The sequence below is a fragment of the Neltuma alba genome, unplaced genomic scaffold (genome assembly GCF_004799145.2).
Source record: "Neltuma alba isolate B1F8T4 unplaced genomic scaffold, ASM479914v2 tig00010128_pilon, whole genome shotgun sequence".
Taxonomy (NCBI): Eukaryota; Viridiplantae; Streptophyta; class Magnoliopsida; order Fabales; family Fabaceae; genus Neltuma; species Neltuma alba.
The window spans coordinates 1300652-1372740 of record NW_021635079.1 but is presented as its reverse complement, the minus strand read 5'-3'; the positions used below and the strand labels follow the sequence as shown (position 1 = coordinate 1372740).

The 72089-nt window shown below is 32.5% G+C and overlaps 1 protein-coding gene and 1 long non-coding RNA gene across 2 annotated transcripts; both read right to left on the bottom strand.

Moving 5' to 3' along the window:
- Nucleotides 1–27091: 27091 nt before the first annotated feature.
- Nucleotides 27092–30899, bottom strand: LOC114754325 (peptidyl-prolyl cis-trans isomerase CYP95). The gene is made up of 9 exons (XM_028943101.1): nucleotides 30680–30899; nucleotides 29530–29643; nucleotides 29334–29388; nucleotides 29058–29149; nucleotides 28364–28388; nucleotides 28207–28245; nucleotides 27971–28088; nucleotides 27699–27826; nucleotides 27092–27457 (listed from the first exon to the last, which is right to left on the bottom strand). The coding sequence occupies exons 2-9, from the start codon at nucleotides 29602–29604 to the stop codon at nucleotides 27420–27422; spliced, it is 570 nt and encodes a 189-aa protein (XP_028798934.1). The 5' UTR covers nucleotides 29605–29643; nucleotides 30680–30899; the 3' UTR covers nucleotides 27092–27419.
- A 20907-nt stretch (nucleotides 30900–51806) lies between these two features.
- On the bottom strand, nucleotides 51807–57105 carry LOC114754326 (uncharacterized). The gene is made up of 3 exons (XR_003741152.1): nucleotides 57020–57105; nucleotides 56010–56099; nucleotides 51807–52408 (listed from the first exon to the last, which is right to left on the bottom strand). It is a non-coding gene; the product is annotated as an uncharacterized LOC114754326 (long non-coding RNA).
- Nucleotides 57106–72089: the final 14984 nt, after the last annotated feature.

The window sequence follows — 72089 nt, the reverse complement described above, 5'->3', positions numbered from 1 at the left end:
GTATATATATGTATATGTGTATTTATGTGGTTCTATATTTTTTAGTTAGGTGAACCGAAATCACAATGCCCCTCCGCTCCTAAATTTACACTACAAATTTAGGACCGGAAGTGTGTGAATATATATATATATATATTTATATATCATCAAACTTTCTTTCCACTGAATCCGAAGCCAAAAACTCGCAGGAATAACAACCCCTGTTCGGTAGTCTCAAAAACAGAGCATCAACCTTCCATGCAAGCCCATATTTCACTTACACCAGCTTTAAGCTACCTATAGCTACCTTATTCTTAGCTTGATTGTTAGTTTCTTCCCTTCCCATCAATTTTCAGCAGCCCAAAACTTCCAAAACCTTTCACAATGGAAAAATCAGAGGGTAGGAGGAGGATTAGGAAGCTCACCTATGCCAGAAACCTTGATTGCATGTCAAAAAAAAAAAAAAAACTTCCTCCGATCACTCTCTCCTGCAACACGACGCTGTAGCTTCTTCTTAAACTCTCTCTCAAGTTCTCTCTAGCCCTCCGGTTGCAGATGAAAGTGAAGGAGAAAAATGAGCTCTCGTGGGTCAAAAGGAGTGGAGGCACGTGTGAGGGTGTGGTGAGGCTGAAATGTCCAACTTGCCCTTCTATTTCCTTGCTTCCAATTTCATCCATCCCCCAATTTCTGAAATTTAAGAAATAATTCCAGAAATCATTCTTTGATGTTTTTAATAAATTTTGATCCTCTATTAGCTTCTTTGGCCCATCCAATAAGTTCTCAAAAAATTCTGGGTCAAAAATCAACTCTTAACCAATTGTAGTTGGAAAGTAAGGGACGGAAAAAATGGATTTTATCAATATGCCTTTATTTTGAAATTAAAATTCTTTTATTCAACTAAAAATAAATAAATTAAATTCAGAACACCTTAATACTTCTCAGCGATTTATATAAAAAGACCCTCTATTACCATTTTCACGAAGATAAGTTGCGAGATGTGGTATCCTGATATATCCTTTATATATTTCTCAAATGTTATTCAAGCACACTCAACGATGATCTACAGAATTCAAAAAATGAGAATGTTGTTATGAATATAATAATATCTTTGTGGATATCCATATATCTCTTATTATCTCTTTATCTTTTATAATCTCTAATATCTCTCATTATCTCTTATAGCTCTTATAGTTTTCAATATCTACCATTATCTCTATATCTCATAATTATCTCCTATTATTATGCAATCTGTAAATTCCATCAAAGGTGTAAAGCTATGCCTACAAATAAAGGTCATGTATAATGTATTGAGCACTATTGAGTGAAATGAGAAATACTCTCTTTTATTGATCATTTCTTCCTCTATATGATTCTTCTCTATTTCTTTTTTATTTATAACACGTTATCAGTACGGAGCTCTAACCAAAGTGTATATGATATACCTTTCTACCCCAACATAATTTTAGAGTATCATCTCTATTATTTTTCTAAAGTATCTTTTGCACTATTCAAATAAAAATATCTTAAGCATCATATATATGGTGTTTTAAAGTATGCATATTCCTATTCAATTTATCTAGGATAATCTAAGCCATTATATGGAATTAAAAGGATTATCTATTGTTGTTTTAAACATCGGGTTCCATGGCTATAATTAGAAATTTTGCTTTACTTTTAAATGCTACAATTTAATTTTGATATAGATATTATACTTTCTAAACTAATTATGATGAGAGGATTTTTTTCTCCCTCTATTTCTTATTGAACTGACATCAATATTTCGATGAAACCCGAAATTTCAATAAATACTAGCAGTATACTTAAAGAGTTATCATCTAAAGTTAAATGGCCAGAAGCCATATATAATTCTAAATTTTCATCTCATTATAATTAAATGGTCAGAAGCCATATAACTCTGATTTTTCATTCTTTTCAAATTAAATAGTTAGAAGCCATATGATTTTGATTTTCTATATTATATCCAGAAGCTATACAACTTTGATTTTTTATCTTATGGCTATAAGCCATATATATATGGCTAATTCTCTATTTTTTAAATGGCTTGAAGCCATATATATTTGATATTTTATCTTATTAAATAATTAGAAGATTTAGGTATAACTTTTCCATCTTATGGCTAGAAGCCATATAATTTAAATTTTTTATTTTATGGCCAAGAGCCATATATATTTAATTTTTTTGATCTTATTAAATGGCTAGTTGTCATATGACTTTGATTTTTCTATCTTATGACCAGAAGACATATATATTTGATTTTTTTTTATCTCATTAAAAGACTAGAAGCCATATAATTTGTATTTTTTATTTTATGGCCCGAAGCCATATATATATTTAATTTATTTATTTATATATATCATGTCGAGTTTTCTATTTTATGGCTAGAAGCCATATATATATATATATATATATAATTTTTCTATATCTTATTAAATAGCTCGTATTCATGTAACTTTGATTTTCTATCTTATGGCCAGAAGTCATAAATCTTTCATTTTTTGTTATTTTATTAATTGGCTAGAAGTTATATAACATCAAAATTTTATCTTATAGTTAGAAACTATATATCTTTATTTTTTATTTTGAAATTAAATGGTTAGATGCCATGTGTCTTTATTTTCTTTATTAAACGGCCTGAAACTATATAGTTTTGATTATGAAAAGGATTATTATATGATTTTTTTATAAAAAAAAATTATGACAATTAGAATTATAAATAACATAACCCAAAAAACTAATGACTATATAGTGAAAGATGTGTTGGTAAAAGAGTTTACTTTTTCTCCTTATTTCATGTTACATTTAATTAATTTAAAATTTAAATTTTATTCTTATCTTATTCTCATATATTCTTGACATTCAATTTGATATTTATTAATATTATAATTTTCTATTACTAAATGACCAGTAGCCATTACACTCATGTTATTGAATGACATAAAAATAATACCTTATGATGTTTTTAAAGTCCCGAAGGCTTATGGTTCAAATATTAAGGGACACAGATGATCTTTAATATATATATATATGTATGTATTTGTTATATAGAGTTTTAAAAACTAATGACTTATAAATAACCCTAAAGGCTTATGATTCAAATTTTCATAACTATACAGTTTGATTTTAGTCATTATAGGTCTTTTTTTGTTGAATTTGTAAATTTATAAATATGTTGTGAAGCATTACATAATATATACAAAAAAAATAAAGTTTTTGAATAACAAAATATCAAGAAAATATATGTTTTGTTCAAAAAATACTTCATATTTTGAAAAGGCATAACATAAAGTGGAGTATATCATATAGTGAAATAATAATATATGTTAGTTCCTGAAGAACTATATATAGCATTTTTTGAAGAGCTACATGTAATAAAAAACATTGATATAGTTCCAGAAGAACTAATAACAAAATATTGATATAATTCCTAATAACGAAATCGATATAATTCTTGAATAACTAATATAATTCTCCTCATTATTTTTGTAGGTAGAAAAGGAATTGATAATGAAAATTATGACCCACAAACATATATAGTAGAATATTTGTTTATCAAATGGTCTTGAGGTGATAGCTCAATTGGATTAAAATCTATTATTATATCTGAATTAGGAAGCATTTGAATTTTCAAATTAAAGATATGTTATTAGTTTACTATATAGTATTTACTCTATTTGAAATTAAGAAATAAGAAAAATGTATTTATATGACTAACACTTGAGGAGGAGATTGTTGGATTGTAAGCGTGAATTATGTTGGATGGAATTTGTTATCATTAATATTAATATCATTCCTTACATCTCATATTCCTTTTGAAAAAGGTTCTAGAAGAGTCAGTGACGCTCGAACTTTCATGAGTGCACAAGTTTATACTATTTGGTAAAAGATAAAAAATAAGGCTCTAAAAGAGCTATATCATAATTTATTACCCTGAAGATAAAATTTATAATTGATAACATATTCCTTGTGAAATATTAAGGTGAAAAATGAATAATATGACATGATAATAAGAAGTTTATCAATAATTGAGAATAATTTTACAATAAACCAAAAGTTTATGCATTTACAGTTTGACATGAGCAGTCAGACCATCCCAAATCATAATGATGCAAAATATCAGGAAAAATATGCATTGTCATTTATTAAAGAACTAAAAGATTCTTTAAAAAATGATATATGATTCAAAATTTTTATGTGATATTTGTTCTAAAAAAAACTAAATGAGAGAATATCACTAGCTGTACTCAAAATCTGATCTGTGCAGATTTATAATGTATCAAATTTATATATGGGCCCATTTAGACACCATGTGGACCAAAGTAATACTTTATGAGTGAAAGATGCATCTATAAAATGACCACAGGTGTTTATGATCAACTTACAACTTGAAATTCACAAATGTATTCAAATAATTACATTGAATACATAAGTTCCTAGTTATAAAATCAATATGATTCTCATTGAGATCGCTAGTGATTGTTGCTCACGTTGTTGATGATTATATGCTTAGTAAAAGCCTTCATAAATAGCTAGACCAGAGTTTATGATAATAAAATTCCCATTCGAGTGTTGGGATGATTGATTTTATATGTTTTTGCACATAAATGTATTAAGCCAACAATGTAGTGTGAATTCTTCTAATAATACACATAGATGGATATTAAAAATAAGTTGGGATCACTGTTGGATAAGAATCTCCTTATTCTTGTTTGTCTCTAAATGAAACAAAATAATGTTTCTAAAGGAGACTTGTGGATTTGGAAGACCTACACTGCATGTTCCTAATATGAGGGGAGAAAATGTATTGCTGGAAAAGAGAATACATAAAATGTATTTTTACTATCAAATGTAGATCCTCAAATATAGTAGTATGAACTAGAAGTTCATAAAGTATTGCATTCGTAAAATATTATTAATATCTGCCATATGCAATTACTGATCCAAATGAGAATTATTAATTCTTATATTCTAGCTAAAAGTGCTTTTATTCTTGAAGACATGCTAAAAGTATAAGAATATGATCGGTTCCAAAAGAAAAAACAAAAGGAGCAAATGATCATGATGATCATACTAAGGAGGCATAAATTGCAAAAGAGATTAAGACATAACTATTTGACCCCTGAAGAGGTTTAAATATATGAAAGCAATAAAGAGATCTTGATATGTTATATCATAAAAGAAAATAAGATCGATAAAGGAATAAAATTGTCGACAATAATTTTATTGATGATATCATGTGATCAAATGAGGACTTTATATATAAATCTGTCATGAGATATAGACAAAAAAAATGGTTGGCCAACAGAAAAAACACAATGTAATAGGGATTTGTGTATCTCTAGTCCACACACTTGAAGTGTAATGCTAGTATCATGTAAATAGGCATTTATATAATAAAAGAGGAGATAAAGTCTTGTGGTGGATTAAATTATATGTCTTATCAATTTGGCAGTCTGGTAATAAATGAATTTTTTTCATGTGTGTCTTAGAAATATCTATTGTATGACTCACTTTATAGTGAAATTATATGTGAATCCCAGAAAGATTCAAATCCTTTTATAAATTCAAATGATCCAATACATGAACAGCTTTGGATTATAATATATGAAAATCCTTGAAAGATTTAAGTTTCTAGAAGCATACAATTATGGTCTCAAGAGCATTACTCAATTAAGCAGTCTTTACATGAGGCATATGTGGTTAATATTGATTGAAGTAATGATGTAAACATATTCCAATTTATCTATTTGTAAATAAATTCAAAATGAGTTTGTTATCAATACTATTTATGATGATAATATCAAAACTCCTGATGAGTTTTCAAAAGTTAAAAAGTACTTAAAGAAAAAATTTGAAATGAAAGCTTTGGGAAGAACACATATGGATAAGTCACATCCATCATGTGGATAAGTAATATCTATTATGTGTTTCGGTAGTTGCAAGATCTTTAGATATGGACTAAAAATCGATTTAGAACTCCAAAAGTTAATGAATAAGCACTTAGTCTAGAAATACCATATCTTAGTGTCACTGAAGCATTTATATATCTATCTAGCCATACAAAACCTGATATATTATTTGCTGATTAGCATGATATAGTTCTTTATCCACATGAAGATATTGGAATGAAGTTAAAAATATTCTTCTTTACGTTAAGGGTGTCCTGGAGGTAATATTATTTTATTTAAAAGCACCCAAGACTAATCTTGATGGCTATATAGACAAAGTATTCTTGTTTAATCCTCATGTTAAGAGATCACACTATGACCCAAGTGTGGGTAGACCACAAAAGGACTATTCGCTTATGATTTTCAGAATATTATAAAATTCATAATTGACATTTTTATCTCACTACAGTATTTGGAATGCTTGTTCATTATATTAGATTTTGCAGACTCAAAGATATCAACTGATGTTGCCAAGAAGGGGAGTTGATACACACTATACTCTTTTTCCTTTGTCTATAATTTTGTCCCACTGGGTCTTTCTAGCAAGGTTTTTAATGAGGCAACATTGTATAGTGTATCCATGAATGATGTACTCTTTTTCTTTCGCTGGGTTTTATCCCATAAGGTTTTTTCTAGTTGAAATTTTTTTAATGAAACACGTTCATATATATTAGACATCCAAGGGGGAGTGTTATGAATATAATAATATCTTTATAGATGTCCATATATCTCTCATTATCTCCTTATCTCCTATAATCTGTAATATCTCTCATTATCTCCTTATCTCCTATAATCTCTAATATTTCTCATTATCTCATATAGCTCCTATTATTATATAATCTGTAGATTCTATCAAAGATGTAAAATTGTGCCTATAAATAGAGACCATGTATAATGTATTGAGCACTCTTGAATGGAATGAGAAATATTCTTTTTTGTTGATCCTCTGTTCCTCTGTATGATTCTTTTCTATTTCTTCTTTACTTATAACAACTGTAAAATATTTAATTAAATCTCAGTTTAACATGTAAAATATGCAGTACATTCAGAGAGAATCGTGAATAATAGAGGATAACTATTTTTTTTTTTTTGGGCCAACGATAACTGAGTTATAATTAAAAACGCTCTATTTTCATGAAGCATTTATTATTTTTCCACTTATTCTCCTTTTAAATGTGCAATATATTGATTGTAAAACATAATTTGTTTTTCTTCGATGAAATTATTATCTCTTCTACTAATAGTTCAGTTACATACCATTTGTTTTCTCCTAAATATTTAGTTTGTTTTCCTCTGAAACCCCTATTTTTTTTTCCCACTTGCTCAATTATCAAATACTCAAGAGTCATCACGAGAGAAAATCTTCTTTTGTATTTCCTCTTTTATCTTTCAATCAGATAGAATCTAACTCAGTGAACACAAAAAAAAAAAAAGGCTTAAAACAGAACCTTCTTATAATTTTTAAAAGAAAATCATAATAGAAACAAATAATCAAGCATTCAAAAGAATAAATAATAAAACCACCAAATTCTTCCTAACAAACCAGCAACAAGAGATGCAAACAGATCGAAATAGATTTTTTTTTTATTCCACACTATATTAATTCATAACAAAACATATCGAAATACATATTCTACCATTGTCATTGTTTATCGTATACTCGACAAATAAAAACAATTTTTAAAAAATCAAAATAGATTTTATCCGATTCCATTGTATATTAATTCAAAAAAGGAATTTTCCACTCATTTTATCTCAATAACACTATATATCTTGCATATATCAACATCTAATCTAAATATCTAATGATCATCTAATGATTTAAACAATAGTCGGCAAAAAAGTGATCTAAATAACAAATTAAAACGAAAAGAAAAAATGGAATAGATTTTTATGACTTCATTCAATAATAATTCATAAAAAAATAACTGAATATGTAAACTTTTCTTCTGGATTCTGATATAGAATGAAATCATGTAAATTTTACTTTTTGTGTCCTGATATAGAATGAAATCAAGAAAATATCATTCTTGATCCTTGTTATATTTAATTAATGATTAAATTATTATATCATTAGACGAAATAAAAATATATATGTTCCTTAATTTTAGGGGTAATACTTCACCTCTCATATTTCTACGAAAATCCATTTTCATGTGTTTTAAAAATATAATTTCTAATATATCAGAATTCTCTTCACTCTAAATCTTTTGTTTTTCTTTTTCCTAATCTGCGCTCTTCATCCAAATAGTTCAGAATTTGGCTAACTATGGTAACGGTTCCACTCTTCCTTAAGCTTCAGGTATTAAACTATATTCAGCACGTTCTCATGCATGTAAGATATGGTACAACTTCAAAACATGATCATTTCACAGGAAACTTAAAATTTCAAACACAGAATCCAAACAAACGGAAAATTAACTCAAACTCGTAGAGATGATCCCGATAGCAAAATACAAGAAATGAATATATAGATACTCCATGGGCATAAACAACAAAGGGATAGCAACTTCATGAAGTCCCTTCACCATCATTTGTGGTAGCAACACTTTAAATTGATTCCCGCTTGAATTCTCGCCTCCTCATTGGAAGACCAGCCAGTCCGATGGCCTCTCTCCTAAAAAACCAGCCTTCTTTTTCCTCTTGCCTCGACGTGTCCCAGCTGAGAAAAGAGAACGCGTACAAAAGTTAACCAGCTCAAAATTAAAGCAGGCCAAAATTGCATTAGTCTTTAAATAAGTTAAAAAAGTTAAAAATTAAGAGTTATTAAAAGCCACGTTACTATAAAATGGCATATATTGCAATAACCTTACCGTCATTGAAGAGGAGCATAAAAATATGCCTCAAAATCTGGATCTGTGCGGCAATGCCTCTTCATGACGCGATAGAGGTGTCCCATTAGTGTTGGAAACTTTATAAGAAAAAATTCTACAAATTCATCTTTTGAATATCTTCTCTGAAAAAACAAAATGAAAAAATATTAGACATATATATATATTCACATATATTGGCATACAATATTATTTACTTTTTAAAAAATTATAATTATAATTCATACAGTAAGACTTGGTTCCCATTCGCAATAGTGGCATGATAGATTGCGGATGAAACGAACTAATTGTGAGGCATGTGGCTTATAATCATTATACTTGTTTTGAGTAGACTCCCACATTTCTTGTTCTATTTCGTCACGCCAATCACGAGCATCCCTATTAATCATTGAAGTTCTCCGGTCTAACTTAACTAATTTTCTTAATCTTTCCAAATTATTCAACTAGTCTTATATCAAGGATTGGAGGAAGTATATTATTAATTTCTACCAATACAATGCTTGCACATTGGACATGAGAAGGGAATTAATAAGAAAACAAAACAAGAGTTTATAACCATTGTAAATAAGTTGGAAAAAAAAAAAACACTATAAATGAACCAGTTAAGGTTTTAATCAGCTGTCAGTGTGATCAAAAATGAGAACAAGAAGCTTCGTGGTCTCTTCTGCACATGGATACAAGCCCTTCTTTATCATGTTTGAGCTTGTTTGGCTCAATTAAAATAAATCAGAAAGATAATGTAAAAGCGATGTTCATTGAAATAAGTAGACAAAAACTTTTTGAGAACCTTTGAAAATTGAGTCATGATCCAGAATTCTCACCTGGGAAAAGTGGACCATATACGCTTTCTATACCTTCACCTGCAGAAAGATTAAAAATAAGTGATGAAACTTATAATTGCAATTAACTTTGCAATTATGATGAACCCCACAATACTTGATCAATAAGATACAGTATTGATAAGATCATTCAATTAAGATTGTATATACAAGTAAATCATGCAAATTGAAGATTTACATATACGTTAGAATTTCCAAACATGCTATAGCAATAATAACAGTGAACTCATAGCAACTTGATAATGCAAGAGAGGTGAGGGGACTCTGATCAATTCAAGACTCTTCCATGGCCTTTTACCTTCTACCGATGCTCATAGTAATTCTGAGGATAACAATTTCTCCTCAGAGTTATAATATGTTTGCATGGAGAAAAAAGGTAGAGAGAGAGATAGGGAGAGAAAGAAAAGTAGGGAGGAATTTGCTTTATTTGGATTACTGCCGTAGGTTAAAATAGGGGGATAGATAGTTACATATTCCTAAAATGTAGCATCCCATCTATGCTCTCACCCTTTTCTTTGACCTCAGAATATAGCTCATTATATTGCTAAAAGTCTAACAACCAGTACAGAAACAAGGAACACACATTACAAACTAAAGCTAGAAACATATATAGAAGTAAGAAAGGAAACAACAGAACAGTGCAGCCAACGTGGAGTCGCACCTAGAGTTTTCAGCATCAGGGGGATGGGAAAGAAGCCAAAGAAAGTGATGGTGTAAACACCAGTCCTAAATGGCACACCTTCCGTCGAATAGAGACTGGTAGAGAATCAGCAGCACAATTCCGTTCTCTAAAAGAGAAAGAGAAAGAGAGCATCAAATGTGATGCAGCCAAATCCGGTGTTTCCTTGAATAAATGCTAGCCATGGACGACTCACACCTGGTAGAAGACTTTGTATTCAAGCAAGCATGAAGATCAGCATTATCTGTTTCAACTATGATCGCCTCAAGAATTAGCATGGGAGCTATTTTTAGCATGGGAGCTCTAAAATCTCCAGGTCTAACGGTTTAAATGCTCTATTTTTCCAAATTAAAGTCAGGGGGGGACTCTAGGCCCTTCCATTATTAAGGTGGTGAAGACTGCTTTTGAAGACCGTTCTACTGGTAGAAAGCTCAACCATACCTTCATTGTCTTAATTCTGAAAAGGAAGTATCTTGAGTACATTCTGACTTTCACCCAATTAGTCTTTGTAATGTGGTTTACAAAACTATAAACAAAGTTATAGCTAACCGAATTAAATGCTTTCTTCCACGAGTAGTCTCTCCTAAGCAATGCAGCTTTGTTCCTGGGTGCACTAGTTCTTATAATATAATTATTGCACAAGAAGTAGTCCATTCCATGAGGAATATGAAGGGGAAAAGGGTTTTATGGCTCTTAAAATTCATTTGGAGAAAGATTATGGCTGTCTTAGGTGGGATTTGTTATGGAATGTCTCGAAGAACTCAAGTCGACTCTTCACCTGAGGAAAGTTATTAGAGCTTGTATTTCCTCCCCATCAATGCAAATTCTTTGGTAAGGGAGTAAAGTGGATGAGTTCAATCCAGCACGTGGCCTAAGAGAAGGAGACCCAATCTCCTCTTACCTCTTTATTCTATGCATGGATAAATTAGCTCATTTGATTCAAAAAGAGGTCGATGCAAAACGATGAAAGCCAATCAAGTTAGGTAATTAAGTCGTTGATTGCAGCCATGCCCTCCGTAATGCAAACCGCTAATATTCCTACGTCTACTTGTGAGCATATTGAGAAAAAAGTTTGGAATTTTTTGCGGGGCGCTTTTGACCAAAAAACAAAAAAAGAAGATACACATTGTCTCATGGGATACGATGTGCATAAAAAAGAGGTTGGGTGGTCTTGGCATGAGACACTTGAAACAACAAAAATCGGGCTTTCTTTATAAAGCTTAGTTGGGGTCTGGTGAACGACCCTAACTCTCTTTGGGCTCAGGTCATTAGAGCAAAATATGGCTGCGGAAATGATTTGCTACCACAAATAAATATGCAGAAACCAGGTTCAAATATGTGGAATGGCATTAAACGTAACTGGAAAAATGTTGCTGATGGTATTCAGCAGGTCCCTAATAAGCACGGCAATGTCCACGCAAGATGGAAATGGGAAAAGAATAGTGCCTTCTCGTTCAGGTCGGCCTACCGTTCCCTCAACCCAACGAGTGAAGAAACTCAGGGTATATGGATGTTCATTTGGAAACTTGAAATACCTCAACGCTGCAAAACTTTTACGTGGACTGTTCTGCATGATCATCTCATCACCAACCTCTTGAAATCACAAATAAACCATCGCCCAACAGGTTTGTGTGATCGATGCAAATTTCACGCGGAAGATGACTTTCATACCCTTAGAGATTGTGAGGGTATTAGGAGAATGTGGGCTTCTCTAATCAAGCCTTCATTCTACAACAGTTTTTTCTCTAAAAATCTTAGGGACTAGATCCAGTTGAATATGTCGAACAAAGTTAGCAAAGAGCCCTGTTATTGGCAAGGTCTGTTTGTCGTCATTTGTTGGTTGTTGTGGCATGATCGGAATGAGTATACTCACTCTATCAGCCCATCTGATATTAGCAAGATACACGGGAGGGCAAATGCTATTTTAAACAGCACTTTGAGTGCAAAGATGAAGCTCTCTAGTGTGAGCATGCAACACAACACAGAGATAACCTTCGCCCACAACCCCCCGCTATTAATTTCGACTAGAGCTGGGAAAATGGGCCGGTTCGACCCTCAAGGGCTGGTGGGCTTAAAAGGACCGGCTCTATAGGGTCGAAATTTCAAAAATACCCTAATTTGTTAGACCCAGCCCTTAAGCGAACAGGCCTAGGGTTGGCCTACGGGCTTTTGACCCATTTAAATTTTTTTTATATTTGTTATATTTTTCATATGTTTTATCAAAAAATAAAAATAAATCAATGAAATTACTAGTAAAAGATATAAATATGACTAAAATTAAGTCACAAATACAAAAGATCATCATATCTAAATGTCCATTAACATACAAAAAATCTAAAACATTCATTAGACATAACAAGTCAATAAAATTAACATTCAAAAGTTTCATTAAAAGTAGACAAATGTTTTTACTAAAAAAAGTGGACAAACACTATCATCACTATCATCAATTGTAAAAATATTTGATTTGCTTCACTAGTGATAGGCTCTTCTTAACTTCCAAAAATATCAATGATTTCTTCTTAATACTATTTATCTATTTTGGAGTCTAATATGTCTTCTTCCGTCCTTTGCAATTGAATTTTTTGCCCACTAGCAAGTTTATTTAAAGTCTCAATATTAAATTTGTTTTAGACATTTTAACTTAGTAACCATTGGGGATTGATTTTGTGTTGTCTACTTACTACCTTTGGTCATAATCATAAGATCTTGTTTACAAACGAGATCTTATGATTAGAACCGGAGGTAGTATTTTTTTCTAAAGTTTTAATTGTGAAAATCACTTTGCTGAACAATCTCATGAGAAGTCTGAAATATCTTAGCCCGTTGGATTGCTCCATAATATGCGTTTAATGAGCTAACAATGTCATCTTTTTTTGCTTTTGTTCATGATCGTCTTTGATTTTGTCTAGCTCACTTGTCTCTAACTCTATTTAAATATAAAGTAAAACTTATGATATAATTACTGTAGAAAAAGTGTTAACTTATTTATTAAAATTTTATAACATATATATACAAATTGATACGTATCTGTTGCTTCAATCATTAAAACTTTTGTTTTAATATGGGAAATATATTTTGTTTATTTTAATATATAACTGTGGGCAAATAAATACAAATTTGAAATCTGATTTAGAATACGGAGAATATATTTTTATTTATTTTCATATCATTAGAGACTGAGGTGTGAGCTAAGAGTGAGTAAAAGACTGAAAGTGAAATTAAGAAAAAATTATTATTGGCCAGCTTAAACGGGTCGGCCCGTGGCCCTATAAAGCCAACCCTTTTATTTTCGAGCCCTACAGGACTGGCCCTTTTTAATTCACATTTTCTTTGAATACTCTAAATTACAAGCTTAGCCCTCAACTTAAATGGGTTTAAACGGGTTGACCCGACCAGCTCAATTTGTTTTCCTAACTCTAATTTTGACAGCTTAATAGAGGTAGATGGGGCCTCTTCTCGTCTTCACACCTCTGCTACTTGTAGTGGAGTTATTAAAGATATTTCTGGGACAGTGCTTGAGGGTTTCCGACTCCGTTTAGATACAGGCGATGAGCTAACTGCTGAGCTTTGGGGCTGCCTCATGGGTCTCAAGAGAGCTTGGGATACAAGCTTTCGCGATATCTTACTTTGTAGTGACTCACAAGAGGCTTTGCCGCTTGTAAAGGTCGACCCATCTGATCTGCATGAAGAGTGCAGATTGATCATGAAAATTTGGGGAATGCTCAAACGTGATTGGAAGGTGGAATTTCGATATATTGCAAGAGAGAGCAACTCGGTAGCGGACAAGCTCGCAAAGAATGCTTTGGCTGGGGGTCCTGGCCTTCTTCTTTTGAATTCAGAGTCTACCAAGTCTCTTGTACAGCTAGATAGTGGGGACAAAGTTTTGTCCCCTCTAGCTTTCGTTATTTAGTTTCCAGTTTCCCAAAAAAAAAAATCAATTATTATCATTATCGATCATCAATACTGAATGTTCAATACTCCTCTAATTCTATTGGAAGAAAGATAATAAAAATTTTTGATACTATTTACAGAGGAAAGAGAAATTTTTTTCCATGAATATACGATTTTACTTTTCATTTATTATTATATTGATTTTATTCTCATATTAAATGAGAATAAAGTTGAAAAGTTGATTAATATTAAACGAGAGTTAATGAAGTTTAAAGTTTTTATTAGTATGTATAAAAGTTGAAACATGTTGAAAGTAAATTATAAATAAGACCAAAAGAATATAAAAGTAAAGTAGCCAGCGGTCTTCTACAATTCTACCAATGTGTGTCCTTTGATTGTACCAATAAAAGAGTACAACAATATTGAAAATGTTGATCTTTATGATCTCTCACAATAACTAAAATTAATAGTCATTGATGTCAAAATTATCATTAAAAATATTCAAAATGACTGAGATATTATGAGCTGAATGAGAAGAAATTGAACCAATAGCAACATAGTCATCCAAATCGGTTCACTCCAATTTGACCGAGTTGATATCGATTTGATTTCTGAATGGTCCAACACTGGCCGATTCACCAATTTTCTGATTGAATCAGTTGGTCCGATCTGATTTTTTTCCAGTTGGTGAGAATAGAATCTTTCAAAGAGATTCAAAATTCTGTGTACTTGCAAACTTAGCCTTCTTACTATATGTCATTTAATTTTGTTTCTAAGGCTTGTAAAAATAGGAGGTCTTAATTATTTGGGATGCCTAAATAAGAATAATTGACAATCTTTTCCTGATATACAAGGCCGATCCTTGCAATCCTGGACAACTAATAATAGCAGCTTATTGTTTTCCTCTGAAAAAGAGTTCTCCGGTGGTGATTGAAAGCGCAGAGAAACTTTTTGGAAGTATGTTCTTTTGCCTCATGCTTCTTTCCAATGTTCTTGTCATCTTTAGCAGCTCTTTATTACATGCACGTTGTGCTCTTTTCTAGTAACTTCTTTGTTGCACGCCAAATGGGAACCAAATCCGCTCAGCTGCAGCATCTCTCAGAATCTCTCAATCTTGATTGTCCAATTAATGTAAGCGTTTAAAGAGAGACGCGTCATGCAACTTTTAGAATTGCATCTCTGCTGTTAGTTTTATTATAATCTTGGCTGTCCGTCTAATGTCCATATCTACTAAATTCCTAGCTATCTAAGAACGCTCGATGACAAGAAATGCTAAGTGCTCATTGCCAGGTGTGCATTCTGTAAAGCATTACTCTGTCTCAACTTTTTTGCACGTGTGGGTTTTAGACTCAGTTATCTAAACACAATGTCGATTATGCCATGATATCTACTCATGACTTGGATTTGAAATGTTTTGATCATTTGATCCTCTAAGGGAAATTAGTTGATTTAATGAGGGAAAAAATTGTTCTGCGGCTAAAAGGAAATTAGAAGTTAGTAAACACAGCAGTGGGTGATTCAGAATAGCCGTCATGGTGAGCGATATTAATATTATCTAGTCAAATATCCGTGCTTTTAAAGATTGGCTGTGTCGAAGAACTTTGGAACCTTTCATTGGATAGTACCTCATGTGACAAGATTTGAAGATCCTAAGAGATATTCTGAGAGAATCCAAGAGAATTGCCGTTGAGAGACCGAACTCACATTAGGGAAAAATGAAATTTATAATAAACTGAGCATTAAACTAGATGAAACTTATACTTGATATTAATAACAAGTGCAAAGCTATGATACTACCTCCGATCCTAAATATAAGATTATAGTGCAATCAATCCTAAATATAAAATCTAATTTATAATACAAACTAAATCTTGTATTTAGAACAGAAGATAGTAACAAGAAGATAGTAATAATAAGTTATGCAAGTAAGAATAAATATTGTCCACTGTATTGAATAAAAAGAGTAGGAGAATTCCTTTTTAGAAAGCTTGGGATTTGAGAGTTTAAATATTGTAATTAGTAAAAAAAAATTATCTTCAAAGAATTGCTCCAATTAAATCAAACAATTCGAGTTATCCCCACCCATCATGATAGGGAGGGAGTTCCAGACTTCCAGCAGCAGCTAGAATAGCAATGCACTACAAAAAAAAAGAAATAGAATTACTAGCGGAACATTTCTAGCTGTTACACAAAACCACTACAAATTAATACATTTCTAGCGGTTTTAAAACAAACTGCAAGAAATTCGTAACGCTTTGACCAGAAATAGTGTGGGCCCCACAATTTTCTAACAGTTATCAGTAAACCGCTAGAAAGTGACCGCCAGAATTGTTCCCGCGTTTTGGCACGAAGGTCTCACGCAAAACTTCTAGCATTTATTTTCTAGCGGTTCAGATGATGAAACCGCTAAAGAATGCAAATCATCGTTCTATTTTCCAGTGGTTACTAAACCGCTAGTAATTCAACAAACTTTCTAGTGGTTTTAAGAGAAACTGCTAGAAAGTTTTTATTTTTCTTGAAGAGTTGTGACACATGGCTGAATTCAGGAGGTAGCGCCGCGTAACAGCTAGAAATTTCTAGCGGTTTTGCTTAAACAACTAGAAAATTCTAGCAGTTCTTGTAAAACCGTTAGAAAATCGCGGCCTATAAATACCCCCCACTGCGTCATTTTCACTGTTTGGTGAATTTTGAAGTGGAGCTCTGCTGAATTCTCTCCACGAAGTATATCCAGATCTAGTTGCAGATCCATATTTTCAGGTATGAATAGTAATTTATTTATAAATAATTTTTATTTTACTTATTTTATTATATTTTTTATATTAACTTTGATAGACTAGCTTAATTTAGTTAGAGTTAATAGAAATTTTTTTTATAGTAGGCTACTTTTTATAGAGGCAATAGAAGTAGTTATATTTTTTTTTATGAGTTAATGGGAAATTTAAATATAGGAATATTTGTTTTCCAATTAATATTATTTGATATTATTATTTAGAGTTAATAGAAATAATTATTATTTGATATGATTATTTATTTTGAATAATTGTTAGTTGTAAAATATATTTTTCATTACAATTGCTATTTGCTATTATTAGGATGAGTCGTCCATCAGGAAAGGAGCCGATTGATCCTGAGAGAACAGGACCGAGCGAGGATTGTGGCTGCGGTGATCATGATGCTAGTGAGCCATTCCCAAGCATTCATGACTATGATTTGAATGAGAAGGATATCCTGAGCTTTATGGAGCACGATGATATTCATTAGACTGAGGAGGCTCGTTTTTCAAGGGACGAACAACCCCATGGTGATGCTGGTGAGGAGGAGAAGGAAGAGGAAGAGTAAGTTCAAGGGAATGAGAATCCCCATACTGAGCAGCATCCTGCTTCTAGATGCCAAACCGGTTTTGAACTAGAATTTGAGGGTAAGTATTTATTTAACTTTTTTAAATTTGGCAACTATTTAATTTATATAGAAATTGTTTTAATTCATTAATATATAATTAATTTCTTAATTAAATTTTGCAGACTCTGAGGGGAACAGGTCCTATAGGAGCCTGATAGCCAGAAAGCTGTCTATGACGATGAGCGGACGAGTGGTTGTGCCGCTGAATGAATTGGGCCAACCAACCAAGAAAGGTGGCTAGCTGTATAATAAGTATGTGCGCCTTCTTGGTCAACAATGGACCCTGTTCCCCATTTATGTGAAGGATTGGAAGAAAATCACTTAGGAAAAGAAGCAACAAGGTTGGAAAATGATGAAGATAATATAAAATTATTATTTATAATTTTTTAATTTAAGTAAATGAATATATATTTTTAAATTATTTAATTGTTTGATTGTAATTTTTTATTTATTTAGTTAATTTTTTATTTATAATATTTTTAAATTAGTTAAATGAATATATATTTTATTTAAATTACTTAATTGTTTGATTATAATTTGTTATTGATGTAATTTATTTTTATTCATAATATTTTGAAATTAGTTAAATGAATATATATTTTTTGCTTAAAGTATTTAATTGTTTGTATTGAAATTTTTATTTATTTAATTAATTTATTGCTTATAATATTTTTAAATTAGTTGAATGAATATATATTTTTATTTAAATTACTTAATTGTTTGATTATGATTTTTTATTAATGTAATTTATTTTTATTTATAATATTTTGAAATTAGTTAAATGAATATATTTTTTATTTAAATTACTTAATTGTTTGATTATAATTTGTTATTTATTTCATTAATTTATTGCTTATAATAATTTTAAATGAGTTGAATGAAAATATATTTTTATTTAAATTACTTAATTGTTTGTTATGATTTGTTATTACTGTAATTTATTTTTATTGATAATATTTTGAAATTAGTTAAATGAATATATAATTTTTATTTAAATTACTTTATTGTTTGATAATAATTTGTTATTTATTTCATTAATTTATTACTTATAATAATTTTAAATTAGTTGAATCAAAATATATTTTTATTTAAATTACTTAATTGTTTGATTATGATTTGTTATTAATATAATTTATTTTTATTCATAATATTTTTAAATGAGTTAAATGAATATATATATATTTTTTATTTAAATTGTTTAATTGTTTGTTTATAATTTGTTATTTATTTAATTTATTTTTGTTTATATTAGTGAAATGAATATAATTCTTTATTTTTTAATTACAGAGTAAATTTATACTAGGGGAGAAGTTGAGGGCATATACAATCAAGAGACTTGGGGTGGCATGGAAGAATAAGAGGGCTGACCAGTGGCGGGAGAAGAAAGGTGACGGGACGAGGTCCCTGTAGGAGATACTGGCAAATATACCTGGTGGAGTCCCGGAACAAGACTGGTCGAGTTATGTTTATTTTAGGATGTTGGCTGACCAGATGGTATGATAATATTGCATTAATTATAATTTTTTATTTTTTGGTCTAATTTGACTAATTTAATTTAATTTTTTTATATTTTGTTTCAGGCTCTTTCCCAAAAAAAAAATATTGGGAGCGTCAGGCATCAGACATGGTAGGAGCAGGGATACACGCCCACCTATGGCGAGATGTGACTGATTCTGTATAGACCTCGAGATGGGCCTACGTCGGATGAGGTTGAGGAGATGGCGGTAAGTAATTAATTAAATATTAATATCATATCGCAGTATAAATATTATTTCATACTAATTAATATCTTTATATTAATTTTGATAGACGTGGATAACTCAGGTCGATGTCAAGCTACATGAGTCTCAAGGGTTTGTCTTGGATCCCACCGCCTCACTTTTAGCGAGTCGTGGCCGAGCTCAGCACCCTGGTTGAGTTAGCGAGCTCAGTCTTGGACCTACACCGACTAGGTTGCCCCGCTCGGGTTGTGCTAGCCCTTCATACACTGCAGGGAGCTCTCAGGCGAGCGCAGGAGCGAAGCGGCCGGGTTCCTCATCCTCAGACAAGCTGGACAGGAGCTCAGGCGAGAGATGGAGGCCAAGATGGAGGAGTATGATCATCAGCTCTAGTTGCAGCTTGACCAGTTGAAGGCAGCTGCTATGGCCATGTGTGATGTGGTGATCATTATCGCTCCAAATATCCTGATTCCCAAGACCCCTGATGTATGCCTGCTACCAGTCCCAACCTTGCACGACTAGCAGCTAGTCCAACCCCAGCACGATCAGCTGCTTGATCACCCCTAACAGAACCAGCAGGAGATCCAGCGGTCGACGATCACGATGATGCTGCTTCTGCCCCTCACCCTTGATTTCCCCTGTTTTCCTTGTGTATGATTTTATTTGGATTTGGATTTTATTATCTTATATTTTATGTGGATATTTATTTAAATTTTATGTTTATTTGTTTACTTTTATTATTTATTTCTATAATTTTATTTATATCAAGTATTACTTAATATATTGTTGCACTATATAAAACATGCTAAACATATATTCTTTTAACATTAAAATTCATTCTTGGAATATGTATTTTAATATTTAACATATCATGGAATTTTTTAAATTTTATGCATACATATATTATTGATACCTTTTAATACCTATTTATTATTTTAATATTCTTGTAAAATTTAATTTAATAAATATTAATTTATTCTAATTGACATTTTCTAGCGGTTATAAACCGCTACAAAACTGAAAAATGTTAACAATTTCTAACGATTAATTGACGGCTAGAACATTCACCGGAAATTCAAATTTCCCTCTTCCCTCAAAATTTCTAGCGGTTAAAAATCACTAGAAAATAAAAAATTTCTAGCGGTTAATAACCGCTAGGAAATATATAACCATTGTTATATTCAAATCTCCCTCCTGTCTCGAAACTTCTAGCGGTTTTAAACCGCTAAAAAATATACAACCTTAGAAAATGCTTCTGAATTCAAATTTCTAACTGTTAAAACTGCTAGAAATTTCTAGCGGTTTAGAACTGCCACAAAAATTTGACAGTTATGTATCTGTTGGCAGCCTCCCTTATAAGCTGAAGAACTCCATTTGAAATTCATTTTAACTTCTCTTTGAGCTTCCCATGTCATGTGGTCATGAAATTTGAGCAACATTAGCGATGGATAGGTCGTGGATCAACTTGTGTCGGTCGACTCCGCAATACTTGGCTGGTCTAAACTATTTCTTGGATTTTGCTTTCACCAATGCCGCCAAAATGGTAAGATTCAGTGTCCATGTCCTAAATGTAATTTCAAGAAGTGGTATCCCAGAGATATTGTTAGAAAACATTTGATCTTTAAGCCCTTCTTGCGAGAGTATGTATTTTGGCAACTACATGGGGAACGACCAGATATGATTGCTAAGTCAATTCCAGTAGTTTCACAGATGGGAGTTCAACTGGATGAAGCTGGTGCCTTGAACAATGCTATGCGTGATGCTTTTGTTGTTCACGAAAGTGAGGATCCCAACGAAGATGAAGTGGAGGGGCCTCAACTGAAGTTTCTTAGAAAAGAAACTGCTTGGGAATTTTTGACCTTATGAGCAAAGCTGACAAGCCTCTTTATTCTGGGTGCACAAAATATTCTAAGTTGTCATTCTTGGTGAAGCTGTATCATATCAAATACTTGTGTGGTATGACTAACAAGGCGATGTCCATGCTGTTGGAATTACTTAGAGATGCTTTCTCTCAAGCTAAATTCCCTCCATTTTTTTATGAAGCAAAGAAGATTATTAACAAGCTTGGCTTGAACTACAAGAATATAGATGCATGTCCAAACGACTGTATGTTGTACTGAGGAGATGATGCAAACAAGTAGATTTGTACGAGATGTAAGACGTCTCGCTATAAGTCAGTACAGAAGGAGAAAAAGCAGAAGACAAAACTAGCCAAAATTCTTAGGTACAATTTATTATAATGTGTTACTTGTTCCTTCTCTAAATGTTCGATATTTGAAATTCTCAATACAATTGATTATAATGTGTTACTTGTTCAGTATTTAAATATTCAATATTTGAAATTTTTAATATACTATTTCCTTAGATACTTTCATTTGAAACCGCGGTTGCAAAGAATGTCTATGTCATAAAAAATAGCTCAGCAAATGAGGTGGCATGTGACTGAGGAAAATCCAGATGGTAGGTTAAGGCACCCACGGGATTCGGAGGCGTAGAAAACATTTGATGTGAAATTTCCAGACTTTGCCAGTGATCCTAGAAGTGTACGTCTTGCATTGGCAACCAATGGTTTCAATCCCTTCGGAAACATGAGCACAAGTTACAGTATCTGGCAAGTAGTGTTAATTCCATACAATCTACCACCTTGGATGTACATGAAGCAGAGCTCCTTTTTGCTTCCCATGATCATTCCTGGCAAGAAAGCACCAGGAAATGATATAGACGTATACCTATAGCCATTGATACACAAATTGATCGACCTGTGGATGAATAGTGTTGAGGCATATGACTTATATGACAAGCGACTATTCAATCTCTGTGCAGCCTTGATGTGGACAATAAGTGATTTTCCCGGTTTCGGAACTTTGTCCTGTTGGAATGTGCATTTGGATTGGCTTGTCTTAAGTACAATTTTGATTCCGTTCCATGTCGCCTTCGACACAGTCGCAAGTAATGCTTTATAGGACATCAATAGTTCCTCGATTCCAAGCACATATTTAGATTGCAATGGATTCGCTTTGATGGAAAATAGGAGAAGAGAGATCCTCCTGTTACTTTGTCTGGTGTGGATATTTTGCGGCAATTAGAAAATGTTAATGTCAAGTTTGGTAAGAATGTGGATCCCAAATGACTAGGACGACGATCTCATAGGACATCTGATGCGCAACCTATGCAATGGCGAAAGATAAGCATATTTTTCACTCTTCCTTATTGAGAATCTAATTTGCTACGACACAATTTGGATGTTATGCATATTGAAAAAAATTTATGTAATAATTTGCTATATACGTTGCTCAACAAAGCTGGAAAGTCCAAAGACCATCTTACAACTAGAAAAGATTTACGGGCCTAGGGGATTCGTGAAGAGACTTGCTTGATGAAAACGACAAGTTTCAACCAGCTAAATTCACCTTGACAAAATAGAACAAAGATATCTTCCTTTCAACGCTAAAGAACATAAAAGTACCAAATGGATATTCTAGCAACATGTCAAGGTGTATCGATCTGTAGGCTCGAAAGGTTACTGGGTTAAAGGGTCATGACTCCCATGTTCCTATGCAACAGTTAGTTCCATTAGCCTTGTAAAACACACTTCCTTCTAATGTATAAGTGGTTTTGGTGGAATTGTGTTCATTTTTCAAGAAGTTGTGTGCGAAGGTCTTGATAGCGGAAGAGCTTGATCAGCTGCAAAATAAAATAATTCTTACACTTTGTAACTTGAAGAAGATATTTCCTCCATCATTCTTCACTGTTATGGTTCACTTAACTGTCCACCTTATTCGAGAAGCAAAGGTTGCTGGCCCAGTTCACTATCGATGGATGTACCCTATAGAGAGGTACAATTGATTATCTTTTATCCCCAGTAGTCTCTTTAAATTTCACATTGTTATTTCATTTGCTCACAATTATTAATGGAATATTAACTTGCAGGTACTTGAGAAAATTAAAATCATATGTTAGGAATAAAGCGTGGCCTGAGGGGTCAATAGCAGAAGGTTATTCAGGAGGTAAGGTCCTAACTTTCTGTTCAAGGTACTTTGATGACATGAAGACATCTTTTAACTACCCGCGTCACATAGATGATTCTCCTCCTGGTCCTTCCATGTCAACTTTATTTCCTTCTGTCGGGAAACTAGTTGGAGGATATGAATTCTTCAGACTTACTCTCACAGAGAAACTCCAGGCATACAGACATGTTTTGATAAATTGCAGCCAAGTTGAACCCTTCATGCAGTAAGTATTATATAAGCTCACTAACTTTTACACTTTATATTTTTTTCTCACTGACTCCTCTAACAAATTACACTTCACTGTAGTGAGTTTAGAAGTTACCTCAGGCGGTAGCTACCAGGGCGTGCGCGTTCCATTGACATTGATAAAAGAGTCCACAAAGAGTTTCCTAGTTGATTTACATGTCGAATACGTAATGACAACAGCCTACACACAGATAAATTCAAAGCTCTCTCTCTTGGTCTGTTAGACCATGCATGAAGGTTTACTGCATATAATGTCGATGGCTTCAAGTTCTGTACGATTGGACGTGATCAGGGATTACTCACACAAAACTCTGGAGTTTGCGGGACATTCGGGGCGAGATGTTATGCTAGCAGCAGTGACGACAATATGCGCTTTGGAGGCATCACTTACTATGGAAAGCTAATTGACATGATTGAGTTGAGTTACCAGCTTTTCACTGTAACTCTGTTCAAGTGCTCCTGGACAAATACAACAACTTTACGGGGACTCGCTACTAACCACTTGGGCATCACCTCTATTAATTTCTTTAGACTTATTCATACAGGGAATCTGAAGATGATGAGCCATATATTCTTGCTTCCGAGGCACACTAGGTTTACTATGTCGAGGATGAGAAACATAAAGACTAGAATATGGTCGTTCACCTCAAGCCACGGAATCTTTATGATATGAGTGATGGTGACATTATTTATGACAGCAAACCCTTCCAACCCTCAAATTTTGAAAACTTCTTTCCTCAAGGAGACGATAATTTGGCAATGATTAGGTATATGTCTTTTCTTAAATTATTTAAATAATTAATTACTAATTACTAATTTTTTCTCAATATATTATAATTCTAATATAATTTTTTTAATATCTCTTTTCAAGCAGGATGATGCTCAAGAATAGCAGTTTCAAAAATTTTTATCATTCAAAAAATTTTCCTTTCATAAATAAATATGTATAAATTGAAATTGGTTCAGGTTCTTAAAAAGTAAAAAATTACAATTTGTAGCGGTTACATAACCGCTACAAATACTAGCAGTTTTATTATACGCTAGAAAATGCAAGGCCGCTACAAAATGAATCAAAACGCTGTAAGAAAACCGCTACAAATATCTCGCTGATCTCTATAAATACCACATTGCCTCTTCATTCATTTACCCTATCTCTTTTCCTTCCTCTTCCATTCTTCTTTATAATTCTCTCTTTTTTTCTTACATCTCGTATGGTAGTTTTTTTTTTTCTTTATTATATGGTAAGGTGATTTTTATTTTATAAGTCTTAATATCTTTTATTTGTCTTTATTTATAATTTACTAACATATTTATTTCTCTTTTTTCTTTTAGAATTTTCTTCTTAACATTTGTCATACCTTTCTCAACTGATTCAAGCACTTCTCAACATAACAGTTTAGGTTTAATATGATAAATTATCTCATCTTTAATTCAACTATCTTATTAAATTTAATTCACTTCATAAAGGCTAGAATATAGTCGTTCACCTCAAGCCACGGAATCTTTATGATATGGGTGATGGTGACATTATTTATGACAGCAAACCCTTCCAACCCTCGAATTTTAAAAACTTCTTTCCTCAAGGAGACGATAATTTGGCAATGATCAGGTATATGTCTTTTCTTAAATTATTTAAATAATTAACTACTAATTACTAATTTTTTCTAAATATATTATAATTTGACACAATCATGACTTAATTACTTATTATTTATTACAAAATTCAATTGTATAACATGTAATACATTAGTAATTATACATATTAACAAAAATTCTCTAATATAATCTACTTAATGGTTTTTAAATTTATAATATTATATTTTTTAATAATCAAACATCTCAATTTATTTTTTTGGCCTGGAATAAACTTTCTAGAAGTTCCCATATCGCTAGAAAATGAAAAAAAAAAGGAGACAAATTTTGTAAAATTTAAATATCCTGCCTCATTAATCGTTAGAAATTTTTGGGTACCAATTCTAAAATTTTGGTTCCCGGCAAAATTTGATTTCCTCCAAACTTTCTAACAGTTATTAACCGCTAGAAATTTTTTGCGTCAAAATGAAAATTTTTGTTTCCTGGCAAAATGAAATTTCACTCAGAACTTTCTAGTAGTTAATTAACCGTTAGAAATTTATCAGCGATTTCTAGCGGTTATAAACCACTAAAAATTTCGTATCATTCTCGTTCCACTACTTGTTTTTTCTAACGGTTATTTTAACCGCTAAAAATTTTCTAGCATTTTGATCATATTATATAGCAGTTCTCATAACCGTTAGAATCTGTTTCGAGCATTTAATTTTCTAGCGGTTTGTCTAACCGTTACAAATGTTATTTGTTACGGTTATAATCACTAGAAAAGTCATTTTTTAACCGCTACAAAATACATGTTTTTTTTATGTGATATAATAAATAAGCATACTTATAACTTGCATTTTTCTTGAAATATTTTGGAATTTTAAATTTAAAAATAATTTTTTTTATTGAAGACACTCATTATATAATAGTATAAATAAGGGTTAAATAGCATTTTTGTCCCAAAAGTTTTTAAAAAGGAGTTGTGGGTATCTAAAAATTTTTTTAGTGCAATTTTGCCCAAGAGTAGTAAAAACATAGGAATTTTGTCCTGTCCTAATAGAACCAAATAATCAACGTCAGTTGACCGGGTTAAGAAAGCATTTTTGCCCCCAAATTTTTTAAAATGGAGTAGTTGGTATCCGAAAGTTTATTTTGGTGCAATTTTGTCCCTTGAGCAATAAAAAATGTAGCAATTCATCTTACCCTAAATTGTCACTTGACTCTTATATAATACTCCTCCGGTTCTAAATATAATACCTTTGTACACACTAGTATAAGTGTATTATATTTAGGACTAGAAGAGTATATCAATTTATATGTTAGTTAGATTAGTTTGGGAGAAAATAATAAACATAAGCAGGAAAATAGATTAAAATATAATATTTAGAACCAAATTTAATTTTCAACTAACTCTTATATTAAAGATAAGAAGTATTCGACTAACAGTTTTATGGTTATTTTTATTGATTGTTTATATTTTCAAGAACAGCAATGATGATGATAATGATAAAAAGGAGAAAAGTGTTTTCTTTTTTTCAATGTGATGATGATGTGGCGTCTTAGGATAAGATAACCTATCAACATAAAATATAAGAAAATTTACGACAATACTTTTTTGATAAAATTTTTACTTGACTGATCATTTCCTAAACTCCAAGTGACATGTCAAATAAAAATATGTCTAACTTTTGTATAAAAAATAAAATTGAAAAGTATTATATCCGTGATTAAAAAATAATAAAAATATAGATAAACACTCTCTATTCTTAATATAAGAATTAATTGAGACTTACATTTAGCCTTAAATATAAGATTTTAGTCTCCTTTGCTTTTCATATTTATTATTTTCTCTTAAATTAATTTACCTAACTTATAAATTGATATATTATATAAAATTCAAATGACAATATTAGATATGATGAAATTGCCACATATTTACTACTTCTGAGACAAAATTGCAAGGAAAAAAAAATTCTAAATATCCACAACTTTTTAATCCAGTCAATGTTAGTTAACCATTTGGGTCTATCAGAACAAGACAAAATTACAACCAAAAAACCTTCCAAGCACACGAAGCTTCTTTTCAAAAACTTCCGTGACAAAAAAACTTCCTTTAAAATAAGCGTAATTATAATTCACTTTTTTCTTAGTGTAATTAGATATTTCTGTTTGTGCGCGCGCGCGCGTGTAATTGAACATATATAGAGGTCTCGGTCATTAATACCATAAAACAGAGGCCCCACAAAACTTAGGATGCCACAATCTGCTCCCGCCTTTTTATTCTTATTCTCTTCTCGCCCTCTTAGTTCCTGGTTCTTCGCCTGCAAAGCAAAAGACTATATGAGCATAATTTGAGGAAAAATAACTCCTTTATCCTGATAATTAAATTTAAAGAGAAAAGTGGTTAAAATAACTTAAATAGGCATAAAAACATTATAGATTTAATCTAATACTACTTTCCAGTCTAATCCTAAAACCCCGAGGTCTTTTAATTAGGACCGAAGGTAGTATATCCAAAATCTAAACTAATTTAAATAAGATCTGCACTTATCACCTACATACCAGTCTCGATATCATCTTCATTACATTCACCACAATTGGTGACTTGAACTGATGACCCTAAACGAGCCTCAGTAATCTTGTCTAGTGTTTCTATTCCGCGAGCCAGCTTACCAAAGACCACATGAAACCTACACAAAGGTTCACATAAATAATAGGATTGATCAATTATACACATCTTCAGATGCAATATTTGCATACCAAGCAATTTATACTAGCCACCAATTAGAAGGGGAAAAGGGCAGAACACAGTGTTAAATAATTCAAAGAGAAACCTTTTAAGTCGCCGATCAGGTTTCTTTGTTATCACAAAGTGAGAACCAATGCCAAGACGATCACAAATATCCATGCACAAAAGCCCTCGTGCATCGCATTCAAGTTCAGGATTCTCATCTAAAATCAATCAGGAGAACAATATAAATACCTTACTTATCAAAATAAATAGTCATTTTGAGTCACGTCTTGAACAGCAAAATATTTTGAATTATTGCCGTATGACTGGCATTCTCACCTGGGAAATCTGCACCATAAATGCTTTCGCCACAAGTCCCTGCAAAAATATTTTTAAAAAAAATTAAAAGAGAGATATATATAAGAATATTACAATCTTGAAAAACTAGATAACTGTTTCATTCATCATAATTTCAATACCAGAATAGAAAACATACCGCGTGAGCTAAAAAAATCACCACCCTGCAAAATAAAAACCAGCTACCAATATAAATTAAGATACGACAATGCATATAAAATGACTCTGGAGATTATGAAAATCATTAGCATTATAATATAAGATGGAAAACTTTGTAAGCACAAGCGTAAAAGCACATCACAAGAATAGCACTCATGACCATCAAATCTGTATCCTATGACATAAACAAGGTGAGTGATCTAATTATCTAAAGCAGTTTCAATAAATCAGTGACATAGAACAGACACATACGGATGGCTGAACAAAACTTCAAAGCAAATTGTGACATCATGGTGAAATCTAACATCAAGCTAACAATGTCCATTTTCAATATAAGGTTCACTTCTAATAATGTAGAAGTTTAAAAAATCAAAAGGTAATGCAAGAGGGGGAAAACTTGAACCCAACCAAAGAAAAAGGGAAAATGCATTCATCAAACCAAAGTAGAAGAAAGTAAAATGTAGACTGCAGGGTAAACAAATAGAAGAACAAAATCCATAACCAAATAACTCCCATCAATTGTGCATATTTGAAGCAACATCATCAGCGAAGAAAGCCAAACCATAACCGGATAACCCCATCATTTATGGCTACAGAGGATGAAAAAGGAAGGAGCAGAGTAAACAAAGAAAATCGCAAAGATGTTTTAATTATCAAGACAAAAAGAAACGCACCTTTATATAGGAGGAGCCTCTCCAAATCTGATAAAAGAAGGAACCCTTGTAGTGTAGGGGCAGTCTTTGTATCGGTCCTTTTCCTTTTTCACCTGAACAAAGAGAAAAACTAAATGAGAAATAGGGAACCTATATCATAAGCCATAAAATCTAAATACATTAGCATGTCCAAAAACTTGTTCAGTTTTTTGGGGGGGGGGGGGTGTCAGGACTTGTTCAGTTAGTTGAATAGTAATTGTAACACTATAGGGTTTTACTAAACCATCAAATTATTACCAGTACACAGGGCACGAAAATTTTCTACTGTTGCAGGGGCAACATCTTTGAATAGCTGGAAGGAAGGACAAAAGAATTCATTAGACTGCATTTCCACTCTCCTCAAATTCGAAGTTGCAAAATCCACAAAAGTATAAAAACTTCATCATGTATCACAATATTCATTGTAATTCAAAAGTATTGAAAAAAAGGGTACCTCAAAAACCATCGTTCCAGCATGCACCTTATCCACAGAGACATCCATAAAAACTTGGGGATTCTTCGCTTCCATTGCCTTTCTCTTATCAATCAGAACTCAAGCCAACAACCACTGAAGTCATGAGACACCAATTAATTATTTACGCGCAATATTGCATCAGAAGCAGACGTTATATCAAGGCTACAATTCAAAACGTAAAAGATGGCGTCTGGGACCTGAGAATAGACAGCATGCAGAGACATTAAAAAAGTAAAGGAAGCAAGAAAATTCGAATAACCCAAACTTTAATACTGAACAGGGAACATGACTTTATATCATCATTAGTCATTGACTCTATATATCACAATCAGTCCCTAACCTATAAACGTTAAATGGCACAAAGTATATACAAAAATTTAGGAGAGTCAGCTATATAGCAATCACAATTTAACTCAACAAGTGTTCCATGCTAATTTACTACTAATTACCATCAGCGAGGTATATGGTAAATTCATAATGGGCGCTAGTTCATATATCATCAGAAGTAGTAACAATCCTCACTAAATGTGAAGTTCCAGGCTTAAATTTTATAATTGTCAATACCCTGTAGAAAGACTAAGTTAAAAAATTCATTAAAAATAGAACCCCGTCACTGATACGGCTGAGACTGAAATAGATAAGATAGATGGATATCATCTATCGGGAAGCCAAAGGAAGATTGATGAATCCGGCAAACCAAGTCAAATTTAGATGTTAGAGTCATCCGCTGAGTATTTAAAAAGGGAGTGAATATAACAATGGTGTAAGGTTAAATCTTAGAAGGTACAAGATGCAACCCAAACTTAGAACAAGAAATAAATATATGTTCACAAGCTTTTAAACGTGACGGTCATTCCATTAATGGGTCAACTGAAAAGTGGGGAAATTGGTATTCACGGGAAACCTCTATTATTCAAGGGGGAAAATTTTCTTTTGCATTAAGTTAAATCAGCACATTTTTAGAGAAAACCAGAAAAGCAACCAAGCAGAAAAGAAAAAACACTTTGAACATCCGATGATCCAATAACAATACAAGTAATCTGACATATCCAAAATTCTGGAATAAAAAGGAAAAAGAAAACCGCAAAGCAACTAATTTGACAATTCCAAAATACTACTCATAACTTACATTTTTCCCACTGCGCAAACAAAAAGGGCATTCAAAAGGGCCAACGAGAAGAAGCTACTCGAGCAAACCTTCTGAGGAGAAGCTACTCGAAAACCGGAGAAGAAGTTATTCGAACGTTGATGGAGAGTAACGAACGAGCGGCCGCCGGTTCGATCTGTCAGGGAAGAGGAAAAAAGCGACTATAGCACAAAATGCGGGAATTGACCGATTGTTGAATCCCTTTTGCGCATCAACGAGGAACTTTGGCTTCTCTCCTGTGTCTCTTATAGCCGCTGCCCTCTGGCGGTGTTGCTTAAGACGGGGGCGTTTGCATTAATTTTTTTTCCTTTTTTTTTTTTTTGCGTTACCAAAAAGGACGATTTCAACAAATTTGTCTTGAATTAAGACTGTTTTGTTTTTGGCCACCGTTTTGAATTAAGATTGTTGATTGAATTATTTTGGTTCATTTTTTATTCTATATTTTAAATTTAGAAGAAAGATTATAAATTCATTTTTACAAGAGTCGAATCTAAAAAGCTACATATTCATTTATTTATGCGTTAGATTTTTAGTTCTATTTTAAATTTTAAATTTTTTTGTTTAAGACTTTTGAAATTAAAATACTAAAATCAATTTAAATCTTTGATTATTTAGACACATACATGATATTATGTATATTGTTTAAATATTTAAATTTAGAATTTAATTTAAAAAGTTTAAATTTAAATTAATCACTTATCTTTCAAATTAAGATATTACTAAATCAATTTGTTACTATTTTTTTATAAAGACATAATCATATACATCATAAGGAAAACTGATCAGAATCAGAGGGACGAATGTATACATATTTCTATGGTATATATCAGTAATAATAGATTAATAAATCAAATTTTCAAAATTAATTATTTCGCCAAATAAAAAAAAAGGGGGAACTTTTTATAAATTTTATTTTGGTACCTCCGTATTGAATCGGGATTTTTTATTTGGTCATTAATTATTTCAAAATGTTAACCAATTCGACAGGGACTTGGCAGAAGTCCAGAAATGGCGAAAAGGGTCCGCGACGGTGTGGAATTCGCCACTGTAGAAAATCCAAGCTCCTAGATAGAACTTCCGGAGGTCGAGGCTTTGATGATTGAGAAGCTTCTGGGCCTCTGAGTAGGCAGAGATGAAGAATTGGAATCTGCGGTCGAGAATAAAGTCATCAACGAAGTCAGTACAGACGCATCCACCGATGGTGTCAAAAGCTCTGACAAAATATATGATGTTAAATTTCTAACGAATCATGACCAACATTCTTCTTTACAATACTTCTTAAGTTCTAAACCGTACGAAATCTATCATTTTATAACTTAGCTTGTCCATAAGAACATCATCAACATTTGTAATTAACTTGCTTAGTGAAAATAACTAATGCTCTTCCGGTCCTAAATATAAAACTCTTTTTTAGTATAAAGTACACTATAAAAAAAGTTTTATATTTAGAACCGAAGAAGTATTAAACAATCAAATATTACCCAAGCATCATTATTATTTAAAATACATCGAAGAAAAAAAATAGAGTGAAAAGACCCAATATATATATATATATTTATTTATCTCCATCAGAAATATCGCTTGCCTATCCCATTGGACCAGAGTTTTTGGGGTTTCGCTTCAACTTTGCCTTTGAATAATGCGTGTACGGTGCAAACCTTAAATGCCTCCATGACGTAACGTAGTAACGTATCATGTAAACACATTTTCCCTTTTCATGCTATATATGCTTATAACAAAAAAAAAAATATGTATTTTCTAACAGTTAAATTATGACGTTATTAACGTTTTTAACCGTAACAAACAACATTTGTAGCTGTTAAACAAACTGTTAGAAAATCAAGTGTAAGAAACAGTTTTCTAGCGGTTAAAAAAACCGCTACATATAGTATGGTCAAAGTGCTAGAAAATTTCTAGCGGTTAGCTACATAGTATGGTCAAAGTGCTAGAAAATTTCTAGCGGTTACGCTAACCGCTAGAAAAAACAAGTAGGCACAGGAGAATGCGACGACATTTGTAACGGTTTAAAACTGCTAGAAAATTTGTCAAAATATTTGTAGCGATTAAAAAAACTGCTAGAAAATTTTGGACGAAATTACATTTTGCCAAAAAACAGAATTTTCAAATTAGCACCAAAACTTTCTAGTCGGTTTTTAACCGCTAGAAATTTGGCGGCGGGTGGTACCAAATTTAAATTTTGCAAAAATTTTCCTTCTTTTCTTTATTTTCTAGAGGATTCTGAGCCGCTGCAAAGTCTTCCAAGCGAAAAAAATAAAATTCAAATGTTTTATTATTCAAAAATATAATATTGTAAATTAAAAAACCATTAAATAAATTATATTAGAGAATTTATGTTAATATGCATATTTACCAATGTATTACATGTTGTATATCTAAATTTTGTGATAATAATAAGTAATTAAATTGTGATTGTGTCAAATGAACTGAATTTAATTTAATAAGATAGTTGAATTGGAGATGGGATAGTTTATAATATTGAATCTTAACTCTTATGTTGAAAAGTGGTTGAACAAGTTGACGAGGGCATGACAAATGTGAAAAAGAAAAATTCGAAAGAAAAAGATAAATAAATTGTTAGTAAATTATAAATAAAGATAAATAAAAGAAATTAAGATTTATAAAATAAATACCATCTTACCATATAAAGAAGAGGAAAAAACCACCATATGAGAGAGTAAGAAGAAAAGAGAGAATTATAAAGAAGAAGAGGAGAGGAAGGAAAAGAGATGGGGTAAATAAATAAGGAGATGATATGGTATTTGTAGAGGTGAGCGAGACGTTTCTAGTGGTTGTTTACTATTTATAGCGATTTTATTGATTTTGTAGTGGTTTTGTAGTTCTAGCGATTCTGTAACCACTACAAATTGTAATTTTTTTAATTTTTAAAAAACTGAACCGATTTTAATTTGTACATATTTATTTATGAAAAACAAATTATTTGAATGATAAAAATTTTTGAAACTACTATTCTTGATTATCATCCTGTCTGAAAGGAGCTATTAAAAAAATTATTGTTAGAATTATAATATATTTAGAAAAAATTAGTAATTAGTGGTTAAATATTTAAATAATTTAAGAAAAGGCATATATCTGATAATGGCCAAATTATCATCTCATTAAGGAAAGAAGTTTTCAAAATTCATGGGTTGGAAGGATTCGCTGTGATAAGTAATGTCACCATCACCCATATCATAACGATCTCGTGGCTTGATATGAACGAACATATTCCAATCTTTATGTTTCTCGTTCTCGACATAGTAAACCTGGTGTACCTTGGAGGCAAGAATATATGGCTCCTCATCTTTAGATTTCCCTATATGAATGAGTCTAGAGAAATTAACAGAGGTGATGTCCAAGTGGTTAGTAGTGAGTCCCCGTGAAGTTGTCGTATTTGTCCAAAAGCACTTGAACAAAGTTATGGTGAAAAGCTAGTAACTTAACTCAACGATGTCAATTAGCTTTTCACAGAAAGTGACGCCTCCAAAGAGCATATCGTCGTCACTGCTGCTAGCATAACATTTCATCATGAATGTCCCGTAAACTCCAAAGTCTTATGTGAGCAATCGCTGATCACGTCCAACTATACGGAACTTGAACTCGTTGACATTATATACGGTAAACCTTCGTGCATGGTCTAACGGACCGAGGGAAAGAGATTTGAATTCATCTGTGTATGGGCTGTTGTCATTACGTATTCGACGTGTAAACCAACCAAGAAACTCTCTGTGGACTCTTTTATCAATGTTAGCAGAACGTGCATGTCGTCATAGATGCCGCTTGAGGTAATTTCTAAACTCACTACAATAAAGTGTAATTTGTTAGAAGAGTTAGTGAGAAACAAATATAAAGTGTGAAAGTTAGAGAGCTTATATAATACTTACTGCATGAAGGGTTCAACTTGGTTGCAATTTATCAAAACATGTCTGTGCGCCTGGAGTTTTTCTGTGAGAGTAAGTCTAAAGAATTCATATCCTCTAACTGGTTTCCTGATAGGATGAAATAAAGTTGACGTGGAAAGACAAGGAGGAGAATCATCCATGCGACATGGGAGGTTAAAAGATGTCTCCATTTCATCAAAGTACCTTGAATAGAAACTTAGGACCTTATCTCCGGAATAACCTTCTGCTATTGACCCCTCAGGCCACGCCTTATTCCTAACATGTGATTTTTGTTTTCTCAAATACCTGCAGGTTAATATTCCATTAATAATTATGGGCAATTGAAATAACAATGTCAAATTTAAAGAGGCAGGGATAAAAAATAATCTAGTACCTCTCTATAGGGTATATCTATCGATATTGAATTAGGCTAGCAACCTTTGCTTCTCAAACAAGGTGGACAGTCAAGTGAACCATGACAGTAAAGAATGATAGAGGAAATATCATTTACAAGTGACAAAGTGTAAGAATTATTTTGTTTTGTAGCTAATCGAGCTCTTCCGGTATCAAGACCTTCACACACAACTTCTTGAAAAATGAATACAATTCCACCAAAACCACTGATACATCAGAAGAAAGTGTGTTTCTCAAAACCAATGGAAGTAACTGTTGCATAAGAACATGGGAGTCATAACTTTTTAACCTAGTAACCTTTCAAGCCTGCAGATTGATAAACCTTGAGATGTTGCCAGAATATCTATTAGGTACTTTTATGTTCTTTGGCATCGAAAGGAAGATATTCTTGTTCTGCTTCGTCAAGGTGAATTTAGCTGGTTGAAACTTGTCGTTTTTATCAGGCCAAGCCTCTTCATGAATTCCTCAGGCTCGAAAATCTTTTCTAATTGTGAGATGGTCTTTGGACTTTTCAGCTTCGTTGAGCAACGTATAACGCCTAAATTGTGTCGTAACAAATTAGATTCCTAATAAGGAAGAGTGAAAAATATGCTTCTCTTCCGCTATTGCATAGGTTGTGCATCAAATGTCCTAAGAGACCATCATCTCAGTCGTTCGGGATCCACATTCTTGCTAAACTCAACATCAATATCTTCTAACTGCCACAAAATATCCACACTAGACAAAGTAACAAGAGGATCTCTCTTTTCTTGTTTTCCATCAAAGCGAATCCATTGCAATCTAAATTTGTGCTTGGAATCAAGGTACCGTCAATGTCCTATGAAACACCACTTGCAATTGTGTAGAAGTTGACATAATACGGCGTCAAAATTGCACTTAGAACAGGCCAACCCAGTATGCATGTTTCTGCCGAACAAAGTTCGCAAACCGGAAAAATCACTTATTGTCCACATCAAGGCTACACAGATATTGAATAATCGCTTGTCATGTGAGTCATATGTCTCAACACCATTCGTCCACAGGTCGATCAATTCATGTATCAATGGTTGTAGGTACATGTCTATATCATTTCCTCGTGCTTTCTTGCCAAGAATGATCATGGAAAGTGAAAAGGAGCTTTATTTCATGCACATCCAAGGTAGGAGATTGTATGGAATTAACACCACCAGTCAGATACTGTAGCTTGTGCTCATATTTCTGAAGGGATTAAAACCATCATTTGCCAATGCAAGACGTATATTTCTAGGATCACCGGCAAAGTCTGGAAATTTCACATCAAACGTTTTCCACATCTCCAAATCTCATGAGTGTCTTAACCTACCATATGGATTATCCTCAGTCACATGCCATTCTCATGTGCTCAGCCATTTTTGATGACATATGCATTCTTTGCAACCGCAGTTTCAAAGGAAAGTATCTAACAAAATAATGTATTGAGAATTTCAAATATTGAATATTTAGAGATAGAACAAGTAACACATTATAATGAATTATACCTGAGAATTTTGACTGGTTTCTTCTTCTACTTTTTCCCCTTCCATACCGACTTATAGTGAGATGTCTTACATCTTGTACGAATCTCCTTGTTTGCGTCATCTCCCCAGTACAACATACAGTCGTTTGGGTATGCATCTATCTTCTCGTATTCAAGCTAAGCTTGTTAATAATCTTCTTTGCTTCATAAAAAGATAGAGGGAATTCAGCTTGAGGGAAAGCATCTCCCAGTAATTCCAATAGCATAGACATCACCTTGTCAGTCATACCACCTAAGCATTTGATATGATAAAGTTTCACCAAGAATAACAACTTAGAATACTTTGTGCACCAAGAATAAAGAGGCTTATCAGCTTTGTTCATGAGGTCAAAAAAATTCCTTAGCAGTTTCATTTCTAAAGAACTTGGTTGAGGCCCCTCTACTTCATCTTCATTGGGATCCTCACTTTTGTGAATGCCGAAAGCATCACGTACAGCATCGTTCATGGCATCAGCTTCTTTTGCTTGAACTCCCATCCATGAAACTACTGGAACTGACTTAGCAATCATATCTGGTCGTTCCCCATGTAGTTGCCAAAATACATACTCTCACGGGAAGGGCTTAAATATCAAATGCTCTCTAACAATATCTCTTAGATGCCATTTCTTGAAATTACATTAAGGATATGGACATTGAATCTTACTGTTTACGGCGACATTGGCAAAAGCAAAATCCAAGAGATAACTGCTAGAAATTTGAATTTGGCAACGACAAGAATTTTCTAGCGGTTAATAACGACTAGAAATGTTGAAGTGGCAGGGAAATTTGAATTTTAGAGTGTAATGGTAAGAAATTTCTAGCGGTTAGTAACTACTAGAAATTGTCAGCTAGGATTTAAAATTTCTTGCAACCTTTCTAGCGGTTTGTAACCACTACAAATTTCATCTGCGTAAAAAAAAAAATAGTAACAAATAAAAAAAAGAAATGAGTAACTAATAATAAAATTAAACAACTATGGTTTTAAATAAATAAACATAAAATTTAAATAAATATCCACATAAAACATAACATAATAAAATCCAAATAAAATCCAAAACAAGGGAAGGGCGTAAAGCAGGGGTGAGGGGCAGAAACAGCATCATCCTGATCGTTGAGCACTGGATCCTCCTACTGGTTATGCTAGGGTTGGGTTGACTGCTGGCCGTGCAGGGGCTGGGCTGGTGTCAGGCGTATGTTAGGGAACTCGGGAAATGAGATGTTTGAAGCAAAACTGATCATCACATTACGCATGGCCGTAGCAGCTACCTTAAAGCGGTCAAACTGTAACTGCAACTGACGATCACGCTCCTCTATTTTAGCCTCCACCTCTCGCCTGATCTCCTCTCGCAGCTCATTTGAGGACAAGGAACTCGGCCGCTTTGCTCCTACGCTAGCCTAATAGGACGCCGCTGCTGACTGAGAGCTCCTTGTAGTGTATAAAGGGCCAGTGCCACCTGAGCGGGGCAGCCTACTAGGTGTGGGTCTAAGATCGAGCCTGCTAACTTAGCCGGGGTGCTGCGCTCGGCCACGACCAGCTAAAAGTGAGGCGGTGGGATCCAATGCAAACCCCTAAGACTCCCGCAGCTCAATATCGACTTGAGTCATCCGTGCCTATCAAAATTAATATAAAAATATTAGTACGGAATATTTATACTGCGATATTAATATTTAATTAATTAATTACTCACTGCCATCTCCTCAACCTCATCCGACACAAGAGACCCATCTCGAGGCCTGTACAGACTCGGCCACATCTTGCTATAGGTGAGCGTGTATCCCTGCTCCTACAGCATCTTTTCCCTCTATAAATGAAATTGAAAAAAAATTATTAATTACAAATTAAATATATATACACAACATAAAAATTCTTTTTATGTACTTACAATCTCATCATAGGTGATAGCAAAGCTCCTGGATCCAGCCCTATGACGTATTGTCTGTTGCCTGATGTTTCTAGTATTTCTCTAGAAAAAACCTGAAACAAAATATATAAAAATTAAATTAGTCAAATGGGACAAAAATAAATTTTTTTTATAATTAATGCAATAATATGATACCATCTGCTTAGCCGACATCGTAAAATACACAAAACTTGACGAGTGTTGCTCCGGGACTCCACTAGGTATATTTGCCAATGTCTCCTGCAAGGACCTCGTCCCGCCACAGGTCAATCCTCTTGTTCTTCCATGCTACCCCAAGTCTCTTGATGGTATCCGCCCTCAACTCTTCTCCCAATATAAATTTACTCTGTAATTAAATAAATAAATAAAATATATTCATTTCACTAATTTAAATAAAAAATAAATTAAATAAATAACAAATTAATATGTATTCATTTAACTACATAAATAAACAACAAATTTTTTATGTAATTAATTTTTTATTCATAATTTTTTAAAATTATTTAAATAAATGTATATTTTTTATTTAAATCACTTAATTGTTTAATTATAATTTGTTATTTATTTAATTAATTTTTTATTTATAATCAAACAACTAAGTAATTTAAATAAAAAAGATATATTACCTTCATCACTTCCCAACCTTGCTCCTTCTTCTCTACAGTGATTTTCTTCCAATCCTTCACATAAATAGGGAACAAAGTCCATTGCTAAGCAAGAAGGTGCACATACTTATTATATAACTGGCCACCTTTCTCAATGGGTTGACCCAATTCATTTAGCGGCACAACCACCCGTCCGCTTGTCATCATGGACAGATCTCTGGTTGTCAGCTTCCTATAGGACCTGCTCCCCTTAGAGTCTGTAAAATATAATTGGGGAATTAATTATATATTAATTAAATTAAAGCAATTTTTATATAAATCAAATAGTTGTCAAATTAAAAAAAAATTAAATAAATACTTATCCACAAACTCCACTTCAAAACCAGTTTGACGTCTTGGAGCAGGACGTTGCTCATTATGGGAATTCTCATTCCCCCAAATCTCCTCCTCCTCCTCCTCCTTCTCACCAACATCAACATGGGATTGTTCATCCCCTGAGAAATTAGCTTCCTCAGTAGGCTGGATATCATCACACTCCATGAAACCCAAGATTTACATGGATGCTTGGGAATAGCTCACCAGCATCATCACCCCCAGCACCATGATCCTTGCTAGGTCCTCCTATATCAGGATCGATCGGCTCCTTCCCTGGTCGACAAGTCATCCTAGTAATAGCAAATAACAATTGTAATGAAAAATATATTTTACAACTAATAATTGTTAAAAATAAACAATTATATCAAATAATAATTATTTCTCTTAACTGTTAATAATAATATCAAGTAATAATAATTGAAAAACAGATATTTGTACATTTAAATTTGCCATCAACTCATTAAAAAAATAATTATTTATATTAACTCTAAATAAACTAGTCTATTATAAAAAAAAATATTTCTATTAACTCTCACCAAACTAGTCTATTAAACCCAATATAAAAAATATAATAAAATAAAAAATAAAAAATAATTTATAAATAAATTTCTATTCTTACATGAAAATATGGAATACTATATGGATCTGGACTTGGATCTAAATCTGGATATACTTTGTGGAGAGAATTTGGCAGAGCTTCGCTTCACAATTCACCAAAACTGTGCAACTAAGGCGAAGAGGGGTATATATAGGCTACGATTTTCTAGCAGTTATACAAAAACCGCTAGAAATTCGTAACGCTGCCCCTCTGCCGCTACCTACATGCAGTCACGTGTCAAGACTCGTCGAAAAAAATAAAAAAAAACCACTAGAAAATTCATTGAAATTTCTAGTAGTTACAGCAACAAAACCGCTAGAAATTAAAAGTTGGAAATAGGATGCTAACTTCACGCCACATGGCAGCAACAATTGTGGCGGTCACTTTCCAGTGGTTGGGTCAAAATTGCTAGAAATGTGTGGGACCCACACACTTTTTGGTCAAAGCTACAAATGTCTTGTTGTTTGTGTTAAAACCGCTAGAAATATTTACTTTTGTAGCAGTTTTTTTAACTACTCGAAATGGACTGCTGGTAATTTATTATTTTTTTATTTTTTTATAGTGGCTGATGGTAGTGGAATGGTGCCGTAGAGTTTTACTTTCTTGTGAAGGCATGCTAAGATGTTACGGCACACCACAAGAGGATGTTACTTTTTTTTTTAATGCTTTTTTTATTAATATAATAACTTGTCTTTGGCTTTCACTTTTTTAATTACATTTTCCTTTTATGATTCTCACAACATTTTTATTCACATCCAGGCCTCCAGTTATTAACTCTTTAGCTCTTTGCCAATCCAATCAAATTTCAGCAAAACCCAGAAGAATGGTCTCATTATTATTTACTCGATCTCTTCTCTGCTTTTTGTCCTTGGCTGTTCTGCCTTCCAAATTTAACAAAAATCCGCGTATTATATATTGGGTTGTGAAGTGATTCTTGGGAAGCTCATCTCTTTATCTTTATCTTTATGTATGATTCTTAAATGATTTTTTGATGAATATCTTACATAAAATGCGAGAGAACAAGAAAAAGCAAATAGATAAAATAAAAAGCTAAGACATGTGAGTCTAGTACCCCACAAGAAAACAAATGGAGAATAATTTCGAGACTTACCAATGCCTCTCATTATCATAATGATTCACTTCCTTTCTTTGTTTTCTTAATCCCTTACATGCATAAACACCTCCCTCCCTCCCTCCCTCCTCAATTCTAAGTCAATTCTCGATGCTTACTACAAAAAAACATGCTTTTAACGACAAAAATTTTTATTTAGCGATGGAATTAGCGATAGATTAGCGACGGAATTTGTTTCATTACTAATTCCTTTGTTGCTAATTGATTAGTAACAAAATTGAAATTCTGTTGCTAATTACTGAGAAAATTTTCCGTCGCTAATTCTTGACAAAAATTTCCGTCACAAATTAGCGACGAAAAAATTCTATCGCTAATCTGTCGCTAACCAGATTTTTTTAAAAAAATAAAATGCCATATAGCACCTCTACCAATTGCCATGTCATCATTAGGGACTACCTTCATGTGTGGTTGCCACCTCACCTCTGCTTGCCACGTGTGCTGCCACCTTACCTCTGCTACCACCTTTGCCTGCCACGTGTCACTACAACATAATTCCCTCCTCAAAGTGACTTCTCCATAGTTCGAACCCAGGACCTCCTTTGTGCGCACGTGTGGCTTTACCAATTGAGCTGCAATGAACCTGTTAACTTATTATGTAAAATTATATATATATATATATATAATATTATGTTACACAAACAATTATATATACATATATATTATTAAAAACTAAAAATATACTATATGATAATTTTAATCATAACTATTTTAATGAAAAAATAATTTTTAAATATTTATTTTATAATTTTTTATTTTTTTAAAAAATATTTTTAATATAATTTTAATTTCTAACGACACTAATTATGAATTTTAAATCATAAATAATTTTTTTATAAATATTTTTTAAATTTATTTTTAATTAACATTGATAACATGTATAATTTAATTATATATGTATTATATTTCATTATATTATATTATCTATATATGTTTTATATATTTGAAGAAAATCATTTACAATTAGTCAAAAAATCTTGTTATTTAAAAAATAACTACAATGATAAAATCTAATAAATTATTCTATATAAAAAAATTAAATGATTTGAATAGATTATGATAAATAGTATTCTCCTACTTGTATATATATATATCCTATGTAATTTATTTTTTAAAATTCTTTATATATACCATTTGTTTTTGTATTGAAAACTAAAATCAATCTATATTATGGGTATTAATTATATTGTGATTAAATTTTATTGTTTAATGATTGAAATTCAAAATTCACTTCAATATTAGTTTGCATTCATATAAATTCATTTTTTACTTTTGAATTTCTATCATATATTATATATTTCAATATATTTTACATATGATAAAATTATTGCTTTCTTATATCAGTTTGTATAAGAAAATTATTAATATTCTTATTATATTTTTTTAATTATTATTAATAATCAAGAGGAATTTATTTTAACAAAATACAAACAAGTTTTCTAAGAAATTGTCTTTCTATTTTCAGTATATACATAATGATGACATGAATGATGATGATATCTTCATTAACACCAACTCCACAAATATATCAATTATTTTTTTGGGTGAAAGAAAGAGGCCTAAGGCCCAAAGGAACAAAAACACCTAGCCTTCATCAATCCTATGAGTTGAAGTCAGGATACTTCCTTTGTCTTTCTTGAACTGAACACGCAACCACTCTGGAACTTCTTCCCAGATTCTACCTACATTGTCAGATTTCAAACCCCATTTTGCCAAAGCATCATCACAAATGTTCAAGTCTCTCCCAATCTTGCAGATCCTCACAGTCCAGTCACGTTGCAGAAGCTCCAATATTCCTCTTTGGACCCCATCAATGAAACCAGTAGTCTTTTTGCCCTTCAATCACTTAGCCAGAATTTTAGAGTTAGTTTCCATGATGATCTTACGAAAGCCTTTATTCCAAGCCAAGGTAAGCCCTTTCAAAATCCCCCAACTTTTTGCTTCTATCAAGCCACAAAAGCCAAGTCTTTGGACAAAACCACAAATCCACTCACCTTCCTCATTTCACAGGACACCCCCACAACTCGCGAAGCCCAGATCACCACAACAAGCACCGTCCGAATTGATCTTAATCCACCCCAGATCCGAAGCAGAACACGACTTTTGAGCAGTCAAAGTCTTGATATTCGACTTCACATCTAGACCTTTAGCATTCATAAATTCGTCAGTAAGAAACCAAATTCTATGAACCAGAGCCTCGCCTATTTTTTGTGAAGTCCGGAACACAAACTCATTCCTCTGCTTCCACAAAATCCAGGTAGTTACACTGAAGATAATACACCAAGGTATGTCTCTAACCTTGCTTCTATCACTGATTAAAGAAATTAGCCATTGTATGAGGGGATCAAAGAAAAAACTGGACTAGCTATGATTATCATTAGAGATTTCTAGCCAAACTGCACTAGCCCTCCTGCAATCCCTGATAGCATATAAAGTAGTCTCAAAACTTCCACAATCCTCACACATTCCTTCCTCTCCCCATCTCTTGAATCTCAGCACATTTGTATGTAGACTGTCATGAGCCACAAGCCATGGGAAACATCGAATCCTTTCTGGCCCATTCTACTCCCAAATTAGCTCCCACAATTTATTCCAAATTCCACAATTGTCACTTCTTAGTTATTATACCCTTTCTTTACCGTATATGAACCCTTGCTATCTTTCCACAGAAACACATCAGAGCCTAAGCCATGTAGAGGGTGAAAAGCATGTAGTTTTTCTAAAGACTCTTTGTTTAGAAAAGCCTGAAGCCTTCTCCAGTCTGAGCTCCCATCAAAATTTACCATATCGGCAACCGAGCTTTCCAAACACCCATCATCAACCTCTTTCACACAGGAGTTGATAAGTAAAGTATCCTTATCCACCTAGGGTTCAAGCCAAAAAGAGGCATCTTTACCATCAACAGTCCCCTTCCAAGAGTGAGCATTTAACACCTCCCATACCACACCAATATCTCTCCATAAAGGAGAGGCAACCTTTGGAATCTGAAGGATTGAAGAGAGCTCATTACCAGAATTATACTTCCATTTCAAAACTTCTGCCCAGAGACCACAAGACTTATTCCTTGGCTTCCATGCCATCTTTAGTAAACGAGCCTGGTTCATCTTAGTTAGGCTCAACACCCCTAATCCTCTGTTCCTCCTTGGTTTCTTAATAGTATCCCACCCAACTAGGTGCACCTTACAAGTTTCCTCCTTATGGCCCCATATAAAATTCTGTCGCACCTGCTCCGCCTCCTTTAGAAGACCTTTAGGTAACAAGGTCACCATCATCGAGTAAATAGGAATCATTCCCGTGACAGAGCTAATCTTCTCTTAACCTTGTCTAATACGTAGCCATAGTTCTTCAATTTCCCCCCTGTATTACTGAGTAGAATGCCCAAGTAATTTCCTAATTCATCTGTTTCGACAAAACTAAAGAGACCAACCAGTTTCCTCCTGGTCTCAGGCAAGACATTCTTGGAGAAAAGGAGTGTTGACTTACCAGTATTAACCTTTTGTCTAGAAATATCACAGAAATGCTCCAGACACTTCATAGTTAACCTCATTTGTTCTTCTGAAGCTTCCCCAAACAACATTAGGTCATCAGCAAACATTGGATGAGAAATCTCAAGGCCATTTCTTCCCACCTTAGAGGCTCACCATCGCCCTCCTTCCTTAGCCCCTTGAATAATACGGGACAACTTTTCCATAGCAAGAACGAAAATATAGGGAGACAAGGGGTCTTGAATTTTTGAAGAAAATAACCCTTAATTCCAAAAATCAATCCTTAATTAATTTTAAGGATTTTCGCCTCAATTAACTTCTTCATCTCATAAAATATTTATCCTAAAATTTTCAGCACAAATGCTAGAAAAATAGGTGCTTGTCTACATAAATTAGTTTTAGAATCATTTAAGCCATATTTGGGGAATTGAAACTCTTCATAAACTTTCTAAATCCTCAAAATAATATTCCACAATGTTTCCCAAATTTTTTTAGACATTAAATGATTTTAATAATTATTTTCCTCCTTAATCTCCTTAAAATAATTTCCTTGAACCTTATGATTCCTTAATATCTATTTTTCAAAGTTTTAAAATTTGGGATGTTACAGGGTTACCTTTCCTTACTGCTTGAAACAGACGAAGAATCGAAGAAGATGAAAAGGAAGGTGAAGAAATAATCACGATATTGACTGAAGAAGATTACCAAGTTAAAAAGAAGCGTGTCTTCCTCCCGTTTTGGTTTGATTCTGCGGCGATGGGTGTTTTTCCTTATTTTTCAAAGCAAAGATATATTATACCACGCAAACGGAATACTTTAGCCGTACAGCTGAAACCAAACAGTCTACCGATTATTGATATTATTATTTTGAACGCATTGACTCAGTAAACCCACATTGGTAAAGATCTCTGGGATTGCCCTTTTAACATTTCGTAGAAATTAAATTCGAACTTTTATTTAAGAAAGCAAAACTCAGCTTCAAATATAAATTTGTCTTTCCATATAAAACTTTTGTGACAAAATTCTATATGGTTATAGCGCATGAGTAATAAATAAAGCTTCCTTTATGGGAAATTTAAAACCCCCTGGGGGGGGGAGCGAACCAAATTAGGCGCACAACTTTATTCTTAATTAACTAAACAGTAAGTTGAGAGAAAATACAGAACATACATGTTATCAAAGAATCGTGTATTATTTGACAATAATTATTGTCAGTATTTAATTGTCGCACAAAGTGTGGCTTCCCGATGACGAATATATACATGAAAGGAATGTCTGAACTCTTAAGAGGAATTATAGTATTTTAATGTAACCTTGTGTTAATGATATTTTAATTAACATATGGTAGGATACCACACGAATAAGGAAATAGCCACTTCAAAATCCCCTTGCCAATTTAATTTGTTGTGCATTTCACTATTTTTTAATGGGTGAAAATGCTTTTTTATTCTGTAGACCCCCTGCAAATCAAGGAGGAAAAGGAAAATAAAATAAAATAAAATAAATATAAAATAAAATAAATAAGGCAGGTTGAAATGAAATTGAAAACAAAAATAAAGATTAGACTTGATAAAACTGGATCATGTTTCCAAGAAACATATAGGGAGAATTATTATAAGATCTGAAAAAAGAATGTATTTACTAAAAGGTTCTATAACAACTAGGCAGCATATATAAGGACAAGTTCTAATCTAGAAAATGATAATAAATTCTAACTACTCACTTGTTATTGCGACTTTTAAGTTTTGATAATTATATTCTTTTCTAAAGACCTCACGCTAATTCTCCAAACATATTTACAGACAAAGATCTAAAAAGAAAAGGGCAAATAGAGAACAAGTAAGACAATTAAAAAGTCAAAAGACACTATCAGACATATAAGTCTTGAAAATTTGGTCCCTATGACATTCTATTTTGGGATGATAAAGAAAAGCCAAACACGGACCGCAGTGTTGCAAATAGTCCAAAAGAACAATCATCATGTAAATATAAGCAATAACAATGTAGCTAGAGTTCTGCATATGTCTTAGGTTTCGCTGTGGCATTTTTCAGATATGAAACAACACACATATGACTACAACCGTGGCCCATATATTTGATGAAGACATCCGGCACCTTATCAGGGTGAGCGCTGAATGACATTAATATGGCCGAGGCAAGAGATCCCATAATGATATCTCCTGTAAATTTATAGACGCATATACATGCAATAAGAGCCCACATCCTTATCGGGTTTTCCTCCAACAGAAATGCATTTGGGCATTGTTTCTGCACGATACCAATCAACATTGAGATCGAATCATCGAAGCCTTCGCGACGAGGAATCCGCCCGCATGCTTAAGCATCAAACTAATTAGCAATCAAGGTGGGAGCAAATGAAATTGTTCTCACTGCTGCTTCATGAAATTGCAAGAGAAAAAAAAAACCGAAGGGAAATGAATCATAACTAGGGGTATTTATATTTGATTGAAGGAGTGAGAACTATACACTGACCTAAGCAAATCAATGGACGGAAGCTCAAAATAAGGGACTATTTTAAGTATGGCGCTGGCATATATCACTGCTGCTATAATTGTCAGAGCCCAGAGGCTCATAGAGCTTACCTCGAATGGGAATTGCATTTCAACGGCATCAAGTAATTTTGAGACGAGAAACGCAACAGCGACGTGGAGGCCGACAAACCTATATATAAGAGCAACAAGTCAATAATGAGATCGGTGTTTCTAAGGTACCGCTTCAAATACAAAGTAACTAAAAGCAAAACTATACCTTTGAAAGGAAAACATATTTAGTACGTAGTTATAACTTTCCAAAGTAATATTGGTCAAGACAATGAACTGAACTATATTTTTCTTCTATAGAAGACTTCAAGAGAATTAAATAGAGGATCGAACCACCTTGACATGATTTTTTTAGAATTAATTATAAATATAGTAATCCACGAATCAAAATTTTATATTATGATATTTTTATTCTTTAAGGCTCTTCATTGAATCAAGTGGTTTTCAAATTTTCTCCAATGCTCGTATATTATATATAGTAGTAAGACATGGAAGGAGGTCCTATCCAATTTTCAAAAAATGTGAGGGATGGTTGATTTGATTATTAAACAAGGTTTCATAAATGCTAAAGATATGAAATCGTTCGCTGTATGGAAGGAAAACAAAACTACAATATTTTCCCCCTTTATACTATATTGGTCAATATGATGAACTCATTATATTTTTCCTCTTTTGAGGATCTAAAGAGTTTTAAATAGAGAACTGAACCACTTTGATATATATGACATTTTGCAATTAATTATGAATTATCAAGTTCACTGCAAATAATAGAATTTCCAAAAGAATAGCAATCCATAAATCAAATTTGTACATTATGGTATTTTTTATTCTTTAAGGTGTTCTATTGAATCAAGTGGTTTTCAAGCTATCCAATGCTCGAGTGAGAGAGAGAGAGAGAGAGATAAGGTAGGAGGTACTGTCTAATTCTCAAAAAATGTGAGGGTTAGTTGATTTCAAAACTAAACAAGCTAGGTTTCGGATTTGCTATGGATTTCAACTCATGTGTTGGAGAGAAGAAGAACAAAACCTACACAATTAATCATGGAGCTGCCAAGAGGAGATGCATAAATTTGGGCTAATTACTTGAGATGATTTAATGATGTCAATGATGTAAGTATGCATGCTTATATGGAAATGGATTAGGATAAATTTCCATCATTAAGGTTCAATCTTTTGGTTGAGTATAAACAGCACAGATAAGTCGATCTAACAAAAAAGTTTTGCGAGGAGTTAAAGTGCATCTTAACGTTTTAAATGAGTCCAATGTATATAATCAAATTTGGAAGTGTGAGCTAAAGTTATAGTTTTCAAAAGTGGGAACTAAGTCTGAAAATTGCAATTTTACCAAACGAATAGCGTTTTTTCCCATTTCTTTTCTATAAAACTGGTCATGATAATGAATTGAACTATAACTTGTCCATATAGGGGATCTAAAGAGTTTTAAAAAGAGGCGTGAACCACATGATATGGTTTTGCTGGAATTAATATTGAATTTCCCAAGGTTAAGGAGTTGCTAAAGACATGAAATCATGTATTTTGTGGGAGGAAAAATTAACCTACAACATTTTCACTATATTTCCCTATTTTTAACCAAGGGGAGACGTATAGGTTCGGGCTGATGATTTGATGATGTGGATGATTTAAGGGTTAGTATGCATGCGTATATTGAAACGGAGGATAAAATCCTATCATCAGGGGTCAATCTTTTGGTCAATTGAACCTAGAATAAATGAGTAAATGTGATCATGATATTATATATGGTATTAAAGGATATCCTAAGGTTTAAAGATTAGTGCAGGATAAAGGAATTTGGACGTGTGAGCTAAAAGTTAGATTTTTTAAAGTTGGCAAAGAAAATCTGAAAATTACAGTTATGGTTTGATGGTTTGATGAGATTTGACGATGTGAGTGATGCAAAAGTTAATATGATGAAGCATATAAGATCTGACGAGAGAAGAAGATAGAATTGAGCGAAATTAGCAACCTGAGTAGAAGTGAGAGAAGATTAATAGAGGAGTAAAGCAAGGATATATATACGTAAAGTGAAGCAGACTGACCTCAAGGCGCTCCGAAGAGAAGTAGAGATTGATGCAGAAGAAGGCATTTCTGAGATTTAATTTGATGCTGGGCGAAGGAGGGAGCTGGCAGCTGCTTTGGGAGGTAGGATATATGAGCGATGGCTGGCCACAGTGAAGGCGTACCGTAACTAGCTAGGGTTAAGTAAGTTGAAGCCGTACTTCGAACCAACGTTATAACAGATTTGTGTATTTTCTGAGAATTTATTCTGCAATTCACACCTTATTACAATTAATTTCTTGCAAATTTATTTTGATATCAGAACGATGTAATTATTTGTAGTATGAAAAATTCGGTTTCGATGTTAGAAAAATCAAGGTTAAAAAATATTTAAACCAGTTAAATCCGGTGTGAAGTCTATAAAATTAAAATTAAATGTTTAATCGGTTTGGAAAATGCATGAATAACAAAATGTTGTTTTACCAAAACAAAATATTTAATACATATACTGAAAGAATATTTAACCTGCACAATCAGACCAGCTAGCCAGCTTCCTTACGTAAGTCATAAAGAATGGATAAAAGGAACATGGGTCAAATTTTTAACGCTTTTAACTTGTTCAATTTTCTCGAATAAGGATTTTCGAATTATAACTATGGGTGTGTTTGGATGAAACCAAACCGTGGTTTGGAAAAGTGATTCTGGAGAATAGATTCTGGAAAGAATAGATTTTATGAAAAAGTGATTTTGAGAAGTGAGAGTGTTTGGATAGTTGTTATCAAAAGCACTTTTTATATATACAAATTACTAAAAAAAAGACATAAGTTAATATGATAATTACAGAAAAAATAGATTTTATGATATATTTTAATTTGAAGGAATAAAATTGTTAATAATATATTTTTTATTAACATAATTAATAATATATAAAATAATATAATTAATAAATAATTAATATGTATATATATTTATAAAATATAAGATTAAATATGTTTATAAAAAAAATAACAAGATACATATCCTATAAGTTCTCACACTCTCCTTTTTTTCTTCAAAAGCAAAATTTTTTTGTTTTTTTTCAAAACCACGGTTTTGGCCCAAAACCACGGTTTGTGCAAATTGGGTGGGTGTTTGGGTGACTTATCACCCAAACCATGGTTTGGGGTGTCACCCAAACGATGCCTATATCATTTTCAATACTAAAAATTAATCTTACCTTGACATTATTAACCTCAAACTTAGAGTACCTCTCTTAATCCAAAAAATTTTATCTGTTGTGTCATACGTGACTCTGATGCACAATTTTTACACTTACAAATGGGAAAAATACATATAGTTAAATGCACTAACTAGCTATCCTATCACCTAAATTAAATATATCCTGAAAACATGTACGAACCTTCTTTAAAACTGAAATTTATATTACCCAAACATCCCTTATATATTTGATATTTCATTTTTGTCCATTCAACTAATAGTTAACTATTAAGTTTGGCTCTTAATTTTTTATTTTAATTAAAAAACCCTTCTGTAGCATAAAAGTATTTAAGAAATTATATCTGCCAAAAATGTTGTTTTCTACAATAAAAAAGGATCCTATTACATATATTTTTAAAATTTCTAATATGTTGCAAGACTTATTAATTTTGATTATACTATGAAATGTAATAATTTTAATTTTTTGTCACATTTATTATTGACACTTATTTAATTAGATTCTTTCAAATGGCTAAAAATATAGTTCAATTGATAATTTTTATTCATTATTTAGTATAAGTCATTTAAGTTTGAAAAACTGTATAAGCCATTTTAATTTATTATTTAAAAATTTTTTAAAAACATTTTCTCTATAAACATTTTAAACACATTTAATCAATTATATATTTATTAACAAAATTATTCAAATTCTCAATCAAGATTTTCCATGTCTACATTAACTAAACTACTTAGGCTTCTATCCCAATGCGATAAAAATATTAGAGGCCATTAACATTGGCTTAACAACTAGTATAGAAAGTATTGTACTTTCTACACCGATGTTCAGCAACCAATGTAAAACCTCTGTGCCCTGTTTTTTTTGGGAAAAAAAAAAGTTGTTCTCTTTCTTCCTACTCCGTGTTATAGAAAAAACGTAATTAATATATGATGCGTGGTTCAAGGACTGGTACAACACCTTTCATGCATTATATACCATGCACCATAGTGTTTAATAGTTTCAAAAGCACTTATCATGGGTTATTGACTTGTTTTATAATAACTGCTCATGTCAGGGAAGAAACAAAAATAATCTTTTTATAACAAAAATAAATAAACTTTCTCCAGATCACAATTGTAAGTTGAAATGATGATATGGTGATCCCAAATGAGTTCAGCATAAATCATTTCAACTCAAACTTATAATACAATGCCACAAACAATCCTGAAATTAGTGCTTTTCTTTCCATTTGCATTATTCTTTCTTGCAATATGCCTTGGTTTGAATGCAATGGGAAGATATTTGATTTTGGTGAACTTCTTTTAATGAACGCCTTTTAGAGTGCAAGTAGTAGTATCTCCTTAATAGTCATTTCAAATTAAAAAAAAATATTTATCCCAGATGATCATTAACAAGATACTAAATATTACTCGCACCTTTAAAATATCCTTGAAAAGCGAATGGCTTGTGATGATGAGTAGTTCAGAGATTGGTACACACATAGAGCACCATCCGCAGATGATCCATGAATAGCAAACAGTTCAAGTGAAGTGTCCAAACCCAATAATATGTCAACTTGATATGTCATTCTTATTGAGTTTATTAAATCATTCACTTGTACCATTTGCTAATCATAATCATGCTGCAACAATCACCTTATATAGACTATTGGTTTTTCTATAACAAATTAAACCAAAACGTGTGTTTGTGTGTGCGTGGAGAACCAAACCACATATCAACATATAGAAACCTAGAGGAATCAGAGAAACAAACCATAGATATATACACAAGTCACCATCTTCGACCTCCCAATGGATGAAGCTGCTGAATACACACACACACCCACACACACATCTTTATTTATTTATATGCAAATGCCGAAGCTTGATTCTTCAAATGCTCTAGCAGTTTGTCTACTCAAGGCGACAAAACTTGTATACCTGCGTACGCTAGAACGTGTGAAGAATAAGGTAAAGTAAGACGCTAACCCCCTCTTATGCTCCGTGTTCCTGTTGACACACTAATATATACAATCTCAATAAAAACATAGAAGTAACACACCGACGCACACGCAAAATGGTTTATATATATTTATATCAATTGAGAGGCAAACTATAGATCAATATCATATATACCTAGATCGACCAAAGCCACAAACCACACAACACGTAGTGAAATAATGAGGAAGAAAGCTGAAGTTAGTTGAAAGAAGCACAAAACCAAACGAAGTCACGCCACGAACCAGAGCCACAATGAGTTGCGACAGAGTTGATCGAGCAATAATTGTGAAGCAGAAGGCAGTTGGCCAGTGAAGTAGAAATGCAGAAGATTTTTAAGGCAGAGGGAGAGATTTTTCAAGCGATATGGTAATGACGCAAAGAAGCATGACTTTAAAGTCGTTTCAAATTACTTTTTACCCCCCTTGTGATTAAACCTGCTGTAGAAAGTTATTAATTTTAAACAAATTAAAGCTATTTACACCAATTGTTGTTTTGAACTGAAGTAAAAAGTGTTTGCACTAGTCGCTCAAGAAATGGGGGGAGAAAGTCAAAAATCACATGCCTTATTTAAATGTTACTGGTCACAATTTTTTTCTTCGTCTCCGCAATTTGTGTAAAAGGCCTGCTTTGAAAAATGGTATTTTTTGCTAGTGAATGGATAACTGAACATCATATAATCTACACACACACGTATATATTTGTGTACGGGTGCGTGTATACGTATTTTTCTTTGTCCAATTATATCAATCTCTTTTGCTTTTAATGTTGGGCTGCACGACTGGCCACCAAATAATATACCCGTGGATAGGCTTGATAGATTGAGCATTGAAGAGCGAACTTAAAACTAAAGAGATGAACGTGAATATCGAAGAGAGCATAAACAGATCTAATTAAATATGGAATACTTAAGCCAGAGGTGATTATAACACTTTTGTAATAACTGTCACACTAGATTTGCCTTGATGCTTCATTGATTGAGGGAACCTACAACGTACAACTTGTAATGTTTGCTTTTCTATTGATTTATTATTTGTACTCTTTATTTTTTAATTTGAAATCCCTTCGCAATTATTTTCTGGTTTGCGATAGAAAAGTTATTGCCCCCCGTACGTTTGACCTTTACAATACTGTGGAAGATTTTTATTAGTACCTCTGATCCTTAATAAAAGGGGAAAATAGCAAACAAAGATCCCTTAATATGTGAAATTAAAATTTGGGATCCTTAATTTGGAAAATGGAAAATAAAGACCTAGTTTCATATTGTAAATATGAGGGTGAAATGTCTGAAATACTTCTCGACCACGTGACAAGTTGATTATGAGGAATGACAAGTTCACTTTAGCGAATAACAATTTCAGTAAACTGAATTACAATTTGACTGAAGGTATGTTAAATGACAAGTTAATTATAGAAAATGACAAGTTCGCTTTAGTAGATGACAACTTGAGTAAATTAAATCACAACTTGGCTAAGGGGCATTTTAGACACTTTACCAAGATTTCATATTTGCAATATGGGACTGAGTCTTTATTTGCCATTTTCCAAATTTAGGGTCCCAAATCACAATTTCACATATTGGGGGTCTTTATTTGCCATTTTTCCTAATGTAAGACTAATTTAGAGAAATTGAAGAATTTACTAAATTACTTTAAAATATTTATCCATATGACTTTTCTCTAAGTTAATTTGTCTTATAAATTAATATATAATCTAATGATTCATATAAGTATTTTAGAGAGATCATAAAACATGTACGATAATTAAGTAATTTAATAATTTTTTAAAATTTCTTCAAATTTGTCAACTAATCTTATAATAAAGATCAGGGGTAGTATTATGATAATTAACACTTGCGAAGCCGATCAAAAGAACATATTTGGTTTCTATAGAAAGGGAGTAAATTCATTAATTATAAAATAACTAAGTGCATCATAAATTTATAATCTTGTTTCAAATAAGTGCGTATGAAAGTTAAAATATTGGATATAGGTGTAATTTTAACCTTGATCTTATTTTTCAAGTGTAATTTTACCTCTTATCTTTTTAGTGATGTAATTTTAACTTTGATCTTATTTTTCAGATGTAATTTTATCCTTGATTTTTTTATGCAATTTTATCCTTGATTTTTTGTCGAGGTAAAATTGAATCCAAAATATTAAGATGAAATTACACCCCGAAAACAAATACGGGTTAAATTGTACAATAAGATGAGGGTTAAAATTACACTTTTACCCTTAAATGCTTTTACCTTGAGAAAAAAGCATCAATGTCAAAGTCTTAGACTAATTCATAACTTCATCGTGGTTTTCCGAAGGACTATCCGGTGTTTTGGCCCAAGCTGGCATGTCATCTAACGTTAGCTGCTCGTGGGAATTTTGTAAATTATTAAATATTACTGGATCAGAAATTGTTTCTTGGAAATTCTATGAAGGGGTAAACACTTCTAATTTCGAATTCTTTTCAAGTAATAACACTGTTTAATACGATCCGTGGTCCTAAATATAAAGTATAGATTATAGTGCAAATTCCATTATAAACTAGATCTTATATTTAAGACCAAAAGTGGTATGTATATATACCAGCCAAATTATACAACCTTCCAAAACATTTGAGTCTATTGCATATAACTCCCTAATCTTTTAGTTTTCATCATGAACACTTTGCCATTAAGTTACGTATTTTTTTCAATTCAGAGTCTGAGACTCCCACGTTACGTAATAAAAAAAAAAACACACAACATCTTACATAGCATCATATACCTTAATAATTCACTAAAACCCCCTAAACCCCTAAATTTCAAGCCAGCTGTATATAACAGCCTCAAATTCCAAAATTTAAATTTGATTGGCTTAAAGTTTTGGTTTAACATTAAACCCCCAGTAATTACTTTCTTTAAAAAATTTAATAGTGAATAGAGCTCGTTGCTTTGACGACATGATTGGATAATCCTATTATCTTCACATATTAAGAAACTACAAAAAAACAAAAAAACAAAATTGACTTGCAATGAAGTAAAATTAGTTGCCGCTTAATGACTGTGGCTAAAAAGTTTCAGTAATGACTTTTATAAGTTCTGACAGTGACATTTGTTGTCGTTTAAAGTCACTTTGGAGATGATACTTTTGCAGCCGAGACTATGGATCCATTATCTTCTATTAATGTGATGTGACAATTTCTATCAAAAAGATAACGGTAACTTAATGGCAGGATATCCATGATAACAAAAAAAAAAAATTAGGGGTTTAACTTTAAACTTTAAAATGTTATGGGATTATATGTAATTGACCCAAAGTTTAGAAGGATTTTTGTATAATTTAGTATGTATATAGTCAGCATTTTCTTTAAAAGGGGAGAAGCAAATCTAACTAGAAAGCTATTATAAATAAGATAATAAGTAATTAATGAGTAATGAAAAGCAGCCAACCCTCCTATCCCATTGACGAATTGCAAAATTTTAACCAGTTGGCTGGTTGATTAAATGATGGATCTATAATTTTATGTTCAATAATAAATATTAGGATATAACCAGAACAAATGTATTTTGTTGGATGATAATAACGAAAGCAACAAAAAAAGAAAAAAAAGAAAACCTCAAACGTTGAAAAGAAGCGGAGAACATACCTGGAATATGTGAAGGGGCATAAAGAATATGAGATTTGAATCTCTCCCACACAATCATCAGATGCCACAACTTGAAGCAGACGATAACGGCTGTAATTCATATGGAATGTGAGATTTGCCAAATATTATTGTTGGGTGCTTTGTAATTATAGGCTGCTAATATAGATCTGATGTACGTACTTAAGCAAATTCTTTAGAAAAGAAAAGAATAGAAATTCTCATATGGATCCTCCTAGAGACGAGAGGGCTATATACTTTTTTAGTCTTAAACGTAATATCTATTTTATAGTATAATTTATATCATAAAATGGATTTGACGTTTAGAACCTAAGGAATATAAAATTAAGAGTTGAAAAATATAAGAACAAGTTGCTGCAATATATCAAGAAACCATATGCGCAAGTCTACATACAAGAAAATAATAAAATCAGATGCAAACAATTTGGTAAGAAATTGAATCTTGTTCCTTGTCTGTTTTAGCCTGTCCAAGGACATGAACCTTAATGAAAGCCTTTTAATATCTTATGGGCAAAAATAGCGCAATTTTTTTATTTTTTTATGATTTTTCAAAGAGTTTATATCTAAATTAAAAAGAAACCACACCAATTTCAGAGTTTTTTTTACAAGAAATTATCAAAATTTAAAATTATATCATTTTTTTGCCCATAAGATATCAAAATAGCATTTATTTTATGTAGAATCCAATGATACAGAGAAACAAGACAAAATATTTCGGAAGTGGGGGAAATAAAGGAGCAGCAAAGGAGGAAACTGAGAAGCGACAACTGACACCCGAAATCCGAGAATGGAATATTGCGAAGGATGTAAAGAGGAGGAACATTAGTAACAGCTGGAATATAAATTAGTAATATATGAACTTAGACACACACATATTGAAACAGTTTTGATCAGAAAACTACAGAATTGAGGCCAATGAAGATTTAATTAAAAAAAAAAGGAACTCAAACGACATGATCAGTAGCAGAGATTTAATTTTGATGGCGTCTGACCTGAAGGCGCTGATGAAGAGGGTAGTGCGTGGTGCTGAAGAAGGCATATTGAGATTTAATTTTGAGAGAATTTGGAACAAAAGAGAAAGGAATATAAGAAATGGAAGTTGCAAAGAAGAGCTGGATGATGAAACGAGAAATGAAAGTATATAATGGCTAATCATTGCCAATTGTTTTTTTGGGGTCAACGAGAATCTCAGATTTATCTAATTGCTGAGAAGACTTGGTACAACCTGGCTTGCAATAAATATTTTTTTTTCTTTTTGGTTTCTGGGGTAGCAATGTGCTTTTTTAGTTTAAATATCCTTATCTTACACTTCAAATACTTGTCTGAAATTCTTCGTTTCTTCAACTGTTTATATTATCATTTTTATGAAAGAATAAAATACTTTAAACACCCTTGTGTCTTAATAAGAAGATATCTCGTCTATTGACTCAAAAAAAAAAAATCTCCTCTAATTTCAAGCCGAAGGGTTTGAAGGAGCAGATCAAGTGATGATTGATGTGGATTTGGGCTCCAATGGCCTCTACCTCTTCAACTCAATTAGAAACAATTACCTCCAAGCCTCTACCAAAAAGCACAGCTATCTCAGCTGAAGTGTCTAGATGTCTTCTGGGCTTTACATGACTTGTTGAACTTAAGGGATAGCTTTTGTTTTGTCTGTCTTTTGTTGCGCTCTATGTTCGTTCTTCTCTCTCATTTGAAGATGTCAAAAATAGAGAGAACACGTTTGTGCTCGCGCGTTTGTGTTTTTTTTATCATTTTTATTGGAAAAATTAATCTTTTGGCCTTTTAAATTTTAACTCACTTATAACTTAGTTCCTTAACTATGTCTTGCTATAACGCAGTCTCTACACTTTTCATTCGCTTAAACCTCAGTCCCTGCAACTTTTCACGTTTAATAATTTAAAAAACTGGGGGGAAGAAAACCATCTGGTTTACTTCACATTACCATCAGCAGCGTCTCTGACTCCTCTACTTCTTCACCGGCGAAGTCCTCAGCTGATGAAGCAAGAATAGAGAGAGAAGCACCAAACGTGAGAGAAGGGCACACGAGAGTCCTCCACGTCTTCTTCAATCAAATAATAGCCAAATAATTTGGCAGGAAAGAATCCAACCACCAAAATTATGACATGATCGGACGTAGAAGTCACGATGAAGGGGTTGAGATGAAGCAAGAATAGAGAGAGAAGCACCAAAAATAAGAGAAGGGCAATCATGTCGTGATGATTGAGAGAGCAAGAGCAAGTATTATATGAATCTTTATTGACTAGCAGCTATGGACCATCTTATTTGTCTTGTCAACATTCTCATTCTAACGCATAGTTTTGACCCTCTTCCAAGCCTCATGCATCATTTTAGAATTTTCATATGGTCAGCAGCCATGTCTATTAGCAACGGAAAGATATAAAGATGGGTGTCAGCTGAGGACTTTGCCGGTGAAGAAGCGGAGGAGGCAGAGACGCTGCTAATGGTAGTGTGAGGTAAGCCAGATGGTTTCTCCTCTCTAATTTTTTATCATATGGTATTAACTAATATTTTTAATGGTATTAAGTAATATTTTTTTGCCACGTAGGACAATTAATTAATGATTTAAAATAATTTAATATATGATAAGAATTAAATTATTAAATGTGAAGAGTTTAAGGACTGAGTTTTAAGCAAGTCAAAATTTCAGGAACTGAGTTATAAGTGCGTTAAAATTTAAAGGACCAGAAGATTAATTCCCCCTGGTTTTTTTTTAAATTTCTCTGAATTTGGAAATGATAGCCGGAGATATATGTGTATATAAAATAGCTGCTTGCAAATTGTTTTTCTTTGGTCTGCGAGAAAGTGGCAAATTAGTGAATTACTTTAGTTCCTTCTCAGTAACGTGCACGTTAATAGTAATGCCAACGGAGTTCACGTGGGTAGACTATATATTCCTTTGATAGATACAGATCAGCACACCTTCGCTTGCAATTTATTATATATATATAGTTGTAAAATCTTATCTTTATATGCTGGAAGGGCTATCTTATTTAATTCCGAATGAACTATTAAAAGTCAGTTTTATCTTGGGAATTTTTTTTCAAATATTTCTCGAACACAGAGTTGATCCTGTTTAAGACGTGATTTTCTAAAAAAATATTTTAAGCTTTTCAAGCATACTTTGAATGAAAACTGTCTAATAGTTAATGTACTTAATTTCTTTTTTTTTTTTTACAAAACCAATAAAATTATCTTAAAACTCCAGCTCTAACATTGTCAAAGGCTACACTTAATTAATAACTCTACACCAAGTTTCATAACCTAGTTCAAATGTTTACTCAATATTCAAGCAGGAAGCTCAATTACATGTACCCGTGATCATTCTCCTTGCTCCTCCTTGTGGAGGTGTTTGCATATAAGAATATAAATTTAAACTTTAAACTAAACACGGTTATGTATATAGAGACAATCGGAAGTATCTGAAATTAATACTTGATATAATAACAGCCAAAGTTTCTTTGGAGTCCCCACCTTCAGATTCCCTCTATGAGCTTACTCTATCCCTTTGAGGAACTTGCTCCTACTTTTGTTTCTCCTTCCAGGTTACCTCCTTTTACTTGAACATCTAGTTTTGCTTCCTCTTTTGTTTTGATAACAATTGTTGAATCCTCTACCCAAGATCAAGCTTGCATGGGAGAATCACCTTTTCTATTACCCCCTTATTGCCTTCACTTTCTTCATCTGTTTCTCCCGATCTCTCTCCCTCTCTTTTGATCCTGCTGGAGTAAAATGCCAGAAATGAGGCGTGGCTGGGGTCAAGAGAAGGAAAATGAATATTTTATTCCCTAGCCCCCACTCACAATAAAGCTTATCTCACAAGCACGCCTTCTCTCTATGCATTTTATCGGGATAACATTTTTAAAAAATTAGCCTCGTCCACGGTCAGCTATATGGCGCGTTTTGGGCTTGATAGTTTGGGCTTCCCACGGCCCAAATGCATTTTTGAACTTTGAAAAGTGAAATTACCATAGTACCCCTGGTTTATTGGTCTGGTCTGCCAAGTAAATCATAAAACTTAATCCGTAAATACTTTATAAGGATTTTATTCCTCAGTTGGCGCCTTTACCTTAGAAAATACTTATCCTAAAAATCTTGGCTTAAAAATTAACCTCTCACTAATTTTGCCTTGAATTTTCTAAGAAAATAATCCCTTTAATTTCATAAATTAGCTTTAAAGTTATCTAAGTCACATTTGGGGAAATAAATATTCTCATGAATTTTCTAAATGCTCAAAATAATATTCTGTAATGTTTTCCCAAAGTTTCTCAGGCATTAAATAATTTTAGTACTTATTTTTCTCTTTAATCTCCTTAAAATTTTACTAGAAAATAGGTTTTTTTTTGGCTAATAAAATAATTTTGATTATTTGAATCTCATAATTTCTTAATAATTTAAGATATTACTGTGGTTCCTGGTCGGATGTTTTATTACGCAGGTCTTCCCACTTGTTTTTACTATAAATTATAGTTTGATTGGATATTAAATGTTTGCCCTTTAATTTGTAGTATTTAGCTTTTCTCTTTTATAATTTACTGTAGGACTGCACAAAAACCGGATTAGCTTGGGGGGTTTACCCTCAATCCCAGGTCTGATCTGAAATTATTTTGGGTTAGAATTACTTGTCCGAAATCCGGGCACGAGATTGATCTACTAGACCATAATTTTTTTCAAAAAATGAAATAGTTGAACCTGTTTCAATCCCAACAGGAGAAAAAGAATTAACAGGGAGATGACAAAAAGAAAATAGAGTGATGAAGATTTAGGGGAACTAATAAATGCAAATGTTTCATCAACACACCCCATAAAACACGGAAAAGCTGACGGAGGGGAATGGAGATGAATCATCCAAATGACCAAGCTTGTTTAAGTTTCAGTGATAGGGGTTCTTGCCGATTTGGTTGGTGTAGCCGTCATACAGATGGATGTCTGTGAGAGAGAAGGGTCGTCACTGAACTCGATCGTTGAGAACGTAGAGAAAGAAGGGGGTAGCGATGGAGGCTAAGAGACAATGAAAGATAATAGGACTGAGAGAAGAACGTTCTAGACGAGGCAAACAAAAGGCAGAGAAACAGGATTTTTTGTTTTTTTAATAAATAGTATGGAGACATACAGGGTTGGACTGGACCAATTGATCATATGTGTCAGTCTGAAACCCAATCCAACCCGATCTAAATGGACCCTGTGGCTTGTATTACTTTGGGCTACATTTTTCGGTGTAAAGACCGGATTGGACTACTTTGAGTTAGACTGGACGCCCTGGGTTATAGGTTCACACATCCCTACTTGGCACGCAGAAGTTCAATTCATCTTGAACAGTATAATTTTTAAAGCTATTTTTAATGATGCCCATTCCCAAATTTCGTGATATGGTTGAAACACGCGCTTTTTTTAACTCAGCAAGGATGGTCACTTTAAATTGCTTCATGGAATTATAATTCTTGTTAATTAATCCCATATGGCATAAAAGAAATATTCCACATCACTATGGTGAGGTATGGCCTCCCCTTACTGATCCAAGAGATATTGGGTTCTTTGTCTTTCACAACCTTGGCTTTCATCAATCATAATTATCAGGTCAAAAGGTTGACTCCCATCTTCATCTACTCACACTGTTTCTCAAGTATCAATTGGTGGATGGTCTATCATCTTATTTGGACAAAAAGAAGAAAGCACTAAAGCAAAACAGAAAGGCAGCATTACAATGCACCGAAACGTATAGATCATTTGCTCAAAACAATTGTGTACAATGATGTTCTGCTTATCGAGTCTGTATCCTATTTTATGGACCATAGCGTAAAAAAAAAAAAAATCTGATATGAATACTGTGGACTACTTGGGCTTAACTTCTTTGTGGGCTTTAGTACTCCCCGCGAGTGGAACTGCGTTGGAAACACAGCGAGACTCAATCTTGGAGTTGCAAGCCGGTAAGTAGGTAAAAGCTTGGGAAGTACGTCAGCAATATGATCTCTGGATGAGACATGAAGAATATGGGGGAGACCAGGGGTAATCCCAATATTTTCATGTTCACTCTTGGGCTTTTGGCATTATTAATTGATTTAATTGGGCATAATTCGATATAAATGTACATGGTTGACAATGAATACATTTAGAGTTTTTATATGTTAATTTATGAGTTTCTCTCAGAAATTTTTTTTTCTCACTCAGTGTCTCGGATGTTTCCAAATTGTTATAATAGGCATTATGTCCTTGGAGAATTTTTCTTTTCGGGATTTAGATACAAATTTATCCTGAAACTTTTCGCTTTAAAGCACTAGATATTCGGGAGTTTTTTTGGCTCAATGTTGCTTTGAAAGTTTTCAAATTGTAGCAAAGTCACTTTGACCATTACCCATGTTAAGATTGACTATTAGTTGACTAAATATATTGAGCTAGGAAGTTCAATTGTCACTCACTTCAGTTTTTTTTAGGTTAAGATTTAAATTTGTCCTAGAAGTTTTTATTCAAGAGCACTGGATATCTAAATTTTCTTTTTTTTTTTTTTATAGAATTCAATGTTACCCTAAAAATTTTCAAATTGTAGTAATGTTTTAGACTCATATCAACATCACACATTATATTTAGTTAATTCGTTCTTTTTTTAAATTAGAAACATCTTTTGGGTAAGAACAATCAAAACAATTCTATGTATTACACACACGCATAGGGTTAATGATAGGGATGATTTTTATCAGTTAAAGTGTATTTAATATCCTAAAATATTTTTTTTCAAATGTGTTCAGTTTCTTAAAGTTAAAGTATTTTGTGATTGAATTTTTCCATTAAAATATTTTTTAGTAGCAATTTTAACTTCATTGTTAACTTCCCAAAAGTCCATTAAATGGAGGTATATTTATTTTCCAAGTTTTTAGTACTAAAAATAATTAAATATTAGAGTTGAAAATATGAAAGATAAGTCTAGAAAACGCTTAATATGACTATTGGAGAAAATTTAAAACTCAATATTAAAAGTATTAAGGATGAATATTGAAAATACAAAAAAGAGAAATAAAAATTAACTCAAAAAATATTTTAGAAGCAAAATTGTATCACAAAATACTTTAGAGTGCTTGACATACTTGAAAAAAATATTTCAGGGTGTTGGATAAACTGAGAAATGGAGTTAACTCACTAAATACGTCTTAAACTATTTTTTGTTCAACTTTACCCATGTTAAATGGAGTTATGAAGGAGAAAGAAAAATACAAAGAATTGTATTTGAGCATTAGTTGCAGGGACAAATTGAAAATAAATATTAACTACTCTCCAAGTTGTCACATCCCGAATTTTGAGCATAGAAGTATTGAAATTAGCCTGAATTGGGCAGGAGACTACACCCTTTTTTGGCAAAGGTCCAAGAGATTCCTTAGAAGCACAAATGGATTCTTAGGGACTAAATCGCAAAGGGAAAGTTTTTTTGGACTGAGAAAAGAAAAAGTCAGAGACTCGGAAGAAGTCTCAAGGCCTAGAAATGAGAAATAGAGATAAATATAGGCCAAAGGTTATGTTGGAGGCCTCAATGAGGTGAATTTTGAGGTTAAGCCAAATCAGGGGTAAAATTGTAATTTTATAAAGTTTTGGGTTGGTATGGGCAAAAATGAAAATTATGCCCGAAAATCCCGGGAAAATGGAAAATGGTAGGTTAAGGCTTGAATACCTCAAAAGAATTCCAGAAAAATAGGAATAAGGTTTAGAGGCCTATATGAGGCTAAAAATGACAAAAATGTCCCTAAAAGGAATTTGTGGAATTCCCAGGGTTTTGAGTGGTTTTGAATATTATTGAAAATGAATTATTTAAAGTATAGGGAGGCCTCAGATAATCAGACAAAAATAGGAGAAAATACTTAAGAAATTATCACAGGTTTTAAAAATAATTCTGTCCCCAGAAAGAGAAGATGTTGGCTTTAATGGAATTTGAAGCCTATTTACATACTATCCGGGAAAAGTCAAAGTCAAATGTCTGGAGATTGACTTTTGACATAAGAAAAATTAGAGGAATTTTTCGTGATGAATAAATATTATTGGCAGCTGGAGATAGATTCTCGAAATTGTGGAACGGTAAAAAGAATTCAGTCAAGATCACTTCGAAATAAATATGATTAATTATTTTAATTATTTTAATAGAAAAACAAGATAAGAACATCACTCCCTATTTAGGCATGTTATATAATGCCATGTGGATTTATTTGAGATGAGAAAATGGTGCCAGAACATGTCCTAGTGGTCTTGAGAAAGTCAGGACCCTAAAAAGTACCATGTATGATGCAGAATGGCAAGATATGTGGAGGAATGCCTAAGGGTTGTATTTTGCACGAATTTTATATTAATTTTCTCTCTATTTTAATGCCAAAATGATGAAGGAATATGGAAGAAACAAATATACAGTTAGATGGGAAAAGAAGATATTACATGTATACCTGGATGGAAGATACGTGTACGGACGGATACAAGACATGTGTACGGTTGGATTAAAGGCATATGGCTTGATGATGTAAGCATGATGTCATAGGACACATGCCATCACAAGATAAAAAGAGAAAATGGACGGTCCAGATCAAGTCACATATTTTTAAGATCAACGGCCCAGATTTAGTCTTATTTTCTATAAATACCCCTTCTCCTCTCTTATTTTCGTCCAACCTAGAGGAAACCTTGGGGAAGCTCAGGCAAAATAGTTTCTAGAGAGAGAAAGAAAGGCCAAGTGGTCCCATGCAAGATCAAGCTCTAAAACAAGGTATGTTTATGGTTTTTGATGTAGTTTTCATTACCCTTGTTATTGTTGAGTTTGGTTATGGATTTTAATAATTTTTGGGAGCTTGAAACCCTAGGGGGTTATGCTACACAAAATTCTTAAGAGTAGGAGAAGATGAAATTAATATTAGAATAATGTTCAAAGGCTTGAAAGAAACACGAATCAAGTGGTTTTATGTTAAAATTGGTTGAATTTTCATGATTGTGCAACTAGAGTAGTAATTTGGCCAGACCTGGTTCTTGTGCCTAGGATGTGATTTTGATGATTTTAATGCTTCCAGTATGTTTAAAATGAAAAATTGTGTGGGGTAAAGGTGAGAAAACAAGTTTGGAAGCATTAGAATTGAAAATAAAAATTTTGAATCCTAAAGGCATACTATTCGGTCAAGGCTGGTTCATGAGGAAAGAGTTTGATTTTGATTATTTTGAGCTTGAAAATAGATTCTACATGCAAAATTGTGTGGGAATAGCATGCGAAATTAATTTTAAAAATATTGTAAATCAAGCTCAAAAGTTAGAAGTTAATATAGTTCAGAAAAAACAAAGTGTTGATGTTGTTGATTACCATGGCTCTAATAAATGAATGAAAATGATGTGTTGATGCGTTTAGGGTCATGAGACCTTAAAGAAGATGAATGGAAAATGTTGAGTAAGCAACCTTAATGGTTGGAAGCAAAAGAGAGCAAGAAGAAAGCTTAAAGACATAAGGTAGCAAACTTGACCTTACTCTTATTATGTGCTTGGTATTTGCTTGCATGTATGAAATGTTTCTATGTTATATAATTTTATGAACTCATGTGTTGTGATTATGAATATGTTTGAAATGTGTCATAGGCCTATGTGTTTTATGGTTAATGCATGATGATTTCCAAAAATGTCACTATGTTATAGAAATGTTAAGTTGCAAGCATGTTATGAATGCCAAGCTTGCCATGTATGTTTGGGTGGTTATTGTTTGCTACTAAGATTCTCTCAAATCTTACCCTCCCTTAACCAATCATAATAGGTGATATGATCAAGCGAAGGATATATGAAGTGGAAGCAAGGAGAGAAGAAAAGATTTGGAGAAATTTGTTGTATTACGTTGTACACTGTATATATACCAATGCATGTTGTAAATGTGCCATTAATGGTATGTGATGATAAATGATAATGTTGGCTTGTGTAATTAGCTATGATAATGTATGGGAATGGTTAATGTATGAATAGAATGGTATTATATATGGAAAGTCTTAATCATGAACTGTTAGTGTAAGTTGGGGGATAAGCTATCCCTAATTAAGCAACAAAATAGTGATAAAGTAGAAGTATGACAAATGATCAACTCTGCCCATGGAATTTGTCATGATTAAAGTACACATCCTGAGCTTTAAAACAAGTAGTAGATTACTTAAAACGGATGTGTGTGCTAAGAGTTATGATTGCTCAAAGTTAGACTAAAAATCTAAAATTTATCAGTAAACAGTAACCCGAGAACCAATCACAAAGTTCAATCTACGGGCTTGTTTTGTGAATCGCTTGAACCATAACACTTTCCAATGCATACTCTGAGGGATTAAAGGTAGGATGTTTCACAAGTGACTTATGAATTTGTTGCTACATATAAATGGTTTGCACGAGAAAAGTTTATTCCTAAATACAAGTCATTAATTACTCTCCAATTGATAATTAATGATTTTTTTATCCATTTTAACCCTATTGAATATAATAAAGAAAATACAACCCTATTGAATATAATAAAGAAAATACGTGAGAGAAAATATACAACACACATATATTTTGCTTGGAGCATCCATTACCCTGGACTTACCTTACTTTAACTCAAAAGATTTATAGGGTGTTCAGACTAATTAGAATCAAGTTAGGTGAGACCATAAGAATGGAAAAGCTCTACCACCAAGTTACAACATATTTTTAAATACCTTTTCTTTAATAGGGACACACAAATGTGAATTTTTTTTTTTTTATCAATTTAATGTGTTTCTTGGCATATAAGAAAGGTGTACGACTGACTTACATATAGAAATAGTGTAATATATTTTGAACCAAGCTAATTTTGTAAAAACAACTTATATTGTGAACCAAAAAGAGCAAAAAAGGGGAAGATGAGAGATAAAGAAGCCTAAAATTATGATATCCTAATTTAGGTAGCTAAGGGTTGGAAATAATAGAGAGGGAAGTTATTTCCAAGGTGGAATTTTGAAATTTAGGTGAAATGACAAAAATGTCTTTGTTTTTTTTCCCAAAAAAAGGTGGCTGCCAGCTACCGCGAGTGTCGGCCACATGTTATATTCTATTATGTATGAGGAAAAAAAAACTCATTGCTAATCTTAAATGTAGACTTCTCGTTTTCCAATCAAAACATATCATTTCTAGATAAATTGTTGTCACTTTTAATTAATACACATGTTATTTCCTGGTATGTATTGGGAAAAAACACATTGTTAATCTCAAGTTTAGACTTGTCATTTCACAATCAAGACTTGTCATTCTCAGATAAATTGTTGTCATGGGTTGGAGCCACAATAAAAGAGTCAACTTATATATATATATATTGCATTATAAGGTTAATAGATCATTGGTAGCCACCCCCACCACTTTTCTTAAATAATTTATCATGTGGCCAAAAAAATCTGTTACCAAAAAAACTCTGCCAACCGGTAGCCACCATATCGGTGGCCGCCGATGAGGGATTGAACTGTTTTTTTTAAAAAAAAGAAACAAAGGGACATTTTTATCATTTCTCCTGAATTTCAAAATTTTAATTTGGGAATAACTTCCCTTTGTGTGATTTCCAACCTTTACTTTTCCAAATTAAGATGTCATATTTTTAAACTTATTTATCTATCATTTTTCCCCAAAAAAAAAAAAAACACTTGAAATGACGAAGTTGGATAGGAATTTGGAATACAAAGCAGAAGGTCTATATTATCCTTAATATGCTTGAGTCCACTCAAAGTCCACAGTTAAAATAGCCAGTAATCTCAGTCCATTCAATTTGAGATTTAGGCTTTGCATCATAAAACATGTTCAAATGAAACATAATACTTATCAAGCCCAATGTGACTTCATGCAAAATTTACTAGGAAGCATTACATAAAAAGAAAAAGGATTAAAGTGCAATCAACCCTTCAGGGATTTCAAATTGTTGCAATTGCTTAACAAATGTCTTTTAAGGCGCTATTTCCATCCCACTATATTTTAAAAGGGCGCAACGGTTGTGGAGTCCTGGAAACCTCCACCTGATGGCTTTGAGCGATTAGATATTGATGGATCCGTTAATTAGGGACACCAAGCGGCTTGTGGAGGGTTAGTGAGAGACTCAACGGGCAGCTGGCGAATAGGCTTCCCAAAGAGACTAGGCTTCCTGTTGTCAATAGCAGCAGAGCTCATGGCTCTTCTAATGGGCTTGCAGCTGTTAAGTAGCAAGGTTTTAGAAAAATCATGGTTTTCACTGACTCCTTAGAAGTGATCAAAGTGATTAAAACGGAAAGAGGAGCAAATCATCTTTTGCATTCGGAGATCATAGAAATTAGAGATCTAATTTGTTCAGATTGGGATATCAGCAATAGCTATGCACCACGAAGCATGATACAGTGTGCGGATATTATGGCTAAACAGGTGCAATGCTTACACGGGGACATTGTTTATTAGCAAAACCCCCCACAAGAGTGCTTACGTACATTGCAATAGGATATGGTCCTGGGCAATTTAGTTTCATGAGTTTTGATCTAGTTTAATCTTGCCCTGTATTACTCCAAAGAAGAAAAAAATGGCGCTATGTTCTACCTCGCTAACAAATTAGGCTAACAGCGTTAACACATCAGATGGGACTCTCATATTAATGCCACATGGCATTCATGTTACTTTTTTCGGCCTCCTGCAGTATTTTATCCCATCATCTCCCTCTTTTCCTTTGAGAAGTCAGCTTTCACCTGCTATATTCTATGCGTGATTACACTCACAGCATCAACTAGCTGCAGAGCTTCTTCAATCCATCATTTCCCTCTTTCCCAACTTGATTTTCCCCCTTCACTCCTAAAATCATGGTTCTATCTTTCACTTCCAAAATCACTAAAAGAAAAACAAGAAGACGAGGGGAGGGATGGTGAGTGGAGGGTGACAGATGGAGGGCGAACGGACCATGGTCAAGGCAAGATTTCGTCAAAAGATTTGCAGCAACCCAAAGTCATCGTTGTTCTTATTAGCTTTGTCGTCGTCCATCGTTGCTCCTTTTCCAAATCATTAGCGTTGATTTCATCAATGTCCCCTTCATGGAACTTCTTCTTTTTCTGTTGTTGTTCTTCTTCAATGATTTAGTCAAGACTAACGTTCATAGAGGAGCAGCAACAGTGACGAACCCAACTTGTGGCATCTGCGATGAAAGACTTTCAGTTGTTCAAAGTTATGCGGCATCTTCAACGAATCCCTTTCCATTCGTATTTGTTTTGGGTTAATCCATCTTGTTTGGAATTTTTTATTTTGATTTCTTTGTTGATTAAATTGGTGTTGGATTTGTTCTATGATTTGGATTCTGAACCAATTCTTGAGTATGCTAATGGTTTAAGATGAAAGATGATTCCTTTCCTAATCCTCAGCCAATTTTAGATTTGCAGTCTTTTCAATGAATCCCCCTTTTTTTAATGGTTTAATTCCCACTTTGTTTATTATCTGTGCGTAATGGGAAAGAAGAAGATATAAATTTTGTATTTTTTATTTTATTTCATTAGACCAACATCGAAGAAAAAGGTGAGGCGACCAAAAAAAATACAATGGAGGTGGATGCCACATGGCACAACACATAAGCAAGAGAAAGTCAACTCAAAGTCAAACTACTGTATTCCTCGATGAGAGTTCCAATTGCGCCAATTTAAAATCCATTAGGACATAAGTTGTGCCTTAAAAAGTAAGCAATTGCAGCAAATTGAAAGTGCTGGGGTGGATTGCACTTTAACTTAAAATAAAAACTCAAGTATTTTTTTTACTGTTTTCACTGGAAACTTTCAAATAAAGTATTTTTCCTCGTTACTTCGAAGAATAGAATCCTCTTTTTTCTTCTTCTTCTGCAATCATTGTATCAAAATTTTAAAGGTTTAGATTCAATATTTTATAAAATTATCAGTGTAATTTCACGTAAAAATGCTTAAATAAATTTAAATTACTATTAAAATTTAAATGGAATAATTTAGAATTGTAATGAAACAAACTAAAAATATTCATTTTGTAATAATAAAATATAGTTACAAACGGTTGAAATCAAATTTTAATTATTTAAATTTATTTTTTATAATTTTTATATATGATTATAATAACAGTTATATAATGTGTTAAATATGAATCATTAAAATTTTAATGTAATGATGATGAACAAGGAGAAGAAAAGGTGGCAAAGAGAAAAAATAGAGAGAGAATCTTCTAACAGAATGCTTTTAACCTTCTTATAAAAAACCAGAGAGATTGCTTTTAGTCTTGAATGAAAGGTGAAATTTCGTAACATTCTCACCATAATACTTATGTACTTAGCATCTAATCGATTACACCGCAAAGGTGCTTTAGGGTTTTGTTCCAAAGACACCATCCCAACTCTATATCAAACAATATTTAAGACTTAAATAGTATCAATTTAAAACCTCAAAATACTTTAAATAACAAATATAAATCTTAAAGCCATGATAATTAAATATTAAGATAAAGTGATGAGATCTAACATTTTAATAACTACTAAAATTCTATAACACACAAGCAAACCATATACGACACAGTATAGAACAAATTGTAATAATGTGTGTATAAATATTAATTAAATATGTTATATTTATCATAATTATCCTTGACTCAATAGCATATCATGACCTCTCTTATATCACTGTTCATTCTAACTAAAGTTGATATTAAGTTGCTATAGTGCTCTTTAAAATAAATTTTTTTCCTTATTTATATGATTGATCATTTCAAAAGCTCCATACAATATGCAAAAAAATGTATGTCCAGTTTTTTATAAATGATTTTTAGGAAAAGGTAATAAATAAAATTTAAAAACAGTATATTCTATAGTAAAAATATAAATGAATACTACCTCCAATCATTAATATCAGAGCTAATTAGGGTTAAATTTAGTTATAAATATAAGACCTCAATTTTTTTTTTGGTGAAAGGTCTCAATTTATTTTATTTCTCATATATGCTATTTTTCCTAAAATTTAATTATCCAATTCATTTCATGAAGATAAGACATTTGTTATCATTAATTAATTTATCTTATTTCTTTAATCTACTCAAATTAATTAACTAATTCTTATATTAAGTATCAATGCATCATAGTATCATTTGACAAGAAAAATGAGCAAAGAAATATATATTATATATAATTTAATTTGGAATTACTAATTTAATTCCCCTTATCCAAGACTTAACCATAAATATCAATACATTGCTACTTTTGATTATTTATTGAAAGCAAACTCTCTCCTCTGTTTTTTTCTCCCTGTTTCTCCTGTTCTTCTTAGATCAAAAAATGAATAGTTCAAATTTAATATTTTATAAACCAAAACTTTTCTACTTGTCTGCACTGTATTTATGAACTGCGCATGTCGAATTTTTACAATTTAATTTTATATATTTATGTTTATAAAAATAATTTTATAATATATTAAATTTAAATCATTACTTTTTTAATCTAATGATGGATATAAAATTCTGAGAAGGAAAAAAAAGAAAAGAAAAATAAGTGAACCCAAACCCTTGATTATAGAGCCTTTGTCACCTGCTTCTCTTTCTTTTTAGTTTTGCCGTGTTGCAAGAGGCTTTTTCACAAACTCTCGTTCTTCTCTATGTTAAAAGCTCATTCACTTTTCTTGAAAAATATTTTATCAAATTTTATTATTTAATTTTATGTTATTTCTTATGTACAATTCGAATTGAGTTGTTATTCATTAAATAAGAATTGGAAAATCATTAAAAATGATTCATGATGGAAGAGAATCAAAAGCTTTCAATACACATATCTCAAATCATTTCCAAATGGTAAAATCATATCTAACTCATGACTAACTTTAAAAATTAAATATTAATTAAGTACACCAAAAATCAAATCTTATTTTATCCTATTACAATAACTATGTTCAGGTAGAATCAAACTATGCTTCGTATGGGTTGTGAACATGAAATGCACTTAGAAATCCTGACGTTCTTGGCACAATGTGAGTATAACCGTACACACTAATTTATTATTATTCATGAAATAATAATAAATTCATGACTATTAGTTATGATGTGCCTCCTCCAATTACT

Coding starts and splice junctions, on each gene's coding strand:
- LOC114754325 (XM_028943101.1), bottom strand. CDS start 29,604: ATGGAAGCGAAGAATCCCCAAGTTTTTATGGATGTCTCTGTGGATAAG. Junction 28,246..28,363: donor TGATTTTTTTAGCTCACGCG/GTATGTTTTCTA, acceptor ATATTTTTGCAG/GGACTTGTGGCGAAAGCATT. Junction 27,827..27,970: donor CCTGATCGGCGACTTAAAAG/GTTTCTCTTTGA, acceptor ACCTTTGTGTAG/GTTTCATGTGGTCTTTGGTA.